The sequence below is a fragment of the Anser anser genome, assembly GCF_964211835.1.
Source record: "Anser anser genome assembly, chromosome: 3".
NCBI classification, from domain to species: Eukaryota; Metazoa; Chordata; class Aves; order Anseriformes; family Anatidae; genus Anser; species Anser anser.
Genome location: NC_139722.1, coordinates 22,761 through 93,007, shown reverse-complemented (window position 1 = coordinate 93,007; position 70,247 = coordinate 22,761). Strand labels below are relative to the sequence as shown.

Below are 70,247 nucleotides of genomic sequence, written 5' to 3'. Positions count from 1 at the left end.
TTGTTTAGTCTGGAGAAGAGGAGGCTCAGGGGAGACCTTATTGCTCTCTCCAACTGCCTGAAAGGAAGTTGTGGGGAGCTGGGGGTCGGCCTCTTCTCGTGGGTAACTAGTGATAGGACTAGAGGGAACGGCCTCAAGTTGTGCCAGGGGAGGTTCAGGTTGGAAATGAGGAGACATTTTTTCTCAGAAAGAGCAGTCAGGCATTGGAATGGGTTGCCCAGGGAGGTGGTGGAGTCACCGTCCCTGGGGGTGTTCAAGGTTGGACGTGGTGCTTAGGGACATGGTTTAGTGGGTGACATTAGTAGTAGGGTGATGGTTGGACCAGATGATCTTGGAGGGCTTCTCCAACCTTAATGATTCTATGATTCTATGCCTCGGAGCAGCACAGAGCCATTGCATTGCACTAGACCCAGACACACAGTGCGAACATCCCTGTCAGCTGAAACAAAGGCGTGGGGATTCCTGCACGTCCACCTTTTCCATCCACAAAATGCATCATCTGATTCCCTTCGTCAACCATTACTTCTCAGCCCCGAGTCTCTATGTGAGTCTCTATGTGAGAGGCAATGATGCTCAGGCACAGTTTTGGTGGGCAGGAAATACCTAATTTCATGCCTGAGTCATTCTCTTTCTCCTCCTGGTGTGTCCCATCCCATCTCAGACTTTGCTAGCTTGAATTGAGCACCCTGTCTGGCTGCCACACCTTTCCCTACTCATAGAATCATAGAATATCCCGAGTTGGAAGGGACCAATAAGGATCATCAATCTCAACCACTGTCCCTGTCTACCTTTTGCAATGCCTTTGCAAGGCCAGACACTGCTCCACTGCAGGGCAGCTATCAGAGCCAGCCTGCATCAAGCCAGAATAAGACCTGGGAAACAGTGCCAAATGCAGGGCCGTGCTAGCACCTCTTCTCCCCATTGCTCCACAGTCATGCAGAGCAGTGTGAGATGTGCTGGCCGGGGTCATCATGGGGCATGGTGTGCTCAGAGATGCACATTGCCAGACTCAAGCCACAGCTGAGACCATCTACACACCTGCATCCCCACCCCAAACTGTGGATGGATGTTGCAGCAAGGCTGGGATTGTGGCACTGCAGAAGGAATGTGGGCTGTGCCTACTCCTGGGTATGGATGCAGAGCTATGTCCTGCAGGTGACATGTACCAGAGCCCATCCTGTCAAGTCATTGAACGTTACTTGTTACTTCTTGTCCGATTTTTAACTCAAATTAACTTTGGAAAAAAAGAAAAAAAACAACTTGTTTTTACTAAAAAAACAATTGTGTCATGTACAAGAAGACTAGGCCTGAAGACTGGGGCCCCCCTGGTGCTGGCCCCTCACCCCACCTTCAGTCTGGCCAGTTGCCTTGCTCAAACACTGGCTGTTGCACCCAAGGCCTTGCTCAGGTGCATAGTGACTACATTATTGGCTACACCTGAGGCCCTGCTCAGGCAGGTAGTGATCAGTGTGCTGGTTACACCCAAGGCCTTGCTCATGCAGATAGTGACCACTATATTGGTTCAGACTGGTTGCTGGAGAAACTGACAGACAGATGTCTTGCTCAGCAGCTGAGGGCCAATTGAGCATGCACCAAAAAAAAAAAAAAAAAGGCCAACTGGTCCATCCTCTTACGCTATAAATAGAGATCAGGTCAAGAGCCTTTGGAGTTTTCTCTAAATGTATGACAAGATTTTCCCTCCCTCCTATTTCAAGGTCATACCTGCTACAGAGATCCTTTAATCCTTGTGAGGTGAGCTTCCGTGCCACGAAGATTCTTGGTAAGTGATTAATAGCTTGCTAAACTTTGTAAATTTTACTAAGATTATATTTTAGATTGATTGTGCATATATAATCCTTAGACATAAACCATTCACCAAGTCTGGGACTAGGAATGGATTCAGTTGCACCTAGGCTCATTACCTCTTTGGTTCAAAGAGTTTTGAAAGCAGGGGGGTCCACTGTGAATCTTGTGACTCAATGGGAGGATCTCCCTGATGCATCTGACTTACCATCATCTATGCAGTAAATAACTAAGTGTACCTTGCCATATCAATTCTTGTAAAGTCATTATCTTATTTATGATTAAGCTTTGTTAGATCTTCACATTTTAACAGTAAATATAGTACTGCTTCTCTGAGTGAAGTGCATAATTTCATCTCTGACATCTACTAAGTTTCAGAATTATAGAAGACATCTCCTGAAAATGCAAATGTAAGCACTTACATGCAAACTATATCTTAAGTCAAATGCATTTTGAAGTGTTTCCCTGATACTAGAAAGTAATTTTATAAAATGGGAGGATTATTCCACTGCACTTTTAAGTGCTTGAAGACTACAAAGATGACCAAACGCTTTTAATGGCTACCAAGTGCCTTTTAAGATATGCAATTTTTTATAACTGCATTTTAAAATTAAAAGAGAAAATCACTTATGTGCCAAAATGTACGATATAATGCCTTCATCAAAAGCAAAATTGCAACAGAGAATAAATTAAAATCTCTTTCGTTGCAATCTTTATTTCAAAGTACAATGGCAAAGCAGAAAAAAAAACAGATTCAGGCAACTGATCGAAAGAAAAAATATTCACTTTATAAGAGATCATATATGTCACTGGAAAAATGAAGCTGACAAAAGCTGTTGAGGATACAAATTACCTGCATGAAGAATAATGTATACCAAATTAGTAAGTGCAGTGTGGGTGCATGCCTGGGGAGGCTTTTATAAAAACATTAAATCTCCTTGTATCTTAGAATGAGTTTTCTCAACACTTTTGTGTTTTCAGAACCCTTCTGGTAGTAGAGCTCCTGGTGCCTGGGCCTTTCCTGGCATGAATGACAATCCTCTGGAAAAATCTAATGGCAGCTCAAAGAGCTCAAGCTTGGATATATTTTGAGTTTCGTTCCTTTCTTTATGACTTTCTTTTATGGTTGCAGCCCTCCCTGAATCTTCATTCCTGCATGGAAGGCTTGTGCCCATGCAAGGAGAACTGGGGTATTATACCAAACTGCTCAAAGCAAAACTGCAGGTAGCCATATTTCTTCCATTTGCTGTGTTTGTCTTCACTGAGGATTTCTGGCACTGAGGTGGGTAACAGAGAGGCTGGGAGACTGAACTCCGGAGTACTAGTCTGGGTGTGATGACACAAGATGCACCTCTAGCTTTGGGGTGTACCCCAACCACCAGCTCTCATTTGCATTTTCCAGCTCAACCCTGTGATGGACCTTGCCAAAGGCATTTCTCCACAGCATGTACCTTCTTTGTACAAAATCTCCTTCCTACCAGTGTACTCAGGATTAGTACTCAGAATGTGCAATGCCAGGACCATCCAGGTGAATTTTGCCATTTATTGCAGCTCCATACCAAGCTGACCTTGCCAGCTACTCTCTCTGGCATTGCCACCCTCAAGCTCCATTTCTACCTGAGGCAGATGGGAATAATGAGCTGCAGGAGGACAGACCCTTCTGAGCAGCTGCAGGTGTTGCCAGGATGTGCCTTTCCTGTGTCTGTGTCTGAGCAATGTGTAGGGCACAGATCCATATGTTACAGCCCCAGACACATTATGTCCAGCAGTTGTGACTCTCAGCTGAGGTCATTGCCCTGAGTTCTTAAGAACGTAAGAACAGTCTTGCAGTTCAGAGAAATGTCTGTTTAATCTTGCTGTAAAAAAAAATGCCAGAGATAGAACATCCCTATGCCCCACCAGTGGTCCCAATGGTAAATTGTAGCCACAGTAAACGTGTTTCATGGTTGGACTCAACTAGCTTTAACAAGGGTGGTGGGTTCTCTAAGCAGAGACTTGCAAGGAAATTTTGTGTGGGAATACTGATGCACTAGGAAGTCAGCCCCACTGTCATCAGGAATGATCCCTTGTGCCCCAGAGCAACACAAGGATTCACAGAAGGCCCCAAAGACACTCTTCATTGCCCTCAGCCTTCCTGTTGAAACTTCTTTGCTGCTTGCATGAAAATCAATAATGGGTGATAATCTGAGGGCTGCACGAGGGAAGGAAGCTGTCTCTTCACACCTCTAACCTGGGCTCCAGGGAGGCAGCAGACTTCCCTATGAAGTGGGTCCAGTCTGCATATTGGGCCTTATGTTCCTTTCAGAAGGGAGTCTCCTATGGCAACTACCTGTCTTTTTTTTTTTTCCCCCTTGGTGGGAGCTGTCTAAAGCATATGCTGGAGCGAGGATTGTGCAAGATCACAGAATCACTGAAGTTGGAAGGGACCTCTTGAGATCATCTAATTCAGTTCCCCTGCTTAGGGAGGGTCAGCTAGAGGAGGTTGGCCAAGTACCATGTCTGGTTAGATGCTTTTATATCAACATTGCCTTGAAGTGAGAGGCAGAGAGAGATTCTGGCCCCAGGTACCATGTCTTTGTGGCTTCTCTGCCCATTTTAACTTGGGTTCTCATGGAGGACAACAGTGGCTTAATGATGGTGTGTTTTCTGCCCCCTGCATGATATTAGTAAGTCATTGCTCCACCACATCACAAATGACACATGATGTACTGTTCCTACAGTCCTGCTTAGCTTATCTTCCTCTATGCATCTATCCCACTCATTTTCCCCTTCTCTGGGCTGAACAAGCCAAATTACTTCAGCTGCTCCTTATACATCTTCCCCTGCAGACCCTTCACCATCTTTGTAACAGTTCATTGTAATATGCCATCTAAGCAGAGCCACCTCAGTCGGTGGCAGGAAGCTCTGGAGCAGTTTTGCAGGGAGATAGCCCAGAAATCACAGAAAGGGGTGGTCATTAATGTTGGCTTATTGATGGTTATTGATGTTGGCCTTGGGTGCTGCTATAACAACTGGGCACCTTTGTGCCCAAGCACCATTCCTATCCTGGGCATTTGAGAGAGAGCCCAGGGCCTGGCCAGTGACCTGCATGGGCTACAGACCCTATCATAAGGCCCACCACTGCTGTGGTACAGCCATCGGGTGGTTTGAGCCTCTCCCACAGTGGTAGCCAGCCGTGGAGTCCATCAGCTGCAGGGTGTGTTCCCTGCTGTCAGATGCCCCCTGATGTACTCAGGTCAGGAGGGGGATTGCGGCAGGCCCAGGAAGCATTGTGCACCAAGGCCAGCTGGACAGGAAGGACGAGCAGAGACAGAAAAATTCTGAGGAACAGGGCAGCAGTGGGAGAGAGAGGATGAAAAATTTCAACAGGTGGTGGCTGGGGGAAGCAGACAGTGCCCCTAGGGCAGAGCTAGCACAGGTGTGTGCAGAGTGAGCAATGTGTTAAGCACAGCTCACTGCAGGGGGTCTGAGTGACAGCTGCGTGGTGACACAGCCTGACTCTGACACAGAAATGATATTTGCCACTTGCCACAGCAGTCCTAGTGTTGCAGTGCTAGGAGTACAGCACAGCAGATGGGTGCAACCTTGCCGAGCCCTAAGGTGACTCTTCCCCCTGTACCTGGGCAAGTGAGGCCCTCATGACCAGTGAGCAGGACAAGGCAGGCAGATGGTGCCATGAGACAACACAGAGCTACATGGCAGCAGGCGTTGTGCAGGTTGCAGAGAAGCATTACTACCCGGGGGGCTTGGATGCTGTTTCCTGGAGCTGGAAGGCAAGCAGGACACACAGGCTTGGATGCAGGAGGAAAACACTTGCCTTGTTAAGGAGGTCTAGCACCTCCAGGCCAAGAGCCAGACCGACCTTCATGGGCTACTTCATCCTGCTGTTTCCAAAACCACCTTGGGCTGACTCAGTAACCAAACTAGGAGGTACTGTCATGGCTGCAGGCACAGTGTCAGGAGCTACTTGAATGGTTTATGCAGGAAAGGCCACACTGTGGAAACAGCTCTCACACAGGTAGGACAAGCTCAACCATTGCAGCATAGAGGCTGTGGGGATGCTGGTGCTGTGGAAGGAGTAGGCTGCCTGCTTTGGCACATTGCATCGGGCACTGGTGGCCACCCAGGGACAGCATGCCCAACAGTTGGGGCACATGTGGCAGGAGGCCACAGCCCTGATGCAGCAGGTGTGGTAGCATCAGGCATGCCTGACGGAGGAAGCCTCCATGGCAGCTACCCAGTGCACGCGGGAGCATCCTGGCCTTGTGCATGGGGCAAATGCAGCACTGCAGCAGGAACTGGGGCAGCTCCTGGACATGTGCTGCAGGTTGCCCAAACACAAACTGGAGGAGTGCATGCAGGAATTGTGGGAATTGGGCTTGCTGCATGACATGGTGCACCATCTGTGGTCTCTGCCCTGAGCTGCCCAACATCTGCTCCTGCTCTGATCTGCGGGCAGGGCCATGCCTGAGCACTTAGACACCTCCCCGTGCTGTATGTCTCCAGACTGTGCCAGTGCAGGATGTTGACAAAGTGCTTGTTCATATCTACCCCCCCCCCCAGCCACCTCATGCTAGAAGTCCCTGCAGCCCTGAAAAATGTCTCATAAAGACAATTTAACTCTCTATTAAAAAAAATCCATCACATGTTGATACTTAAGGGGACCAAAATGGGTGTAAGGGGACCAAAAGCCCTCCCTGGTCATGACAAGCAGGGGCTGGAAAGACATTTGACAGCATTGCCCATCATTTTTGCAATCTTTTGTTTCTGTCTCACCTCAATCAGGAGGCTTGGCTTTCTGTTTATGATTAGGCCATTGTTAAATAAAGCCTCTATCTGAACAACTAACTCGCTTTTATCTGCTTCTGAAGAAAGGCAAAGGGGCTCGCTTCTGAGGTGCAATCACTTTTTAAAAATAAAAGCCTCTGACTTTGGAAATCTTTGAGCATAATTCAGATGGATTCTTGGAACTAATACAACATGCATAAAAAGAGATACTGCACTAATTAATGTCTAAGCAGAGCTGCTGAATATACTCTCCACCCCAAATCTCTCTTGATCCTGCTGTATTTGAATTATGAAATTGACCTACTTAATTTTGAAGAAAGCTGGCCTTCGGGATCAAGCAACACTTCGAGAAATAGACAATATTTAGTGCCAGTTTCATTCCTATTATCACAGCCAAGCAGCTTCCCAGGCTGACATCAGCCTTAGAGCCATATAATTACCATGCAGCTCACTGCGGTCCAAATTGCTTCAAGATCTGATCCCAGGCCCTGATTCTGTTCCCAACAACAATGCAGCTGTACGGTTAAACATGCAAGTTAGACATCCAAAGGGACCTGGACAGGCTAGAAAAGTGGCCTTAAGTGGCTCTATGTGAAAGTGGGCTGAAGCTTAAACTTCAACAAGTCTAAGTGGAAGGTTCTGCACCTGGGTTTGGGGCAATCCCAGACGTGAGTACAGACTGGGGGGTACTCACTGAGAGCCAGCCCTGTTGAGAAGGACTTGGGGGTTCTGAAGGACAAAAAGCCTGACATGAGCCAGCAGCATGTGCTTACAGCCCAGAAGGCCAACTGCATCTTGGGCTGCATCAACAGAGGAGTGGCCAGCAGGTCAAGGGAAGTGATTGTCCCCCTCTACTCTGCCCTTGTGAGGCCTCACTTGGAGTACTGCGTCCAGATCTGGGACCCCCAGCACAAGAAGGAGGTGGGTCTGTTACAGTGGGTCTGGAGGAGGGCCACAAAGTTATCAGAGGGCTGGAGCACCTCTTCTATGAAGAAAGGCTGCGAGAGTTGGGGATGTTCAGCTTGAAGAAGAGAAGACTCTGGGGAGACCTCACTGCAACTTTTCAACTTAATGGGGGGGCTTATAAAAAAGATGGCGAACAACCTTTTGCTCGGTCAGATAATGACAGGACAAGGGGGAATGGTTTAAAATACAAGAGGGGAGATTTAGATTAGATGTTAGGAGGAAATTTTTCACTCAGAGGGTGGTGAGGCACTGAACCGAGTGCCCAGGGAAGCTGTGGATGCCACATCCCTGGAGGTGTTCAAGACCAGGTTGGATGAGGCCCCGAGCAACCCAATCAGGTGGGTATCATGCCTGCCCATGGTAGGGGGGTTGGAACTAGATGATCTTCAAGGTCCCTTCCAATCCATGCCATTCTATGATTCTATGACATAATGATACTGCAAGGAATGTGAAGCAGTGGAAGAGCTGACCTGGTCAACTGGTCCTCACCACTGGAGAGTAAAAAAAAAACACAAGTTGTAGTTATTCCTTACAGATGTATCTATATAATTGAGTGTATGATGTGTGCTAAAATGATTTCACTCTCATTTGCCACACACCAAAGCTGGGCTGTTTCAAGCAGACAAGAATGACAAATTGCTCCTGTCATCTCTGTGAAAGGTGCATCCTTGTTTTTTTGGACATTCTGGCATCATTAAAACAGCTTAAAAAAAAAAACTCTAAACATATGGCATTGGAAAACTGACAAAAGAGAATGATAAAAAAATCTCCTGAAAAGTTCTTTGAATTGTTATTAATGGCTGTTAATAATCATTGGAAGACTGAAGAAATACTTTAGCATTAAGGAAAACAAATGAAACACAACAACAGCCAAACCAATCAACTAACCGAAAAAAGAAAAAACCACAAACAAAAAAACCACTACAAGATATTCTTTCCCTTTTCTGGAAAACAAACGAAACAGAATTCCAGTATTATGCCAGTATTTAAAAAAATGGCAAGCCGAGCGGTTGGTGTAAGTACAGCTTATCAGTTTGAAATCTCCAAGGCAAACCAACAGAACAGTTGACATTAAAGGAGATCATAAGTAAAACCAACTGATAAAGCTTCACAGAGACTAGTTTACTGTAAACATTATTTTTTAAATTAAATTACATGTCTAGGTTGGTAAAAGTAGCTACTGACATGTTAAATTTCTGCAAGGCATTGTTTTAGCCCCATATTCCACACGTATCAGTTGAGCTTATTAAATGTTAGTTACTAAATAATTGTAAATATAGATTTGTTCTACAGATTGCCAGAGTCTGCAGCTATTTCACAGAATCATAAAGGTTGGAAAAGCCCTCCAAGATCATTTGGTCCAACCATCACCCTACCACCAATATCACCCACTAAACCATGTCCCTAAGCACCACGTCCAACCTTTCCTTGAACACACCCGGGGACAGTGACGCCACCACCTCCCTGGGCAACCCATTCCAATGCCTGACTACTCCTAATTTCCAAGCTAAACCTCCCCTGGCACAACTTGAGGCCGTTCCCTCTAGACCTATCACTAGTTACCCACGAGAAGAGGCTGACCCCCAGCTCCCCACAACTTCCTTTCAGGCAGTTGGAGAGAACAATAAGGTCTCCCCTGAGCCTCCTCTTCTCCAGACTAAACAACCCCAGTTCCCTCAGCCGCTCCTCACAGGACTTGGATTCCAGGCCCTTCACCAGCTTCGTAGCCCTTCTCTGGACACGCTCCAGGGCCTCGATGTCCTTCTTGTAATGAGAGGCCCAAAACAGAACACAGTATTGGAGATGTGACCTCCCCAGAGCAGAGTATAGGGGGATGATCACCTCATTTGTCCTGCTGGCTACAGTATTCCTCATACAAGCCATCCTGTTACATAGAATGCTATTGGCCTTCTTGGTCACCTGGGCACACTGCGGGCTCATGTTCAGGCGAGCATCGACCAACACCCCCAGATCCTTTTCCTCTTCACAGCTTTCCAGCCCTCTGCCCCAAGCCTGTAGAGCTGCATGGGGTTGTAGCTTTATTGACAATGCTAATGAAAATATAAAACAATTACAAATAAAATCTGCGGGTTAAAAAAGCTGATCACAAATGAAAGCAATGAAAAGCTAAATTATAAAACAAAGTTTTCTGGAAGAGTGGCTCAACCAAAAATACAGTCTCTGCTAGAGTAATTCAGTGAGACACATCAGTGTTTTACAGAAGATAGATGAGTTCATCATGTGCTGCTTGAACTTAAACCCTGCTAACCTATATTTCTAGAAACAAACATTCAAACCCAATTTCAGAACAATTGAAAATATGCTTAGCAGAGCAGATTGCAACTGAATGTAAACAGTGTAATGAAGAAGTTGGGAGGGGGGGAAAGTAGCTAAGAACAGAGCAATGTTATTGTATTCTATTTAAAACAGACTACTTACATCTCTTGGTTTCTCTTTACTGTTTCTGAACTTCAAAAGCCCAAAATACACTGTTCAATACATAAAATGTCAGCAAAGAACAGACAAGACCAACAAAAAAGAGAAAAAACTATTTTGAATGAAACTAGAAATCTCTTCAGCTCACATAGAAAATTATGTGGAGTTAATTATAACTGTAAATATGTAAGAAAAAATTTCCAATACTGCAAGGCTATCTGAGTCACAAGGATTAAGCAGTGTGAGATGCAGAGGCTGAAATTAGAAATAAATTCAAGTAAAGTAAGGCACGTAATTTTTAGAGTAATGAATCACAGCAACAACTATCTAATGACTAGCTGGTCTCTTTCATCACTTTTTTTCTACCTTCAAAACTAGATCTCTTTCTAAACATGTACTTGCTCAAATAGAATTTGTAAAAGCAAGGCCAAGTTTGATGGTGTAGGATTGTTGACCTGGATTTGCAGAAAGCTAAGCTAACTGAACTGGTAACAAAGGAGTGAACAGCAGATTCATGAGTGCTTAAGCAATAAATCTTACCATAGTAGGCTGTAGGGCACTGTTGCACTCATACAGGGTAGCCTGCTTTAGTCCACCTACAGTAGGAAGCAAGTGCTCCTACACAGATCACACTCCTCAGAAATAGGGAATTGTGCTGGTGCAAAGAGCCACCAACTATTACCAGCTTGAGCCAATCCAGCAAATGAAGTGCTGTAGCACTGATGGAGCTGAGTGTTGATAGATCATGTATGGGCTGTTGGATAATTATTTTTTTCCCCACATGCCATGTTATGTGAGGGAATACATTGTTGAGGCAACTCTACAAAATCCATAAACCTGTGAAGAAGTATACACATCTAGAAAGCAGGGCTGGTTAGTAACTCATCAGTGACAGTAAACAGGACTCTAGACTGACATCCACTAAGAAAAACCTCCTTTAATTCATGGGTTTATCTTGTTGCCCATTTATTGGGCAGTAATGTAGTAAACGTGTGGTCAAAGTACAGTTCTGTAGAATGGAGTACAGAGGAGAAATGGGGCAGAGAACTGAACAGCACCAGTGAGCATGCATGACAACCAAGTGGGCAGGCTGGGATGTGTAGTGCAAGTAGGGATGGTGCCAAGAACACCACAAACCAAACAAGAAACCACTTTCTTACACCGGTAACATTTTATTTTGTCATCTTCTGATCTTGCCCCTCCTGCTCCAAGCCTTGTACACCCTGTACAGAAGTCCACATATTTATACTTTGAGTGCAGCACTGCACACATGGTGACAACTGTTTCCAAAAGGCAGTGTGTAACTACTGTATGTAAATCACAGTAGAGCACTGCATGCTGTCTTACTACTTCCTGACTGCTTTGCTTATTACATGGAAGAGGCAGCTCTTGAAAACACCCTGGCCATACAGTGTTTCCCATCATCAGGACTGACGTGATTCTGGTAATAACACATACATATAAACCTGCCTGTTCACCAGGCACTGCAATGGCTTCCCTGTGAATTTCAGTGCCAGATACCAATTTTGGTAAACAGGAAAAATTCAAATGGATGGCAACATGTAGCCTATTTTCCTGCCTGCAAAACTACAAGGAAAAGGTCAAGTTTTACAACTTTCTGGAACAGCGGATCTTTGGATAACAGAGATTCTGGAGAACATATTCTGTCAAAAAAAGGAGTAGCATTGCTTGTGCTGTTTCTTACTATTTCTGTAACATCTGTTTCATCTCTGGAGCAAAGGAAGATATTCCCTATGACCCAGAGATCATACCATCATGTGACTTTACAAAAAATGAACCGTTTTGACCTTTTCCACACAGGAAAGCCACTGCTAATATATCTCATCCATATAAAGGAAGCAGTATTGAAAAGAAACAGGTGATGTAAGATAAAGGAGACATCTACAGTGCTTACTTGCAGAGAAAAGGATGCTATGGGAGTGTGGGCATGACAAAGAACAACACACTGGGGCAAGGCAGTTCAGTGGATCCCAGGCTGCAGCATTACCAACACTGCAACTGTAGATATGCACCATCTTGCAGCAAGTTTGTTTCCCAGTTGAGCTTGAAACAAGCTATCTTCAGAAGACCCACACAGGCCAACATTTTACATTGTCAGGTGGTCTCCAAAAGGCCAGTGAATCTCCAAAAGGCTGGAGAGTATTTATTCTGCACTGGGTGGGAAGACCTTCCTTATACACTCAATGTCCAGTACTAAAGAAGACAGATACCAGGGGAATATCACGTTCCTGACAAGGAAGATAATGTCCCATCACTTCCAAGCAGACCAAAGCTTATATGCTATTGTTTAGTGCCAAGGCTAGACATCAGTGTATGAATTACAGACTGCTGTGTGCAACAGACTGGAGCAGTAAGGTATTTGCTCTTCTGTGGTATCCTTGCTGACAACAGATAGGACAGCTAAAGGGCAAACTAAAGCCTTTGTGTTCTGCATGGTGCTGCTTAATTTTTTGTGCATACTGTGCAAGAAAGGTTCCTCCCTTAAAGGGACCTAAACACTGTGCTAGTCAGACTCTTATAGGGAGAACTGCTTAGAAAGAACCCTGGTCTCACCCATCAGGAAGAAGACAAAACAGAGCTGCTGTGCTGGAAACCATTAAACAATTAGCTAATGTGACCCAAACTGAGACTGCAACCAGAGCAAAGACCACATTGGGTACACTGCTAGTCCCACTGTTCATGGGAACTATACCAGGAGAGGTTGCCTCTGTACCACAGCTTTGGTTCATAGTTTCTCACAACTGACCAGATTCAACAGTTTCAAAATCCAGGTCACAGAGCGGAATGAAATCACAGTTCCAAAGGCATTCAGTTGCTTATATTAGTGCTGTGGGTTATGAGACTGACAGAAGTGGGGCTTGTAACTGGAACGCTTTAGGATTACTCCTTCCCTTCTTCCAGGGATTTATTTCCGGCCTCGCTTGTGGCTGGATTTTGGAAATTTGGCTCTCTGTGCAACTTGGGGCTCCCCCTCCTCACTACTCTCGCTCTCGTTGTCTACCCGCTGTGGACAACCTCTCTTACTTCTCCTCATTTTCTCAGCTCCAGCGCTGGAGAGCTTCTTGGCAGCCAGGGACCCAGTTCTCTTCTTTTTGCCCCGGGTCAAAGGATGTTTCTTCCGTTGCTTCCTCTGCTCTTCTCTTTGGCGGATTTTCATTAGCTTCTCAAAGCTTTTGGTGGTACTTGTGTTCACATCAAACCAATCCTGGAGGGTTAGAAGGCAACAGGTTGGTACTAATGGAGGAAATAACATACAAAGACTATCAGAGCTTATAATAAAGGTGCCTCTGCGGGACAAGGGTTTGTTGAAATGTGAGATCTGGAAAAGCAAATGACTAAGACAATTCTCTGTTCCTTGAAGTTCTTCCTAAGGTGTCACTGTCTCAGAGGTGTCAGATTTGATTTAGCAATTGGCTAACTAAAGGCAGGGAAAATGCTGAAAAGCTGAATTGAACAGCAGCAGCTTGGGACAAGACCTGTGATATGACAGAACATTTGCTCCCCAGACCAGCGCATAACAGCTACGTTTAAGCATATTAAATGCCACTTGAACCCAGGACCCTGTTTCCAACAGTAAGCAAAGAAAGAATATAATAGGGCAGGCATCTAGCATTTCCTTCCCAAGACACCCTCCTCACCTTCAACAAACAGGTTTGAGGACTTCAATTCTGCCTGCCTTACCTCAGCATGCACAGAGTTGATGTGATACTTGACCCCACTCTCTGAAACAAATTCTTTCTCACACAGGAGACACTTGTATTTGCCAGCCACAAAATCTCCCTGGCAACAAAACAAAAGAAGAATACATCACCAATTGCTGCTTAGGAGGCTGATACACCTATATATTGTACTTCAGTCTTGCTCAGCAGTAAGAAGTAGTCTCTTATTCATACTAGACTATGCTTTATCTACAGGAGCACTCACATTAATTGACCAGTTATACTCACAAAGCATAGAACTGCCCTGTGAGATGTTATAAGGTCTCAAGCACTGTATTTGGAAAAATGCTCTTTTAGCTGTGAAAGTACAGGTAGGACTGCAACTTCACTAAAATGCATGCCATTAAGATGCTCCCTCCTTCAGTGTTTGCAACGGCAACCCCATTAGCACATATGGAAGCACTGAAGTTGTGAGGAATTCAGATTAGATGGCAGGACAACAGCTTGAACAAGCAGATAACTGATGAACAGAGACAGTCAGGATGTTAAAAAAAAAAAGACGAGTACAGGAATGCTACCAACCAAGGTACATGTGCCAAGATGAGATTTGAGTCCTGAGACACTGCCATATACAGATTCACAACCCTGAAACAGAAAAAAAAATTAAAAAAAAAATCAAATGTCTGTATCAGCATCAGCAAAACTCTATTTAGAAATCACTTCTTCCTGGATGAAAAAAAGACTTACTCTCTGGAACAAAATTCCCAAAGGGCTGAGAGAGGTAGAGGAAGGGAGACAAGTTGTAAAGAGAAGAAAGCTCCTTGTAAATAAGACCTTCAAAAGGGACTTAAGATATCAGTAAGTTAAATGTTTCTAGTTTCCGAGCATGTTCAGACATAATAAACTGACTTCTGTCACAGTTACAATCACTCTCTATCTAAAGCCTGAGTAAAATCATAGAGTCTGCATTTTGCCTAAAAGGCAGCAAAGATTCATTTGAACAAGTACAGGGGCAAGTGCAAGACTCTACAATCTCTCCTGCCCTGATCTTTTATCTAGTGGCATAGAACAGAAGTACTGTAACTAACATCAATAGTCCCAGTTAAAGGGCAACTTTAAGGGCCTAACCCATGTGGGTTAGGTATCAGTCTCAGGATACTAGAACTTGCTCAGCCAGCAGCCCACAATCTGAAACGGAAGGTTAGGTGCAAGACATGCTTCTGGGTTACTGGTCAGTGAACTAGAACGGCTGCTTTCTGGGGTCAGCTCCATATAAAACATCATGCTGCAATTCTTATACTTGGAAATGGCACGAGCCTGAAAACTGGGGAGGGAGATCTGAGAGTGGGATAGGGACGGGGTAAGTCCTTGTCTCCGTATCAAACCCAGATGAAAGCCACTACTGACCCTCGACTATCTAGCAGTATGCATCACATGCATCATGTGCACTACTAGTTTCTACCAATGTGGCCATTTCTTCTCACTGAATCTGACTGGTGACCGCTGCACAGGATTGTAAGAAACTATGTGCACATGCATAAGCAACCCTAGACCAGGATGACATTCGTGAGTCCTTCATAGCGCATTTCAAGCTTTCAAAGTAAAACTAAAGTGCTGTGCCAAAGTTCCTTTAACCTCAAAGTTTTGTCTCTACTTCTCCATCCATTCCTCTATAATTAAGATTTAGAACATCTGCTAGACAGCTGGAGCCTGTCATTTTTCCACTGCTCAGTCATACCTTCAATTGGACTAGCACCTAGCTGGATGTGAAAGCTGCATCAGTCTGACACAAAGGTACCAGGTCTGAAGGGGACAAACACATCCCCAAAGGGTTCATCCCTAGGGCAACAGTACAAACACTAACTGACCATACTGAGATGAAGCAGAACTCGTCTCCCACAGAAAGAGAGACAAACTGCAGTTTCAAGGCTGTGGAAAGCTCTTGGCTCATACAGACCTGACATCTGCCCCCTTTGAGGCTTCAGAAAGACTTAAGGATTACCTGATTTGGACAGTGGACTCTTCGGTACATCTTTATCTCCGTTTTCCATTTGCACAGCACATCTTGACTAAATGTGGGCAGTCCAGGACGAGTATATTTCAGCTGAGATGAAGAAATGAAATCAAAAGCTGTAAGCAATGCTAGCTACGCGTTGTGACAAGCACATTCCCTTCTCTCCTATTTTTTTTTGACAGGAGTACTATTTCTTTTCCTATTCTAACAGACAAATTCTCAATTATCAGTCTTCTCCCATCCTACTGCTTCTAAAAGCATAACTGAATCTGGAAATCCCCTACAATACCAGAACACAAAACTTCCCACACCTTTGACTACAGTTCCTCCAAATGTACTTACCCCATTGAAATCATGAATCATCCTTTCCCCTTGGGTTTCCCTTACAGCCTAAGAGTTGCTTCTGGAGACTGCGTGAAGCCTGACAAGCTATGAAATACCACTGCATGGTGGCAGCAATTTGCAGCCTCTGATTTGTGAGCAACATGCTGCCTATAACTGCTTTCACTGCTTGTGCCCACTGAAAATTACAGCTCCTATAGCAATAGGACTTTAAAAGTCATTATAACCTAACTGGATAAAATACCTACACCACAACAATTGCTAAAGTAACAATACCGTAATCGAAGATCAGAGAGGGCAAAACCTGACCTCTTCCACAAGAAATTACTTCTTCAATATTAATTTCCATGGACCATTAAACACTGGCAACTCTGGGGAGATACCAGTGCAAGACTTATCTGATAGGCAGAAAGACTCAAACCCTGTAGAGTGTTTTTAAGACCCTGTACCTTCCGATCATCTGGAATCAAGTCCTGCAGCACTTTTCTCTTGGGCCACTCTTTGGCCAGCTCTTCTCCAGCTAGCTCGTGGAGATAGTAGATTGCCACCTTTGCAGATCTCCTCTGAACTCTCCCTGTATTATTTGGCTCCCGTTTTATTTCCTTCAGGCTTTCTGTTCTTCTCTCCTCATGGAAGAAAGTGACCTGCAATGAAGACCAAAAAAGGGGAGCCTCATTCACCAGTTCCTATTTCAGCTACAGTAAGTATTGTGAATTACTCTGCCAAATCCCTCAAAAAAAAAAAAATATGCTGAAGCAGCTGTGGTTCACTGACAGGAGTGCATCCCACTGCCAAGACAGACCCCAAAATCTACTCAGGGACACAGCAGTAGGGTCGAAGTAGAAAGTTTCGTGCAGCCACTGGTCTTGAAAGGGTAACACATCTTTCACTGTAAAATTTGCATGGACAAGTATGGTATTGCCTCTTCTGCTTCAGTGATGGGTCTTCTAAAAGCAAAGAACTCAAAAATTACATGTGCATTGGTTTTGGTTGGGATAGATCTAATTATATTCATAGTAGCTTATATGGTACTCTATTTCGGATTTGTGACTAAAGCAGTGTTGATAACACACCAATGTTTTAGATATTGCTGAACTGTGCTTACACAGCATTAAGATATTTTGTTTCTCACACTACCCCACCAGTGAGTAGGCTGGCGGCACACAAGCAGCATGGGGGGGAAACAGCCAGGACAGCTGACCCCAACCGAACAAAGTGATATTCTGTACTATGTGATGTCATGCTCAGCAAAAAAAGCTGGGGAGAGAAGGAGGAAAGGGTGGGTGGGGGGAATGTTTAGAGATATGGCATTTGTATTTTCAGGTAATCATTACATATGAAGCCCTGCTTTCCTGGAAATGACTAAACACCTGACTACTGGTGGGGAGTAGTGAATGAATTCTGTATTTGTTTTTGCTTGTGCACACAACTTTTTCTTTACCTATTACATTGTCTTTATCTCAATCCACGAGTTTTCTCACTTTTACTGTTCTGATTTTCTTCCCCATCCCAGCAGGGGTGGGTGAGTGAGCAGCTGTATGGGTTAACCCACAACAACATGTTAGCATCGTTCTTCCATGGAGCAAAAGTCAGGCTGCCAAGTTTACTGCTGACATAGAGACTTACTATTAAAAACTTCATCCTAGTTACAAAGGAACAAGGACAGAATACTACAGAGATACAGGAAAATGCAGAGATTTGCTATCTCTAATTATCCACCCAAGAAGCAAACAGAAGCCTACATGAGTCTCAAGTATGAATGGTCTGAATTACCACAATGCTATCCTGATATCTATGGTAATTTGCACTTACCGGCCCATGCTTAGATCGGAGATGGTAGACAAGACCTGCCTTTGATTTGTATGCTTTCCCACAATGATGGCACTTCATCGCCATTTTCTCCAGCTCAGAAGCAGCCTTCCCACATTTTTTAACATGATATAGGTATCCCATTATGCTAGTGAAGCTGCCTGTGCAGCCCTGTCAACGTAGAAGGAAAAACACATGGAGCAAATTCCTTCCTGTTGCTTCCCTGGTAATGCATCATCCCTCCAAAGTCTCTCATGTCTTAAAAACATTAACTAGGATCTTGAAACAAAGCCATCTTTTGCCATCATCAAAAGCATATCCAGCAGAACTTTCATAATATTCTATGTTCATGCATCTGATGCTGTTCAACTTAAGATACTTTGACAATGCAGCTTACCTCCCTTGTACACTTTAGTTTTCCCATACGCTTCAAAACCTTCCGAAGGCGGTCTCGTTCAAGCTGTTCATCCAGTTCTCCTCCCTCCTTCACAACTGGCTAAAGCACAGCAGAAGGATGAAAGAAAAATACAGGATGCTCAGCATTTATACTGAAGGAAAGCTTTTAAAATAATTAAATCCCTGCAACTTGTGATTTTGCAAAAGTGTATTTAATACCATGATCCCTGTCTATAACCCAGAAAACCTGAATTATCTTTAAGAGGAGTAAACTGTCTGAAAACCACTTTGCAGATAGCTATGTATGAACAAAGCCTTGAAACGACATGGTCTCAAACTAGAGTTGCTGGTAAGGACATGGTCGTGTATTTCTATAATTACTTTTCTACCCTTCTGCCTAGGGAAAGTATTGACTCATCTCTAGACTGCATCTTTAATGTTTACTCGTCCTACCATTTCCACTTAGGTTATAGCTAAGCAGACTACCTGCTGTAATAGTAATTCATCTGTGATAAACTACAGCTAAAGTTCTTCTCTATTCTTTCTTCAGTGGTTATTACATATTATTTCCTACATTACCTTATACTAAATATTACATCTAGATTGACTAAAAAAGTTAAAAACAAAAAAAGTTAAAACTGGGTGACAGACCTATTCCTCAGGACCGGAATATGATACTTGGCCTCTTTCATTTACTAGTACAGCTGTAGCTTCAGAAATCACAGTACTGGTAACTACATAAATGTAACACTAATGAATTTTCTAAATCTTACCCAAACTTCTGAATAACCTTTCCAAAAGTTATAATGTTTCTTTAAAGTAAGAGCAAAGAAGAAAACCAGACTGCAGCATTTGTAACTTTACAGCAAATAGGCAAAAGCTAAATAGCTTTTTCTGCTTTTTTACCTTTGAACATGGTGAAGAACTAAAATCTGGTCTGGTCTGCTCTGGATGCAGAAAAACTGCCACTTTCTAGCAAAAGACTGAAAAGTGCAGTCTAATGAGCAATGGACTTTTCCTGATTGAGAATGCCTTTTATGTGTGACATATAACCAGCCTAAACAGAAATTAATCTCTTCTTTCTAAGATGCAGCATCCCTATCTTTTCTGGTAACATACTACAGTTTTTCCAGATCTCCAATCTTAAAATAATGATAATAGGTAAATGAGAATTGAGCACCTACAACATTTGCAAAAACACAAAATATTCCATTTCTGTGTGCAGCAGGGAAGGAATGAAAGACTATCTTGCCTGTAAGACTTTCAGATGCAGAGCAGTCGTGTTACCTGATTGTTATGGTCTGCCATGACATGGTATTTCATCCCTCCTAAAGACTTCAGCTGCTTCCCACAGTGATGACATGTGAACATTTCCTACAAATAATCAAGGACATGGTATGTTTAACTGCAAATTAACCAAAGCAGTGGGAAAGTCTCTGGGAGAAAGGAGCACAAGAGCAGAACATTTTATTCAGGCCTGGTAATTGCCCATTATAAATAGAACAGATTTTACAGAAACTAAAATCTAGGGGAACAATGAGATAGGTATGCCTCTATTCACTACCATAAAACTCCAACATGCTGAGCAAGAAGCACCACCTGCAGCTTCTTAGAGATGTATAAAAGGCTTTTGCTTAGGATTAAACTGGTTTAAAATGCAACACAAAACAATGTACAGGCATTTCTACCAGTAATATGAAGAGAATACAGAAAACATCTCTCTTGTCCTCACCTGCCTGCAATTTAACATGTGTTTCTTCAGTCCTTCTACAGTCTTTCTCACCACAGCCCGGCACGTTGGACAGGTAACTCGACCTTTGTCCTGAATTTCCAAAGACCACTGCTCTTCCATACTACCTGTCAAAACAAAGGATTTGCAATAAAACGGCAAAAGCAAAATCTCTTTTTCCGTCAGTATGCTCGATGTATCCTAGAACGAAATGAATCATATGCTAACAAACTTGTGTCCTTCTACACTTCAACAGTTTTAGCTCATTTGCAGCTTTAAATGTGTCATGTGACAAGGCATACATCTCTCTTTTTGGAATATCAATTGATAAAAACTCCTGACGCTATCATCCTCTTGTGAAAAGACTTCTTTTGTTTGTTCAGCAGAGATTTTTTCTTCATTTATTTTTATTACACAATTACTTTCACATGCAGGGTAAACTCTTCTTTTGGCAAAAGGCTTTAGACAAAAGTAGGCACAGATGTGACTGAATAATTTTGGGACAAAATCCATGGTTCAATTCTACTAAATAAATGTTTAGAACTTTACTTGCGTTAGACTGTGGTTTTGGCACTAAAAGTGAACAGAGCTGCACCACCACACTAAGACACTCAATGGCCAGGGGAAAGTACCCTGTGAGGCACGGTTTTCAGTTCCTGGTCTCTTTTTGAAATGTCAAGCACTCACTTTAGCCAAAAGGATTATAAATTACTGAAACGCGTTCTGGGAAGAAAGCGGCTTATAAGACACCTACTTGAATTCTTATCATAAAAATATCTAAAAGCTTTTCTGCTTGCCCAGGAATAACAGGAAGGGTTTGTCTCTCCTCAGTGGTTAGCAGGAAAGTCTGCAAGTCAAACAGCACTTGGCAAAAAACTGCGTAGTTAATGAGCGCTGTGAGCTACGCATACACTTGATGAGTAAAGGCTAGTGTTATTTTTCTAGGACAGACTTCTTCTGTCTCTGGCTACCAGAAGAAATGATATGGCAGCAACAGCTGAAGTTTTTCCTGCAAACATATTCTGCTGAATAAAAATGTACAAATATTTTTTGAGTTTTGCATTGAAATTACTTAAACAGAATTCTTAGTTCAAAAATGATTCCTCCATCACTGTCCCATTATGCAATGTTTTTAGGGTTAAGCCATGCAAAACTATTTTATCAGGCAGCAGGCAGTCCCTCCAATACTGCTCTGCAATATTGCAGCAAGATAGCAGCCACTTCTTTCGTGTCAACAGCAAATTGAACACCAAAATGGAAACATCAGAAACACAGATGTTACACAGATTCAACTGATAGAATTACACTTATCTCTTACCCACTTTATAAACAATTCTGAGCAGCTATTCCTTCTTACCTGTGCCATAGGCTTCTGGTTCTTTCTGAACACAGTGGCCTTTCGTCTTGGAGTTTTGTTGTGCTCCAGCTTGCTGTTTTTTTCCTGCTATAACAAAGAAAGACCAAGAGACTTAAATTCTGTGAGCCATGTTACAAAAAAGGGGAGCTTGGCTAGGAGTTTGCTATTCAGTCTGCTGTCTCAAACTTACATGTTCAGACAACTCAGACATGTTCAATGCTTTTTTTTTTTTTCTTTTTGAAAATCCATAAAGGAATTTAAAGATTATAAACTCTTCTCCTCTCAAAACCCATAGCTATTTACAGCTGCAGGCATTAGTCTAATCCAGACATTTGGGATGGCCTCAAGTTGCACTAGGGGAGGTTTAAGATGGCAAATAGGAGACATTTTTTCTCAGAAAGACTAGTTAGGCATTGGAACAGGTTGCCCAGAGAGGTGGTGGAGTCACTATCCTAGGGGCGTTTAAGGAAAGGTTGGACGCGGTGATTAGGGACATGGTTTAGTGGGTAATATTAGTGGTAGGGTGATGGTTGGACCAGATGATCTTGTAGGTCTTTTCCAACCTTCATGATTCTATGAATGACATCAGCCATCTCTCAGCACAACCCATCAGGCCCCATGGGACTTAGGTACGTCCAGTTTGTTTAAGTGCTCTAACCTCATCTTCCTCCACCATGAGGGCAAGGGTTCCTTGCTCCAGACTTTTCATCTGGTCTCAGGTGCCGGGGATTCCTGAAGTATGGTTTAACTGATAAAGCCTGAAGCAGAGGAGCCACTGAGTACCTATGCCTTTTCCATGTCATTTGCCACCAGTTCCTTAGCTCTATTCATAGAGTACCCAATTTGGTAGGACCATCAAGTCCAACTCCTGGCTCCAGACAGGACCACCTCAAAAATCAAATCATATGTCTGAGTGTTGTTCAAATGCTTCTTGAACTCCAGCAGCCTTGGTGCTACGACCACTTCCCTGGGGAGCCTGTTCCAGAGCCCAACCACCCTCTCAGCAAAGAATCTTTTCCTGATATCCAACCTGAACCTCCCCTGACACAGCTTCATGTTGTTCCTTTGGCTCCTATCGCTGGTGCCCAGCACCTACCCCACTACTCCCCCCCCCCCCCCCCCCCCCGCCTTGAGGAAGCTATAGACCATGATTAGTTCTCTCTTCAGTCTCTTCTGTAGGCTGAACAAATCAAGTGATTTTAGCTGCTCCTCACATGTCTTCTCTAGACCTTTCACCATCTTTGTTGCCCTCATTTGGACACGCTCTAATAGTTATATATCCTTATATTGTAGCGCTGAAAACTACAGACAGTACTCAAGGTGAGACTACATCAGCACAGACTAGAGGGGGACTATCACTTCCCTTGACTGGCTTGCAGTGCTGTGCTTGATGCACCCCAGGATCCAGTTGGCCCTTTTGGCTACAGGGCACACTGTTGACAATTTGCCATTGATCAGAACCCCCAGATCCCTTTCCATGGGGCTGCTCTCCAGACTCTCATCCCCCATTCTGTACATATAACCAGATATATTCAGCAGTGCACCCACATTTTACCTACTTTACTTGTAGAAACTTTTTTTTTGCCTTTCACATCCTTTCCCAGATTCAAGGTTGGCCTTGGCTTTTGTAATGTTACCCCTGAAAGATTAGACAGTAACCCTATACTTGTCTTGTGTTACATACTCCTACTTCCACCTCTTGTACACTTCCTTTTGCAATTAACCACTGATTAACAACCCTAGACTGTTCTTCCCCTACTTCCTACTTTTTTCCACCCTCTGATGGACTTTAAGAGAGACTGAAATCAGAATAATCGTCACCCACCTTAAAACAGACACTACTCATCAGTATCCTACAACATACACAGAATCAGAAATAGAGTTGGAAGATATCAGAGGATAGCATTTGGACAGAAAGGAAGTCTGAAGTACCTGAAGGTCTGTTACTAGGAATTAGTTATTTATATTACCAGAAATCTTCTGCTTCTTCTTAGGAGAGTCTTTAAGATCTTCACCTTCCCCTTGCTCAGATTTCCTCTTGCCTTTCAAAAGTACTTCTCCTGCTAACAAGCAAGAATAGAAATGCTTCAGTCTTATTAAGACTCAGCCTGGGTAACAGCTTTGTGTCTGTCTGCTGCCTTAGTTTTTCCTCATATTCAATACTTCTGAAGAAAAAAAAAGTTTTTGTGAGGCAGTTGGACACCAGTGAGCTAGATATAGTCTTCCAACTCAGGAACATTAGGCACTCCATGGCCTGCAATCCTCCAATACAGAGGACATGGAAGAAACAGTGCCATAGCATGGTTTGGGGAAATTGTACTCCTCAGGAAGAGAGAAACAGAAGGTGCTAGGTTATATCACAAAAAGCTCAACCACACATACAAAACTGTGAACAGAGAGACAATAGCAAGTGCAGAAACATGAATAATGTCCTGTCTACCCGTACTATTTCCTAGGCTACCAAAGACCTGAAAAGTTGGCATCACTCAGACCTCCCTATGCACACAGAACACAGAGTCCCGCATCTCTCCATGAGCACAGAGAAGTAAAAAAAGCACAATGGCAAGCAGGGGAAACCAAACTGGGGATTCAAAGAAACAGACAACTTCCTCCCGGGTTTGTCCCAGGAGATCCACCAGCCCCACCGTTGAGGTATGAAAACCACCAAGATGAGGCAGACTGGGGTGGTGGTGAGTGTGGTTTTAATGCCTAGGATTATGGGACAGATGGAACGCAAAGGAAGACCATTTAAGTATTACACATGACATCAGAGGATGTTTAGGGGAGGTATCAAAGACAGGGAAAGGAAGGGAATGATGTGGGGAGGAACACATGGGAAAACAGAGGAGTAAGGGGATAAAAGGGCCACCTGCTAGTAAACATACGGTTGGTCAGCATACAAACCTGCCCATGCCTCGCACTGAATCAGCAGAGTTTCTGGGTGCTAGACTCTGAGGGACTCTGTATTCTGTATGCACGTGTTCCTAAGTGTCTGCAGAGAGGTCTAAATGCCAGCAACTAAAGTGACACCACAGGTCATATGGGCCAGTATGCCTGTGGTGCCACCAACTGGAGAGTTTGTGAGCATGTGTGTGTGGCAGGGCAGAAGGGAAAGATCACAGTGGAAATAGGCTACCAGAGTGATGAGGGGAATCCCAGACAACTGGCAGACAGCAGAATCTGAGCCTGTCTGTAAGGAGGTCTACACTAGCAACTGGAGTGGTTCTGTGGGCTTCAGGAGATAGTGGAGATAGTGTGTTCATGTACCAGCAACTCGGAAGACCAAGAGGCAGAGGCCAGCTACTGAGTAAACTTAAGCATCTCTACACTAACACACACAGCATGGGGAATAAACAAGACGAGTTAGAGATGCATGCATGCCTGCAGGGCTATGGCCTAACTGGCATTATGGAGAAGTGGTGGGATGGCTCTTGTGACTGGAATGTTGGAATGGAAGGATACAGGCTGTTTAGGAAGGACAGGCAGGGGAGGCGAGGAGGAGGTGTAGCCCTCTATGTCAATCAGCAGCTGGAGTGCGTGGAGCTCCGCCTGGGGGCAAATGAGGAGCTGACAGAGTTTATGGGTAAGGATTACAGGGAAAGCAGGGACAGAGGACATTATAGTGGGAGTGTGCTACAGATCAAATGATCAAGAAGACCGAGCAGATGAGGTCCTCTGTAGACAGAAGCAGCCTCACATTCACAAGCCCTGGTTCTCATGGGGGTCTTTAAACACCTCGATATCTGTTGGAGGGACAACACAGCAGGGCATAGGCAATCCAGCAGGTTCCTGCTATGCACTGGTGATAACTTCCTTCTCCAAGCAACAGAGGAGCCAATAAGCAGAGGTGCTATGCTGGATCTCATTCTCACCAACAAGGAGGAGGTGGTGGGGAATGTGAAGCTCAAGGGCAGCTTTAGATGCAGTGACCATGACATGGTGCAGTTTTGGATTCAGAGGTAGCAAGGAGGGAAGCACAGCAAGCTCGCTACCCTGGCCTTCAGGAGAGCAGACTTTGGCCTCTTCAGGGATCTGCTTGGTAGGGTACCATGTGACAAAGCCCTGGAGGGAAGAGGGGCCCACAAAAGCTGGTTAATATTCAAGGACCACCTCTTCCAAGCTCAGGAGTGATGCATCCCAACAAAGAGGAAGTCAGGCAAAAACGCCAGGAGGCCTGCATGGATGAACGAGGAGCCCAGAGGGACCCGTACACGCTTGAGAGGCGGCCCTGTGCAAACCTCAGGAGGTTCAACAAGGCCAAGTGCAGGGTCCTGCATCTGGGCTGGGGCAATCCCAAGCACAAATACAAGTCTGGATGGAGAATGGATTGAGAGCAACTCTGCTGAGAAGGACCTGGGGGTGTTGGTTGACAAGAAGCTCAACGTGAGCCAGCAATGTGCACTTGCAGCCCAGAAAGCCAACCATATCCTGGGCTGCACCAAAAGAAGTGTGGCCAGCAGGGCAAGGGACATGATTCTCCCCTTCTATCCCGCTCTTGTGAGACAGCACCTGGAATACTGTGTTCAGCTCTGGGGCCCCCAGTAGAAGAATGACATACAGCTATTGGAACAAGTGCAGAGGAGGGCCACAAAGTTTATCAAGGGGATGGAGCACCTCTCCTACAAAGACAGGCTGAGGGAGTTGGGGTTGTTCAGCCTGGAGAAGAGAAGGCTATAGGGAGACCAGAAGCAGCAGTCTTCCAGTACCTAAAGGGGGGCTACAGGAAAGCTGGGGAGGGACTCTTTATCAGGGAGTGTAGTAATAGGACAAGGAGTCATGGCTTTAAACTGAAAGAGGGTAGGTTTAGGTCAGATATAAGGAAGGAATTCTTTACTCTTAAGGTGGTGAGGCACTGGAACAGGTTGCTCAGAGAAGCCGTGCATGCTCCATCCCCAGAAGTGTTTAAGGTCAGTGTGGATGGGACTTCGGGAAACCTGGTCTAGTGGAAAGCATCCCTGCCCATGGCAGGGAGGTTGGAACGAGATGATCTTTAAGGTCCCTTCCAACCCAAGCCGTTCTATGATTCTGTGAAACAGAGTGCCTAAGTCCAGCTACAGGTGGGATCCACACAGAGATACACATATATGTATATATAAATGCTTTTTTTCACTCATTAACATATCTTCATCCTGATCAGCCAGGGAGGGAAACAGGATGGATGCCATTGCTGCTGTTTGCAAGAGTGCTTGAGCATGTATGTTTGTATTGATCTGTGTGTCTGGCTGTATATAGATATATATGTTGCATATATGTGTTTGTACCTATGGGATTATATGCTCAGTCTTGTTACTGGTTGGGCCTGAGGGCATGGAGCTGCAGCGATGTCACCTCTATCAAGCTACCAAATTTGGCCCTCTCTGCAACGGGATGGAATACAGATTTGATTTAGAGAAAGGAAAAAAATGCATTACAGAATGAAACGCCACATGGGAAGTTTGAGATACAGTTCTGAAGCCAGGAAATCTGAATGTCCCTACAACAACATAAGATCCCATCCACTCCACATCAGAAAAATCTTAAGGAACAGAAGTGGGAAAACAAACCAAAGAAAAACATCTAAAAAAAAAAATCTAACAGCCATAAAAGCCATGTTTAACCCAGAATACTGCTGAATGGTCCACTTCTGTACATTTTAGTGTTGCTTTGTTCTATTATTAAAGTTCTCACAGCATATTCCTGAATCAATTGCCAGAACCCCTACAGATCTCTCTTCTACAGATAAAACTGAAATCAGTCACAGAATCATTACTTTTAAGAGACAAGTCACTCAAAAGGAACTGCGTAACACCAGAGAATTTTACATATGTTTCTGCAACAGAGGAAGTTTGTCTCTCCTAACACATAAGCATCATTACCAAGATTGTAATTTGTGGCTGAACTTCAGCATGTCTTTCAGAAGTCATCAAATCTCTCACAAAAGAACTGAAGAGAAAACCAGTTTCGCATCGAGCAAAGAGTGATGAGTACCTTTTTTTGCTGAAGATTTGTTAATGCTGTTTTTTATGCCTCTCATTTCCAACCAGTAGGCAGGCCTGCGAATGGTCCGCTTGCTTCTGGACTCTCCACTTCCGTTCACTTGACTCTTTGGTGAGCCAGAAGAAACGTTGCTGGTTGTCTCATCATAATTACTGCTCAGTCCTAGGACAGTAGTTTCCACCTCCTCAAATTGCTTAGACCTGGAAAAGTTCAACTTGAAATTATTTATATATAAATATATACACATACACGTATATACATATACACAACCATAACAGCTTGACAGACAACGTCCCTTTCATCCTCCCAAGCACTCTAAAAATTCAGCTCACGTCACCGAATCTCTTGAGTTTTGTACACTGAAAAGTACTAGCAAGGCAAAATGTAAAAAGTGGTATTATTCAATACCATATCTTTTAGAGTTTGACATTAGAAAGCTACCCGGGAACACTAGTAAAAAAAAAATCATCCTACCTCAGCACGTCACCTTACAGATTAGGCACAAGCTCATCACAGTTTAAAAATACATATTTAAGCAACCAGTGTGGATCTCACAAGATCCTTATCAAACAAAACAAAAATTGTTGCAGCTCTTAAATTTAGACAACTATGTAAAGACCAGATATAGTTTTTCAAGAGGAATCTCTTAGTCCTCCCCCAGTGAAATTTGACATGAAACATTCACATACTTTTTAGTTCCCAGAGACCTCTTGGCTTTCTGTTGTCCGTGATGTACAGGCCTGGTATCCTAACAAAGCAGAACAATTCGCATTAGCAATATAATTTTTCTTCTTGCATGCTTGTTTTCCAACCAAACACAATCACCTGCATTTTAAGGATGTGCATACCATCCTTATGCAACCTGTTGTCTTTGGCAACCAGAACTTGTTCTGTAGCAAGGAACCCTTTCATTTCCAGCTAAATTAGAACTGTAATCAAAACAGGGATGAGCTCCTCTCTACTTCCCATACAAAATCCAATCGTACCCTTTGGACGGGGGCATGAAGGAGTTTTCTTGGTCTCCAGTTAATTCAGTGGTACCTACTTTCTGCCTATGACTTATCACATCATGACAAATACTTTAGATTGCAACTTACTGTTTTTTCTACAGTGCCTTTTTCCTTAATAATTCCTGCATTTTCCATGCCAAGGATGTTGCCTCCAGTCTCTTTTAAGTTTTCTTTCCATTTTTATCTTAATCGTTTTATCATATTCCATCAGTTGCTGTTTCCTTTATCCACATCACATAAACTTTTTTCATTTAGCAAAGATTTTTCGTCATTTACTGATTGCTACTTCTTATGCTCACAGAATGGTTTGGGGGTGGAAGGGACCTTAAGATCATCTCGTTCCAACCCCCCTGCCATGGGCAGACACCTCCCGCTAGACCAGGTTGCTCAGAGCCCCATCCAACGTGGCCTTAAACACTTTCAAAAATGAGGCATCCACAACTTCTCTGGCCAACCTGTTCCAGTGCCTCACCACCCTCAGAGTAAAGAATTTCTTCCTTATATCCAAACTAAACCTACGCTTTTTTTGTTTAAAGCCATGATTTCTTGTCCTATCACTACACTCCCTGACAAAGAATCCCTCCCCAGCTCTCCAGTTTCAGAGTTATCAAGGAGGTGTTAGTAAAAGCAGGAAGTGTCCCACGCTACCACGACTGTCCCTATCCCCAAGGGAAAACCCCTGGGATCTGGGGCAGGTATGACAGGCTTAGTACCTTTTAGAGGACTCCCTGTTTCAGTTCCCCATTTTCATTTTTTCCTCAGTACTTCACAGATAACGGTCTCCTACAGTAAAGGCCTTTCAGACAAAACGCACGACCAGCGCCAGAGGAGCCAGCAGCGCGCTGCTGCCGGTCCCTCTCTCGGCCGGACAGCGCTGGACACAGCCGTCCCGCAGCCATCCCGCAGCCGTCCAGCCGCTGCCGGGCTCCAGGCCTTCAAACAGAAAGCTCGCGGCTGCGCGTCGCGGGCGGCTCTCCCGGCGGCCCAGAGCGGGTCCCGCCTGCTGCCCGCCCCAACGCTCGCTCTGGGACGCAGCCCCAGCCAGCGGGCGGCGGTGGAAGGACCGGGCCCGCTCACCAAGCCGGGGCCCGCGCCGGGCCGGGGCGCTCCGCGCCGGGCCCCCTCTCTTTACAGCCCAGGGCCCAGCAGGACCCTCGGGGCGAAGAGGAGGCGCCCCCGCGCCCCGCCGCGGGCTGTTCCGGTGCCGCCGGCTCGCTCCCGCCGCCGGGCTCCATCTCGCGGCGGCTCCCGGCGCCGTGTGCGCTCCCCGCAGCCCGGTCGCAGGCCCCCCGGGCAGCTGCCGACGGCGCTGCTGGCGAGGCCCCCGCGGACTCACCGAGCCGCCACCACCCCTCATGGTGCCGCCGCCACGTCAGCACGCGCCCCGCACGCACGCGCGCGCGCGCGCGACCGCGAGGTCGCTCCTTCCCGGCCGCTTCCGGCCGCCTCCTCACGGCGGCCGCGGGCCCCGAGCGCCGCGGCGCCGCGCCGCCGGCTGCCTTCAGGCCGCGATCGGGCCGCCCCGTGCAGGGAGGCCGCGCGAGCCTGCGGTACGTAACCGGCCGGCGGCGGAGCAACGATGCGCGTCATGGCGGGAAGCTGTGAGGCTGGTCCCCACCTCCCCCCCGCGCCCCGGAAGAACAAGCGGCTGCTGGGAAGATGGCGGCGGCGGCAGCGCCGGTGTGCGTACTGGTGCTGGGCATGGCCGGCTCCGGGAAGACCACCTTTGTGCAGGTGAGAGACGGCAGCGGGGAGCTGTCGGTTTTCCTGCCGCTGTCTCCACGTCGAGCAGGGCCTGACGCCTTCTCGTGTCCCTTTAGCGACTCGCGGCTCACTTGCACGGCCAGCGCTGCCCTCCGTACGTGATCAACCTGGACCCCGCCGTGCACAGCCTGCCCTTCCCTGCCAACATCGGTGAGTCCCGCCGCGCCGACGCGAGCCCGGCTCGCTGGTGCTGTGCTGGGTGGTCGGCAGCTTGAGGCTGGTGAAAGATGGAGGTGGTCCCGGATCAGAGCTGGCGCGTATTTGTCGAGTCCGCAAGAACAGAGCAAACGCCTTTTGCCATAAGGAAGTTAACCCTTTTTTTGGTATACTGTTTTTCTTACGTTTCGCGGAAGGGGAGGGAGGCTGTGTTACGTAAGGCATTTGATTAGGCTATTTATCTTCTCTTTAAGAGATACCAAGTCCTACCGCGAAGAGGGCTTAATTTTTTTTTTCTTGATTGTGAATTTTTAGGACCGAAACCGTTCTACCATTGCATTTGTACATATTTTATATTATTTTCTGTGGTTTAGTGTGCACCTTTTCTTTTTCCCCTTTGTTTGCAATGAGCGTTTTAGCAGATTCAATCAGGTTTCCTATTTTCAGAGCTGTGGTAGCTGTATGTGCAACCAAATAACTTTTTAAAGCTCTTTAAAAGACGTTGATTTTAGAGAAAATAACAATAAACAGGCTTTACGTGTGGCCATTCCAAAAGGTTTGCTGTTCCTAAAAGCTTACCATACCAATCCTTAGGTTTGTGAGGGTTCTCTCTTTCAAACTTTCTAAGGTTTGTCAGTCTGTTTCTGTAGAAAATAAGAAAGGTAGTGGTACCAAAGTGTTTTTATTGATGTCAGATGTCAGATGAAGAATTCCATAATGCATTGTAGTGCTGGATCTTGCATAAAGTGGATCTTTATGCAAGTGGATCTTTATCTCACTTAACCTGGTGCTGTTTTGCATGAGTTACAGTGAATTTCATGTATATGACGATAATCTGTTAGATTTTATTTATTCTACTTGTGAGATTTTTCCTGTTGGTTCTAGATCTATTAGTGAGGAAAAAGGAGACTTGCTAGAAAGGGAAAGGCTTTCACCAGTCTGCAAATCGATAAGAGATAAGACTGTTTTAAAAGAAATGTATTAAAACTATTTATATGTATTCCCACTTTAGATATCCGGGACACTGTGAAGTACAAAGAAGTCATGAAACAGTATCCTTTTTTTTGGTCTTACAGTAATCTTTGAAATCTTGGATATTGTAAAAGTTGCGTGTCACTTCTGCACATCAAGATGAAGGGGACAGGGGGCATTGGGGATTGCAGTAATGCAGACTAGTGCGTGATCAGAATTTTTGACTGTACTTCTTACATGAGAGATTAGAAATACATGTTAAACAAGATTTGACACTTAGGTGTAAGAAGTGGGCTAAAAGTGTTTCTGCCTAATAGTACCTTTTTTACAAATAACATGCACTCCATCCGCTTTTCTTGTGTGCTTTTACTTTTCATGGGGGAAGCCAGCAGCTTTTTCCCCATTTATTTACAAATCTCATGTTATTTATTATTAAAAATATTCAAATTACTATTTGCTCATAGTAAGTGAAGAAAACTATTTACACATTGACGGTAATCAAAGCGCTGTTGTCTCTCTGAATCTGTAAGACATCGGCCTGGGGGCTTACACTGTACGGTAATTTGGTAACTGTAGTTCGGTAACATTACACTAAAATGACTGCAGTTCCAGAGAGGTATGGAGGTCCTTTGTTCCTCAAGTAATAGCCTTTGCAGATGGAGTTAATATACAGTTTTTGGATTTGACATACTAGCATGACTCTTACATTTACTCTTTTAGGGAAAAAGAAGGGATGATGGAGGTTAGGATTATGATTTTTGCTGTTATTTGATAAGGAGTTGCTAGCAAAACATCCAAACATAAGTTTGAATTTAGTATGTAGATGCATTTCTTGCTTTGCTCTCTCTGTTAGCCATCATTGGAGTTTAAGTATCTCATCAAATAGCGCTTAAGGGGCGTGTCTGTCAGCGTGTTTGGTTATATAGAGCAGTACCCCTAGAAGACTGTATGTACTAATGAATCAGTGCTGGTTCTTGTGAAGTAAGGAAAATACAGGATGTAGTTAAGAGTCTTTGTTTCCATGAACATAATTAGTATAGACCCATATGTGTGAAAAATAATTTTGAAATCTTCAAGACATTTTGAGCGTCTCTACAACGTTAATTCCAATTCTTTCCATTTAAATTCTTCTGTGAATGATTTGTGTAAGAAATCTTTTAATTGTATTTTTGAAGTACATATTCTTAAAAATGAACTGAATTCAGGACATTTTTAAACTCTGAGTTACTGGCTGTGCTGTTAATCTTTTTTGGAAAGACAATGATGGCTTTAGTATATAAGTGCACTTTTTTTCTTTTTTTCTTTGCCTGAGATGGTAATGCTTGAATAATGGCAAGAGGAAGCCACGGTGTAGCTTCTTTTGTCAGTCACATGTGTTTTAACAAATAGCAAGCAGTCCTTCTCTTGCACAGGTACTGCATCACTTAATTGTGAGACTTAATTGTGCATGGGGAGAATTGTCTTTTGCTGCAAGGTATCCAACACACATTGTAAATGGCCAACTACTATCAGAATTTAAAAATAAGCCCTCTGAGGTCTGTATAGTCATCTGCTTTCCTAAATGGAGTGTCTAGATATGGGCTGGGCCCAAATGGTGGAATAGTGACCTCTCTCAATCTTTTTGCTACAAGATTTGATCAGGTATGAGGTTGTTCCTATGTGATACTGAGCTATGGATACTGTGCTGGGGACTGGATTTTTTTGTGTAGCTGGAGCTTCAGAAATCACTTTTGTTTAACCTTTAAATATTGTTTTGAGAGTTAATAGTATTCTCCCAATTTTGGAAAGCAGCCAAATTTCATTAAGTCTCATTTAAGGGAGATATATCTTTTTTTCCCCAACTCTTTTTTTATTTAAAATTCGGAAGTTGTATGTACAGAACGTCAATTCTTAAGTCTTTGTATATAACTATTCTGTTGCGTGACGTTCAGTATAACATCATCTTTTATATGATTGCTCAGATTTTGAAGTAGGGAAGCTCACTTCTGGAAACCAGCTAAGTTTTCCTAGGGTTATTTGATAATTGACTATTCTCATAAATCTTAATGCTAAATCAGCACTGAGATTGAATCCTTATTCATAATATTAAAGCAATGCACGATCTCTTAGGAAATAGTTAGGGAACAACTGCATTTATTATACCATTTGTTTCACCAGGTACTAGATTATGGGTAAAATTAAGGTCATTTTTGGCATATGCATTGTGTGAGTATTTTCAAGCCATCTATTTTCACACACTGAAAGGCATAGACTTCTAGCTGTTTTGATACATACATGTGTCATGTGTGGCTGTGCAATTTAATGTTTCTGTTATGAAATGACTATTCGTGTTTCCTGTTCTGAGCCTAAATACAATGTATACTGCTTCTTTTCCAATCAGGTGATGAAGTTTATTGAAAAAAGACAAAATGCATCCAAGTAAGTATATTCTACCAATTTTTACTATTCTGGAATCAACGTGGCAAAAACACGTGAAATGGTTTAAATATCCTAATTTAATTCTAATCCTAAAAAAATGGATCTCTGCGTGTTTTAAATATCCTAATTTTATCCTAATCCGATCTCTGTGTGTTTTGTAGTTGTCTTTCAGTCTTGGTATAAATTTAATCTGTAAAAGGGCATAGAATTAGCACAGGGTACTAGACTCGTTTGCATACATCAAATAAATGTCTACTGATTCCACATCTGCTTTTCTTGTCTTCATTTAGACCTTCATTTTTTTACTTAAGGTACTGTTCAAATGGGCAACAATTAATTTTTGTTCTGAAGAGTTTGTAATAGTCAAAAAAAAAAAAAAAAGCCAAATTGATGTCTTTGACTCTAACAGAATCTTAGGAGAATAAATGCTTCTTAGTCACAAAATTCACTCAGGAAATTTTCAGGTGTGTCCTTAAGTCTTGTCACTGTTTGGGAAAAGCTCTTCTGTTCTGATCAGAATAATCATGTGATTTGCTCTTCTGTGCCTGTGTTAGTCTAGTCATGACAGGACCTTGTGCGTGACTAATTTTTTTCCCTTTTTGTTTGTTGCGGGTGACTTCTTAACAGGTATGTCATTATTGACACACCAGGTCAAATTGAGGTGTTCACATGGTCAGCATCAGGAACCATTATAACTGAAGCTTTGGTAAGTGTATTCTACATAACTTGACATTGAGGTTATGTGGAAAAAGTGCCTATTGAACAGCGTGCACTTCTAATTAAATTGTATTTTTCCGCATGCTTCCAGGCTTCCTCTTTTCCTTCTGTTGTTGTTTATGTGATGGACACCTCTCGCAGTACTAATCCTATCACCTTTATGTCCAACATGCTGTATGCCTGTAGGTAAGAAAAGCTGAAAATGCAATCCATCTTTTTTGATTGCTTTGTCTCCTTGCTATTTATCAGGGAGGGATGGGGGGGGACCATTTGTTTAGATTTCATGTGAGGAGCTTTTCAGTTGAGGAGAATATGTCCACTTAATTTCTTGGAAATGTGGCTGAGAAGAAGGACCATGTCTTTTTGTCCGTGGTAAAGGCATAGTCAGAATGTTACAATGGCTATATCCAATTTGTTTTCTGACTTGAATAATGGATTTCTTTTGTTAAAGTAAAAATGGAGCATACATTATTCAATATGTGAATTCCAACGTTAACTCCTTTTACCACATTTCTTTCAGGTATTGACTGTAGTTAAGTTTGAGGCATGATGATTCAAACTTAAATTTTTGACAAGTAGAGATTTAGCAAACGGAATTTCTGCCTGTAATCTTTTAATTTGCAAAGTCTACAGATCTACAAAGTCTCTAAAGAGATTTAAAGGTGATACACATCTTTACAGTTACGGCTATGACAATGTGTAGGGCTGTCTACACCTATAAATCCTTCTGATGCTTTTCACGCTGTGATTTATACTTGTGGGAGCACTCTTGTGCGTTGCTGTGTTGTCCTGTTCACCCCAATGAAGAATATACGGGTGGGGACACATCCCAAAAATGAAAACAGAGAACAGAAGTAAGAAAAATGTGTCATTTTTAGAGTATGTGATTGTTCGTAAGCTCTTTGTTTTTTTTCCTTTGTTCCTCAACTGTTACGCAAATCAGACAATAGTGTAACAGTATAGCATCTCCTGCTAATGTGTGTTCAGCAGCTGTTTGAGTTTATGGCTTACTGTAGCTTGTCCCTTTTAATACATAGCAGCTTGTTGATGAGAAAGCCCTGTCTTTGCTCTCGCTTCTTAAAATCTGTGACTTTTATTTGCTCTTTCTGGCAATGTTACTAGACTCTTCAGGTGTACTAGATATGAAACCACTCAACTTTCCCAGTCAAGACTGAATTTAGCTGTTGATTAAAAGCACCATTGTGGATAAATCTTGCTTGAGTCTGGGATTTGTCTTTGTTTAGCATCTTTCTGTCTTAAAAGCTAGTTTGTTGCAATAGCATTTACGTGCTAGTTTTTTTTTTTTCCTATTTAGACTAAGCTGTTACTGGGAATTAAAAAAAACACAAACCAAACAAAAAACATACTCGTTCCCTTTTTAGCGTTATGATACTTCCTATTGAGATACTTAACCTGCTGTTTTGGTTATTGTCTGTCTCAGTGGTTTCCCCATTGGATAAACAAAATAATTTAGGTACCAAAGGAGGTCTGGAGGTCATCTGGTCAAAGCTCCCACTGAAAACATTAAATAATCCATGAGACTTCAGTTTGATGATGGATAGTTAGATTACATCTAACTAATTGCCTGTTGCTTATAAAATCATTTATCTAAAGATGTATCAAGATAGGCTAGTTTGAGTCCCTTCTTGTAAACCCACAATATGATGTCACTCCTTTTTTATTATTCTTGAGGTTTTCAGTGACTCTTCTAGATTTGTCTTGAGCTCAGCATGGTATGAGGTCATGTGAACACATTCTGTCTCCTGATTTATTGACTTCCTTCTCATACATGGATTTCTCTGCTTTCTTTTACGTTAAACCAACTGAATACCTATGTAAAGATCATATTTAGAGCTTTCTTAATTTATGGTAAATGTTGGTAAATGGTTTTAAAAAAAACTATTAGTCCTTCTACCAAGGTCAATTGCTGTATCATTGTGATAGGAGTATGCAAAAAAAGGAGTATGCAAATATGTCATGTGACGTGTTGCATTTTCTGAAATTAGAGTTGAGCGGAGGATATTGGAATACATACAGTGACATGACAATGTAAACTCATGTTTCAAGGTAGTCTTGCTTTACAGGTATTTCGAGTTATTTGAATTCATTGATCAAGAATAATTTCTCAAAACTGATTTTGACTTGAGTCAAAATAATTAGAGACTGCAAGGATAATAAGAACTGGGATCTGAGAATCAGAAAACAGTAATCAAAATCAACTGGGTGTGTAGAAGGAGATTATATATTTTACAGATGCGTGCTCATATCTGTTGGGAGACATACTGTTCAACTTCAGTACGCAGGATCTGGTTGAAAATTATCATCCATCATTTATAATTGATGCAGAGAAAAATATTTTCTTTTCAAAGCCACATGTATGCAGTTTCGCACAAGTCTTATCTGCCTTATGCGTAGTATTTTTTCTATTTTAATGGGTATTAAATTAATTTTTTAATGGTTCTTTTTTTTTATTTTTCCTTCTAGTATCCTATACAAGACAAAACTACCTTTCATTGTTGTCATGAACAAGGTAAATTAAGGCTGTGGTTCCTGTGTTCCAGTAGAACATTGTTCTGCTTAGCTTGCTTTAACGTAGTGTCTTCATCTTACTACAATACTATGTTTCTTCTGGAAAAAGAAAGGAAAAAGGCTGAGAAGGAGCTGCAGGCTGAAAACTGAATCTAGAAGTGGTCTTTAATTTGGCAAAGAAAGGCAAAAGAAAAATCAGGGACATGCAGTTACACTGAAACATTGAAATCAGACATGATACTAACAATTTGAAAAATGTTTTGCAGTATCTGTTACAGGTTTGATTTGAGGTTTTCGGATTATTCCTAAATTTTTTTGTGTGTGTGTGAATTTTGTAAAATATATGTTTCAAATCTATTTCTAGTGCTTATGAAACACTAAATGTCCATATTACAGGTGTAGATTTTCCCTGCTTTGAAGCTGGCTGGGTGACTGATGCTAGTCCTATTCTTAGTCTTTGCATGTATAATGTTGGGACCCTGGCCAAGAGAAATCCCCACTGCTTCAGCATTCCTTTTGTGATGTATAAAGCATGTTTGTTGATTATTTCCCATGGCTATATTAAGAAGGAACAAAGGGAGTCACCAGGTGGCTGTAAGAACCTTGAGGCACCCTGCCTGTTGCTGTCTCGGACAGAAGATTGAGAGAACTTTGTGTAAACACTTTGACGGTTTTATGTTTTTCATCTACACTCGGTTTTAAGTATGCTATCCATGGATGGGCCTCCCTTCCTAAAAGCTTAACCCTATGCTATAAGGAAACTCAATTTTGTAATGTAAGTTCATTACTGAATCTGCCCTTACTTTCCACTGCTTTGTCAAAACAATTGCCTTAATCCTGGGTTCTCAGAACTAAGCTGATGACTTACAGCAGAAATTGTGTAACACCTGCCTGTTTTCAGGAAGGAGTCCCATGTTTTTTAGCAGGCAGAACTTAACAGAACATGTCTGGTTCTAATTGCTTACACTTAAAATGTACTAGTATCTGCTAGAAAGCAGGTATTTACTAGGCTGAGGCTATGCCTGCATTGCTGTGTAAAGTACTGTTCTGGAGCCTAAAAGGAATGCTTTTAAACTTGACATCTAGCCAGCTCCTTTAACATAATTTCAAGAAGTTAGAAGACTCTCATTAGATTTCTGTTGTGAGTGTTCTTTCTTCTCCCCACAGGCATCCTTCCAGCCTTCATATTCAATTAGATGTTCCCCAACATAGCAGTTTTTGTGTGCGCTTGTGTATCTTGCATGCTTCCTTTAGAAGGCCAATGCTTTGAATGCGAAATTTTACTTCACCCCTTCTTACTCAGTGATTAGTGTCTGATGTGCTCTAACTACAGTCATGTTCCCAGTGATCCCTACCATGCTTGTCTTTAATACCTGTGTGCTTACTTAGCAAGTTTTTGTGCGCTGTTTTCTTTCTAACTCTAGACAGTAATTGTAGAATAAGCTGTTAAGCATTTTTTATAGAAAAAGGCATGAGGTTAGAAAAATCAATCTTAACAAAACGGATTTCTGGAAAGACTAAAAAAAATGTGACTTCGTTAGTATGTGTAAAGAAAGGTAGGCCCAAGGTTTAGGATTCATAACTTCATGGTGCGCCTCATATGAAGAAAGGCTGAGAAAGCTTGGGTTATTTAGCCTAAAAAAGAGAAGATTGTGGGTAGACCTTATAGTGGCCTTCCAGTATTTTAAGGGCCTACAGGAAAGATGGGGAGAGACTTTATCTGGGATAAAACAAGGGGTAATGCTTTTAAAGTAAAAGAGGGTAGATTTAAATTAGATATTAGGAAGAAATTCTTCACTGTGAGGGTGGTGAGGCACTGGAACAGGTTGCCCAGAGAAGCTGTTGATGCCCCATCCCCTGAAGTGTTCAAGGCCGACGTGGATGGGGCTTTGGGCAACCTGGTCTAGTAGAAGGTGTCCCTGCCTGTGGCAGGGGGGTTGGAACGTGGTGATCTTTAAGGTCCCTTCCAACCCAAGCCATTCTATGATTCTATGACATAGATTTACAGGATGTTAGATTTGTAGATGAAAATAAAAAAGCCACTAAATTATAGAATTGATTCAATTTTCTTTATAGAATTTAATCAAGTTGTCTCTAAATAGGCTTTGGACCCTTGATGGATTCAGTTCCATCACAAATCTTTTAAATAATAGTAGGAAATACTCCTTCCTACTGATGCTGAGAAATTAAATATATCTATCTGTTTTAGATGTTTATATTGTAATAACTGAGGATTTGCATGAACTGTGATTTGTTTATAAAATTCTTTAATAGACTGTTCACTTACTAATCCATGTAAAATTATGGAACCATCTCTCCTGTTTTGTGACCATGGTCTTGCTCTGAGTTTAGATTATAGCTTCTTGAGGTCAGAGCACAGTTCCATTTATAAAGGTCCTGTAGTCTGTTACCCAGCAAGGAAATGCCCCACAGCCCCCAAGCCAATCAAGAAAGGATGGCATCTTCAGCGAAGACTGTTCTTGTCTGGCCTTAATTATACAATGTAGTATTTACAAATTAAGCTGTTTTATACAGCAATTTTTGGATGCCCCTTTCCAGTAAACCGTAGAAACTTTTATAACCAGACTTCCAGTAGTTTCCTTAAACACTCCTTCATACTGAGATAGTGCTGTTTTTTTCTTTTTTTCCCCACTTCCTGTATTGAAGTAGTTGGTTTGACTAAAAACGGACCTTGGAAAACTTCAGACCAGGGCTGAATATTTTGAAAAGGTCAGCATTATTAGAGTAAGTTTAAAACAGGTTATTATTTTTTAATTACCCTTAGGCTGTGAACAAAGAATGAATCATTATTACTTCTGAAAGTGCTGTCTTCTCCTTCCAGACTGACATTATTGACCACAGTTTTGCGGTAGAATGGATGCAGGACTTTGAGACTTTTCAAGATGCCCTGAATCAAGAGACATCCTATGTCAGTAACCTGACTCGTTCTATGAGTTTAGTGTTGGATGAATTTTACAGTTCATTGAAGGTAAGACTCCTTTTTTTTAACTAACTTTCACAAAAGCCTGGAGAAGAGAAGGAGCTCAAGGAGGACATTACCTATGTATATAAATACCTGATGGAAAGAAGTAAAGATAACAGAGGCAGACTCTTTTCAGTGGTGAAGAACAAGAAGCAACAGACATGAAGTGAAATTCAGGAAGTTGTTTAAACAGAAGTGTGGGGGGGAGTTTTTCTGTAGGGTGACTGAGCCCTGGAAAAAGGTTGTCCAGAGAGGTTGTGGAATCTCTGCCTTTGGAGATACTCAAAGCTTGTTTGGACAAGATCTTAAGCAGCCTGTTCTAATTAATCCTGCTTTTTGAGCAGAAGATGGTGGGCTAGGTGATCTCCAGAGGTATATTCCAGCCTCAACCATTCTATCCTGTAAAAGAGCTTTGTACCACCCTTTTGAATTGGAATCTGTTCCCGAACCTTTCTTTAGGGGAGATGATTTGCTGGTTTGAACATAAAGTAACTGCAGTTCCTTGTCACGCTGAGTGGCATTTAAATTGCGATTAATCATTGGAAAAAAGGTAAGATAGGCTGCTAAAAGGTAATATTCTGTGTTGTAAAGTCTCCCATATGAGATAATGTTCCTTTTTCTGGAAGTGTCAAGTACAGCTAGGCAATTTTCTATGTAGAAAGAAGGGAAATAATCTCAAAAGCAAGGCAAAAAACTGTATATTTGCTGAGACAAGTGAAAGTTTTTTACATTTATCAGGTGTTGAGAGGACAAATCCATTAAGTTTCTCTGAAAACACCGTATGTTGGAATATGATAATGATTCCATAGCCTGTGCCAAGTGGGTTCAGACAGTTGTGCTTTGCATTAGCTTTTACTTAAGAAAGAGCAAACAATTGTATTTTTTATGGATATTACAAGAAAGACAAAATAAATGATTCCATTTATGTAGATAGAATAGAGCTAAAACAAGAATATTTTAAATGTCTATGGAGAACAACATCCAATATTTCAAAAATGACTGGAATGGTGCCATATGCATGACTAAAGTACTTCCCAGTCCTTATTTGCAGGTAGACTGCATGCATTTTTTAAATGTGCTTCAGCTAAATACAGAGACAGAATTTCAGAGACAAAAGGTCAGTTCTTGTGGTCTGTTTTGCTGCTTATTTTTAGTACGCTGATACTGCAGCAGTTATACTAACAACTTAAAATATTATGTTCTGAATGACAACTTGGGCTGCTAACAGTAACCAATAGAAGACAGGCTTGATTATTATTATTATTATTATTGTTTATTGCCTGTATTGGGCTTATGTGGCAAGATTTTGTTTGTGGGGTGGGGGGACTGCAGGATTGGCTGCTATGAGAAGAGTCTAGAAGCTGCCACATGTTAGGTAAGAATCAGTTCCAGCTGGCTGCAAAAGGGACCCACTGCTGGCCAAAGCTGAGCCAATGAGCAACACTGGTTGCACCTCTTTTGAGAGTATATATTTACAAAACAAAAAAAATACTGCACAACAGCAGTTGAGAGAGAGAAGTGAGAAAATGTAGAAAAAACCCTGCAGACACCAAGATCAGTGAAGAAGGAGCTTCAGGTGCCAGAACAGAAGTTTCCCGGCAGCCTGTGGAGAGAACCATGGTGGAGCAGGCTGTCCCATGCAGCTTGTGGTGTACCATGGCAGAGCAGATATCCATGCTGCAAGCCCCTGGAGAGCCCATGCTGGAGCAGGGGAAGAGAGTGAAGATGAAGGAGCAGTAGATAATGAAGCCATTATGGACTGGCCACAACCCCTGTTTCCCTCTGCTGCTTGGTGGAGTGTGTGTGTGTGTGTGTGGAGGTAGAAGAGGGTTGATTAGGGGAAAGGTGTTTTTAGTGTCTCACTATTCTACTCTGTTAGTAGTTAGCAATAAATTACATTAATCTCCGTATGCTGAGACTGTTTTGCCTGTGATGGTAACTGGTGAGCAATCTCCCTATCCTTCTCATCACCTGAGCCCTTTTTTTATCATATTTTCTCCCTCAGTTCCCTTGAAGAGGGGGGGGCTTTGAGAGACTGGTGAAGCTTAGCTGCCCATCAGTGTGAAACCACCACAATTTCCCCATCTTGTTCATTACGTTTAGGTGCTGTATTATCTTAACTCTGTTTGTGGGGGTATTGAGACTGGAGGCACAAGAGTGGTCTGTAAAACCAGGCTTTCTTTTCTTAACTGTGGCGTTGTTGTGTTTGTTTGTTTTCCCTTTTCCTGCAATAAACTTTATAAGAAACAATAAAGCCCAGCTTCCTGGGTTAAATAAGAGCTTAGGTAAAGGGGGACGGGGAGCAGAGGGTACCAAACATTAACAACTAGGTGGAGAACGAGGTTGAAAGTAGGAGTGACAGAAGTACAGTATTACTGCTTACTCTCATGCTGCTGATTAAATGGTTATCACTAGATTCCCTTAGGTATTTTTTCCAAGGCACTGTTTAGTCTTCCCAGCTCTCATCATCCATCAGTTACCTAAAAACTTGGTTCAGTTACTGTTCAGTTCTGGTATATGGCTTTCTTTTACAGGTGGTTGGTGTTTCTGCTGTGCTAGGCACAGGACTGGATGATTTTTTTGTTCAGCTTTCTAAAGCTGTAGATGAATATGAGAGGTAAGGTGATACTTTGGTTCCTGACCCTCTAAATACTTGCTGAACTTACTGATTCATGAACACACTCCCTTGATTTGAAGGAGTGTTCACTTTTCAAGCCAAGGTAACATAAGGTTTATAATACTCTTAAATCTAAGAGTCAGCATAAAATGAAGCAATTAAAATAACCTATGCAGTGGTGAATTTTTGTGCTATTCAGTGATAAAAAGTAAAAGCCAGCTATGCCAGCAAACTTGTGAAGTTAAGGTTTTTGATCTGGTTCTGTATTATGATCAAGCTTTGAATTGCCCTCAGAAAGAAGTAGACAGAGAAGGCGAGCTAGCTGAAATTCAAGAATTCTTTGAGAATGTGCTGTTAGTGGATTCCTCCTCACGAAATACTGCCAGACTGCTCTATAAAATTAGAAAGGAAATCCACTAACTTGGGTTACATGGAAATAGCTAAGACAGACCATAGACTACTGTTAGAGGAAAATATGTCATGCTGGATCAGACAGCCTGAGAAAGGCTGCTACAACTTCATGTCCCCAGGTCCAACCAGTAGTGAAGCTGGAGGTGTACTCCCGGTAGGTACATGCACATAAGGCATATGTATACACCACAGAAATGTATACATCAAGCCATGCAGATCGGACGGATACAAAGAGCACTCACATGAACGTAGCTTCAATGGCTTTATTCTGTCCCCATTTCTGTCTGAGCAGGATGAAGGTCTGTTAGTGGGAATTTATATACATATGTACAACGTGGATCCCTCCAGCAGCTGGGCTCAGAGGCTCAGTCTGCTCAATAGTTACCTCTGGATCCCTTTCTCGCAGTAGCTGCCACCTGGATATATGAGCCTTTGAGACTCTAGCCCTGCTCCGGTTGATGATACAGACTATCTCCCATGCACTCGCTGGGATTGCCTGGTCCCAGTAGCTGACTCCCATGTGCTCTTGCCCCTAGAGATACACAGGCACTCTGACACCCATAGGTGTCCACCTTCCTGTTGCACTGACTCCCAGACCACTTTACCTACCCTCCAGCTACTCTGGCTTGATCTTCACTTGCTCTTCAGCTAGTTAAGCGTGATCTTCACTAACAATCACACACTCACTGATGAATCTGCACTTGCTTAGTCACTGATACCACAGACCCCTATGCACACACGTACACAGAGCAAGTGTCTTCTCTTACTAGAAAGTATTTGAAGGTGGAGTTTAATAAGGTGACAAGACAGACTGTTTTTATCAGGTGCAGGGCATGACCAAACAAGCATGCTGATTAGTTACTGCTTACCTATGAACAGAGCCTTTTGTTTCCTTATCCCTCTATATCTCATGCTTGTTTCTCCCCCAGTCTAAATCCCTCCCTTTTCCTGCCTTTGGTTCCTTCTCTAAACGTTGCATAATAAATCCCATGCAATCGCCAGATGCTCTTTCCCTGAACCCCATAATGTGTCCCACACACCTAGGCAGCCACCCCCATCCTCATAAGGTGATCCAGATAGCTATTCCTTATGACTCATGATGATGGATTTCATGCCTGGACCATGGGGGTGATGGCCCTCCTGTGATGTGCTCGGGAGTAGCTGAGCAGGATAATGTGTTGTCTTCCTGTATGAGTTCCCACTGAACTGTCTCAGGATGCACAGGTGCTGGCAAAGAAAGCTATGTCTGTAGTTAGAGGAGAGTAAGTGATCTGCTGTTTAGGTATGGTAGTGAAACAGCTACCTCTATTGGGCAGGTTTTTTTTATTATTTTGTCCAACAAAAATGTGTGAGAAAGGTTTGGCATTTTAATGAATTATGTTTGTTTGTTTTTACTTATTTTTCATCCTCTAGTTTCAGAATCCAAATGCAGGTAAAAGTACCATTTGTCTTTTTGAAACCTCTCTCAAGCATGAAAGCGTAAAAAAACTTGTTTGGGATACAAACAAACCTCCAAAATGATCCGTACTTAATATGAATGATGTATTAATTGAGAGTGAATGCACTCCATGTATTTATATTTGCAGGGAATATCGTCCAGAATATGAGCGTCTGAGGAAAACATTGGTAAGTATTTTTAACTATTGTATACTGAGGCAGTGTATCTTGGGGGTCAATTTTATACGTACAGTTGCCTCTGCATGGGGAGGATCTAACATTTCATTTACTATTCATACATGGTGTGGAAAAAGTGTTGCCCTGAAGCTCGCAATCTGTCTTTTTTTCCCCAGGCTTCGTGGAGCATATCTTTACAAAACCGCAGATGTTTTGTAAAATAGATGTTGATCAATGTTCTAGTGCTAAATAATTCAAGTTTATTAGGGCAGATTGTGAGAAAATGATTGAGGTATTTTCTGTTCAGAAGGATACTTTTGTTTTTTTTTAAAAAAAAACTTTCCAAGGTGGTTTGTTGAGAATATCACTGCATCTTTCTGTACCAGTCAAGTTTACTGTTTTAACTGAGACAATTAATAATGAAGACTGGAGTACCAAAATGAGTAGCTTTGCTTGTCTTGAGTTCTGACTGTGCAAGGGTAGTTCTCTGCGGGCACAAATTCACCAAGTTTGTTTTCCAGATGCTGCTGAAAATTTTCATTAAGTTCATGCTGGAGGTTGCTTTCCATGCTTAAACAAAAGTTCCGTGTAACTTTAAGGATCAGGGGAATGACCAACAAGGCAAGGCGGACATCCTGGTGGGGGTCTTTTATAGACTGCCAAACCAGGATGAAGATACAGATGAGGTGTTTTACAAGCAGCTGGTGGAAGTCGTGCAATCGCCAGTGTTTGTTCTCATGGAGGACTTCCTGGACACATGCTGGAAAGACAATACAGCCCTTAGGAGGCAGTCTAGGAGGTTCCTGGAGTGTGTGGAAGATAGCTTCCTGACTCAGCTGGTCAGTGAGTCTAGCGGGGGGGTGCACCACTAGACCTACTGTTCACAAACAGAAAAGGACCGGTGGGAGATGTGGTGGTTGGGAGCTGTCTTGGACAGAGAACTCTACCATTTTGTGGTCAATTCTTGGTGAAGTCAGCGGGGGAGGGGGGGCCAGTAGAGCTGCTACCTTGGACTTGCGGAGGGCAGACTTTGAATTGTTCAGGAAACTGGTAGGGAAGGTCCCTTGGGAGTCAGTCCTTAAGGTTCAGGAAGGCTCGATGCTCCTCAAGAAGGAAATCTCAAAGGCGCAGGAGCGGGCATTCCCCATGTGCCATAAGATGAGCTGGTGGGGATGAAGAGCAGCATGGCCGAACAGGGAACTTTTGCTGAGTGTCTGGGAGAAAAAGAGAGTTTATGTCCAGTGGAAGAAGGGACGGGCAACTCGGGGAGAGTAAAAGGAAGTTGCGAGTTTATGCAGAGAAAAAATAAGGAAGTCTAAAGCCCAACGCAAGCTCAATCTGGTCACTATGGTTAAGGATAACAAAAAAATGTTTTTACAAATATATTGGTGGTAAAAAGAGGGCCAAGGAGAATCTCCATCCTTTACTGGACACGGGGGAATGTGACTACTGAGGATAAGGAGAAGGCTAAGGTTCTTAATGCCTTCTTTACATCTGTCTTTACTAGTCAGACCACTTACCCTCAGGGTACTCAGCCTCCCGAGCTGGAAGTCTGGGACGGGGAGAAGAAGAAACCACCCACAGTTAAGGTGGAAACAGTTAGAGACCTGCTGCTCCACCTGGACTGTCACAAGTCCATGGGGCCAGATGGGATCCACCCGAGGGTGCTGAGGGAGTTGGCGGATGTGATTGCTGGGCTGCTTTTCTTCATCTATTAGCGGTCCTGGTCATCTGGAGAGGTCCCGGATGACTGGAGACTTGCCAATGTGACGCCCGTCTTTAAGAAGGGTCGTAAGGAGGACCCGGGGAACTACAGGCCTGTCAGCCTGACCACAGTGCCAGGAAAGGTGACAGAACAGGTCATCTTGAATGCAATCATACAGCATATGTGGGACAACTAGGGGATCAAGCCCGGTCAGCATGGGTTCATGAAAGGCAAGTGCTGCCTGACCATCCTCATCTCCTTCTGTGACTGGGTGACCCACCTGGTGGATGACAGAAAGGCTGTTGACATAGTCTGCCTAGATTTCAGCAAAGCTTTTGACACATTCTTCCACAGTATTCTCCTGGAGAAGCTGGAAGTCCATGGCTTGGACAGGTATACTCTTTGCTAGGTTAAAAACTGGCTGGGTGGCCGGGCCCACAGAGTAGTGGTGAACGGAGTGAAATCCAGCTGGTGACCAGTCACCATTGGTGTTCCCCGGGGGTCGGTGTTGGGGCCCATCTTCTTTTATATCTTTATTGATGACTTGGATGAGGGAATTGCGAGCACCCTCAGTACGTTTGCAGATGACACCACGCTGGGGGGAAGTGTCAAGCTGCTGGAGGGTAAGAAGGCCCTGCGGAGGGACCTGGACAGGATGGGTCGATGGGCAGGGGCCGATGGGATGAGGTTCAACATGTCAAAGTGCTGGGTCCTGCACTTTGGCCACAACAACCCCATGCAGCGCTACAAGCTTGGGGCAGAGTGGCTGGAAAGCTGTGAAGAGGAAAAGGATCTGGGGTTGTTGGTCAATGCTCGCCTGAGCATGAGCCCGCAGTGTGCCCAGGTGACCAAGAAGGCCAATAGCATTCTATGTAACAGGATGGCTTGTATGAGGAATACTGTAGCCAGCAGGACAAATGAGGTGATCATCCCCCTATACTCTGCTCTGGGGAGGTCACATCTCCAATACTGTGTTCTGTTTTGGGCCTCTCATTACAAGAAGGACATCGAGGCCCTGGAGCGTGTCCAGAGAAGGGCTACGAAGCTGGTGAAGGGCCTGGAATCCAAGTCCTGTGAGGAGCGGCTGAGGGAACTGGGGTTGTTTAGTCTGGAGAAGAGGAGGCTCAGGGGAGACCTTATTGCTCTCTCCAACTGCCTGAAAGGAAGTTGTGGGGAGCTGGGGGTCAGCCTCTTCTCACAGATAACCAGTGATAGGACAAGAAGGAGTGGCCTCCAGCTGCGCCAGGGAAGGCTTAGGTTGGAAATTAGGAGAAATTTATTCTCAGAAAGAGCAGTCAGGCATTGGAACAGGTTGCCCAGGGAGGTGGTGGCATCACCGTCCCTGGGGGTGTTTAAGGAAAGGTTGGACATGGTGCTTAGGGACATGGTTTAGTGGGTGACATTAGTAGTAGGGTGATGGTTGGACCAGATGATCTTGGAGGTCTTTTCCAACCTTTATGATTCTATGATTTAGTTGTAATGTAAGACATGCTTGTTGACTTCCCCACCCCACCCCAGAGGACAGACTGCAAGTATTGAGTGAGGTATGTTTTAAAAGTGTTCATAAGCCAAATGTAACTTTGTACCCACAGGAGAAAGCTCAAAATAAACAAAAGAGAGATCAGCTGGAACACTTGTGGAAGGACATGGGCACTGTGTGTATGCAGGGCAACAACCCACTTGCAGGTATCTTACTAGCAATATTACATTTACTGCAGAAGTTCTCTGAAGAGCCTGCCTTGAAAAGTAGCATGGTGCTTTTCTGTCTTCACTGTAAAAGCATGAAAGCAGCTTCATCTTAGTGGAGTGGGATGTCTCTTCCTGTGGGATGGGTCAGACTTATCTCTCCCATGTGTTAGTCGCAGACATGAGAAGAGGAAACCCTAGTGTGTGGGTAAAGCAATGGGCATAGTGTGAGTAATCAAGTATTTTAGAAAAGGTGAAATAGTCAAAATAGACAATGAGAAAGCTCTGCTCTTGGTTCAGCTGTTACCTTATATGAGGAGTTCAGTATGATGTTGTTACAGCCTGTCCTGTATCTTTGGAACCTGTAAGTAGCTTTCTGTTCCTTTAGAGTAGGTACTTGTTTTTGTTGTATGTAAATAGAAGTTGTCAGGGAGTGAGCTAACTTATTGTTAGCATGCTGTTTTGTGTATAGCCATTTCTGTTCCTTCCAAGGGTCTGATGATGCTTCTGCAATGGGTCCCTCTGAGCTGATCCTAACACGAGGAACTCTTGATGAGGAAGAAGAAGAGAGGGAGAGTGATACTGATGACATTGACCATGAAGGTAAGGGAAGGAGAGATCTGTTCTGATCTAAAAGCTGCTTGTCTAGGCATGAAATATTATCTGTATTTCATTAGCTGTATTAGCTGTAACAAGAGCCTAGGAGACAAGCAAACGTTTGGTCACCTAAATATAAGTATATGAATTTATAGCAGTAGCCCAGCCACACTGCTCAGTCCAGTGATTCCACACTGTAATCTTTGTGAAAGTTCAATTGTAAATTGTGTATTCAAGTAATTATTTTTAATACAACAATGCGTAAAACAATATGTGTTCACCAGAGAACTTGTTACGTTTGGGCCATGCATGCAGTGACCCCGAACCTGTTTAATGCATGTTTCATCTTCTTTATGGTCTTACAGTTCCCATCCCTGTCTTTCTTCCCTTTTCTTGTCACTCTTGGTCTTAAAATAATCTTTTAAGTTCTTAACAGTGTGTGATACTGTGTTATATAGCTCACAGACTATCTTCATACTTTCCCTGTTCCATTCATATTTAAGATCCCTTCTTTCTTTTCTCTTGTAATGAAATTGAAGACCAAGTAGACTTTCAGTGTCACTCTGACTAGCCTGACTCTAGCTTTCTTTAGGAACACAAGTAGAATGAATGCTGAAATAGTGAACTGTGTTTGTTTGTTTGTTTGTTTTCTCCCAGTTACTGAGGAGAGTCATGAAGAACCAGCCTTCAGAAATTTTATGCAAGAGACACGGATGAAATACCAGAGAAGAAGCAATCAGAATGAATCAGACCCTCAGAAATAAAGGGTTTGGAATCCATTAAAATGGAATTAACAGTAAAGAAACAGCATAAAGAAACTTGCATGGAACCATGCATGAAGTCTTATGTCTATGAACAGCTTCCTATGATACACTGATACTGTGTCTGTCTTTCTTCCTGCAGTAACTGTTGGTCATATGAGTAGAAGGTTTTATATCCAACTGACTGTACATTTGGTCATCTGCCACTGTGACTTCCTAAAGCTGAAGGAAACAGATTGCACTTTCTTTTGTTTCAAATTGTTTAGATATGTCTGTTGAGAGCTTAGATTTTGAGTTTTGAGAGCATTATAATCTTACTGGTTTCCAGAAGTGCAGTCTGTTCATCTCATGCAGACAGGTGTGTGATACATCCAGGACAGAAGTGAAACCTCCACAGCATGAAACGCCTGATATGTATGTGTTCTTTTTTTCTGAGATAGTGATCTAAACAGCATCTGTCGTGTTTTGTTCCCTGCCCCCCCCCCCCCCCCCCCCCCCCCCAAGTATTATGGTTTTGGAGATAAAAATGTAAGGTCTTTTAGAGAAGTAGACAAGCTTAATTTAGTCTATAAATAATTGAAAGCAAAGTAGTTTAACAATATTCCATCAACCTAGTGTTTGATACTTTATTTTTAATTAAATATATTTTATGAAGTAACAAATGTGTGATGGTTAATAGCAGTTTTCATTTCACCTTTCTAATGTGAGAATTTTTTTCTGTCCTTACAGCACTTAGAGCCCACCCATCTGGATGCACAGCAAATGCATCTTACTTGCGTTACATAGACACAATGCAGATGACTTAAGAAAATACTGAGTAAATAAAATTCCCATGAGAATTGGCTTGATTCTCAGTAGACTAAGAACTGAAGCATGCATGGCTGTGTAATGGCTATACATATCTGTATGTAACTTAAAACCAAGGAGTTTCTATAGATGAGTGTTTGCATGACATTTAGAGGAATACTTGGACATGGGCTAATACTTGTTTTCTTGATAGATACCAGTGGGGCACGCATGTTCTCTTGCTGTTTACCATTCTCACCTCTGGAATATTTTTCTTTCTACTGTGACCTTGCTAGAGAGATTTCTCAGTGAGGCTCTGGCAGCTGGATCTGCTAGTACAAGCTGTACGGGTTTGTGGAAAAAGAATTTCTGTGAATTTTACAAGCATAGATGGGGCAGGAGGACACGGACAACCAGCTGTTAAGTGCCACCTATGATATGGTTACTGCTTCTACTAAAGCAGAGCTTTCCAAGAGCATCACAATTTCAAATTTAGATAACACTTCTTACTAGGTTCAGTCTAGTTTATCAGAAGCAAAGCTAAAACAAAGTATTATCCTTCTCTTTAAATTCACCTTTTAAAGTATTCTTTCTGCAGACTCCTGTCCGTGGTTTAGCTACTTGATTTGCATGAAACAGACAGACTTTTCTATTAACTAGCGTCCCTATTGAAATTTCCTGTAGTCGGAAAACAAGAATTATAAATGGTGCTTGGCAGTTTAAAATCTCTTGGCTTCTACAAAGGCTAACATGCCAAAACGACTAGGAAGTAGCCTAAATTTCAGTAAAGACACTGAATACAAGGTCCTCTTCTCAACAGGAAAAGAGCTTCGCAGAACATAAGCTCTGTTTCCTGTAGGGCTCCCTACATACTCGTTCAGTGATTGCAGGCTTTGAGTGGTCCCCTCAGGTCCAATATCGCACAAGTGTTGTGCTGCAGAAAGTACCTTAGCTTACTTTCCATCTTGTGCTATGTTACTTGTACCCGCAGGAAACCTACCTCAGCATCAAATAAACCCCCAGGGAAGCATCCCCGACTCATGCTGGTAGGACTATCCCGTTGTGGCTGTCGCTGTACTCGGCTCTGGTGAGGCCACACCTCGGGTACTGTGTTCAGTTTTGGACCCCTCACAACAAGAAGGACATCGAGGTGCTCGAGCGTGTCCAGAGAAGGACAATGAAGTTGGTGAATGGGTCTGGAGAACAAGTCTTACGAGGAGCGGCTGAAGGAGCTGGGATTGTTCAGTCTGGAAAAGAGGAGGCTCAGGGGCGACCTTATCGCACTCTACAGGTACCTTAAAGGAGGCTGTAGCGAGGTGGGGGTTGGTCTATTCTCCCACATGCCCGGAGATAGGATGAGGAGGAATGGGCTAAAGTTGCGCCAGGGGAGGTTTAGGATAGATATTAGAAAAAACTTCTTTACCGAACGGGTTGTTAGGCATTGGAATAGGCTGCCCAGGGAAGTGTTTGAGTCACCATCCCTGGAGGTCTTTAAAGGACATTTAGATGTAGAGCTTAGTGATATGGTTTAGTGGAGGACTTGTTAGTGTTAGGTCAGAGGTTGGACTAGGTGACCTTGGAGGTCTCTTCCAACCTAGATGATTCTGTGATTCTGAAAATCCAGAAACAGGACGATGCTTGGAAGAACTTAACCTATGGAGGAGAAAGGCCGTCTCTTGTTAGGCAATAGGTTTGAAAGGCTGGTTTCCCCACCTCCCTGTGCATTTTGAAGGAGGCAATCTCTAATCAGATGCAATCTAAATGCATCTAAGCTGTAGATTTGTTGTTTCCATAAGCTATAAAGGAACTTAACGTGTTTTTTAAATTGAGGCTCGTGTGCCTGCGTTTGGCTTGTCCCGATAGCTGTTGTAGATGATCACTCACGTGCCCAAAAACTCCGTGTGCCTATGTTGGATATGCCCCTCGGTAAAGGACCGCATCCCGTATGTTCAGCTTTTCTTCCTTACTGTGTCATATTTATTTTATTTATTTTTTTTCTGAAAGAAAGGGTGGATTTTTCATGGGTCTCTCTGTGAGTGTATCGAACCAGGCTGCAGTAAATACACGTAAGCGAGTAGGCTGCAGCGTGTACCGGACAGTATCAGAGTGCTACTCTGCTAACAGTGGAGAGCCAGATTAAGGTGTCCAGGGTAAGGGCTTGTTCTGCCTCAAGTTGAACGGAAAGTTTCTGAAGTTGAGCATCCTGGGGGATGTTTGTAGGACTGTTTTTAGACAATAAAAGTTCAGACGGCTGTCAACGAAGGAGATTTTGTTGGCTCTTTTAGATAGCTATTCCTACCAAAGATCCCATCGGTTACAAAAGGTAGTAGTAACCTTGCAGTTTCTATGTTCTGTAGCGTCTGTAGCAAAATAAACTGGCAGATGAATAAATGAGCAGGTGCAAATACATGTGACTGTATAGCTGAGATTAAATAACGTGCAGTTTCTTCTATGTTTTGTCTTTCAAAGCACATTGTTGCCGAGCGCCTGAGCTTTTTGCTCGCGTTACCGAGGCAAGGAATGGCTGCGCTTCTTCCCCCCTCATCCCTCTCTTTTTTTCTTTTTTTTTTTTCTCTCCTCCCTTGATGACAGGGACTCGAAATGTTTTCCTCGGATGTCCATGAGAAAATATAAAATAAAAAAACACAAAAACAAAAACTGATGGTGAACACCAACAGAATTGGGTGACTTCTTCAAGGTAGAGGGCAAAGAACGTGAAAATTTCTAGTTAGTGTTACTCTGTTAACAAAACCGATGTACGCGCCGCTTGCTGTTTCTAGTTTTTCGGTTTGGTTTTCTTTTCAGTAGTCTCCCCAAAGGCTTTTGTGGGCACGATGTGTATCTTTTCTGTTCTTCCAGGATTCATTTGTCAGGAAAGACGACCGTGAAATCTAAGGGCTGTGGACAACCATCTGCCAGCTGGTTGTTGCAGACGCCTTCGGTCATGTTATTTGTCCTTTTAGCTTGCCCTTTACTATCTGGAGTTGATTTTTTTTGCAGCGCTATGTTTATAGTGGTAACATTGCTGCCAAGATGTTTTTGACTAAAAATGATCTTGACTGTAGTAGTGAATTCACAGTGTGGCTTTGTGTAATGACTCCCATGATCACAACTTTTTTTTTCCCTTTGTCACGGATAGGAGAAAAGCTCTTTCCAGAGAGATGGAGAAGGAAGGAATTATACCTCTGTCTCATCCTGTGAGACCAGAAGACGGTGAGTGACTAACTGTAAGCTGCGATTCTCAGGAGTCGCATGGCTAAGAGTCTCGGGTTCCTTCTCTGCCTGCCCCCCAGGGCCTTAGGCATGGGAAATCTTAGGCTTAATGTTTTTCCCTATGAAATACTGTCGCGTTAAGGGGCATAGCTGACTAACTGTTACGGTTCTGGTCAGATTCAGGGTACTGAACTATCACGGTCACGGATTCACCTAAATAACGTAGCACACCCTCGCTCTAGTCGCGTTCAATGAGAACTGTCAGGGCTGGGAACAATGCAATGAACAGCAGTTTATTACAGCAACAAGGACACAGGTTCTTTGGATCCCCGGCGATAAATTCACTGTCCGCGAAAGCAAGCGAGCACGCATGAAATACACAGGTACTCGTCCTGGCTGTTAACGCAATAAAAGGCACAAAGGCTCTAGAGATTTCTATGTTTCCAAGGAGACACCTGGTACAACCAAGCGTTCAAATATTACCCCACGGCGTCCCAGTGCGGGGGGAAGAGAGGCTCAGCTCATCGACTGATCCTGGAAGTCAGAAAGGTATCCTTCGTGATGGTATCTTCCCTAACATCCCCTCTCACTTAAGACAGTTTACATTTATTTTCTCTCCTTTAGGTGGGGCTTGAGTGACTAGTCAGGCATACCTTGGTTATGATTGGTGAAAAGTTTTCTTGCTTTCGTTTAATGGTACACGGGTCTGAGAAACTCAGAGCACGCCCTCAGTGAGGGGTGGTCGCACCTTGGAGGCACGGAGCTTTTGGGATGGAGGTGTGTTTTGGTATTATGATGATACTAGAATGAGCAAAAGTTCCCTAGAGTGCAGTGTTTTGTTAAAAACATGACAGGTCGTTGGCTCAGGGTAGCAAACGTGCAGCTTATCGGTCTCAGTGTGCACAAGAGCATCGGGTCCCCATCTGGTCGCAGAGTCTATCCGTGGTGTTTCCACTCCACTTTACGCTCCGTCCTATTCCTTAGAGTCAGCACACCGAGTTCCCCTAGTGCGATAGCATATAAAGTTGGAGGCCTAGGGAATGCTTAGGTAGCGCAGCTGCCTTCCACCATGAAAGCTTCTTCGATGCTGTACGCTTTCTTTAAAAGGTGAATATGAGTTTAATTTGCCTGGTTACTTCAGGCAATTACTCCACAACTGCCCAAAGCAGCGATAGTGAGAAGCCCACTTCCACCATCCCCTCCCCACGTAGGGACGGACAGACGGATGCCGCTCTTTGCCTTGCCCGCCAGGGGAAGGGGAGAACGACCGGGCAGGTAGCCCCACCGCAGCCCCCCTTCCCCGGAGTCCTGCACAGCAGTTTAATAAAGTTTGCTTTCTGGCCCGTTACCCCTTTGGTGGTTGCCATCCCGGGAAATGGCTGTCGCTGTCTGTGTGTGGGTGCAGGTTCGGTAGCGGGGTGGGTGTGGAGTGGGCAGGGGCCGGGGGAGGGGTGGCCCCGTGTCTGTCGGCCGCTGGATGCTGACGACCCATCGGAGTGTGGGGCCAGCCCTGCCGGGTTGGGGGGCAGCTGTCTATTGTGGGACGGGGAGGGCAGCTCGCTGCTGTCTTTGCTCCCCGGGCTGGGGGGACTGCCCTGTGTGGCGGGGGCTGCTTGCACAGGTGCAAGTGGGGAGGGGGCTGGGGGTTCCTGGCAGGACCCCCAGGGCAGGGGATGGCGTTGCAGAGGCCGGGTCCCGTGGGATTGGCGGCTGGGACAGGGAAAGCCCAGGCGGGGATGGCACGGGGTGGCAGGCACAGGTCCGCGGGTGCTGGGCTGCAGGTGGGGAAGCCTGGGGCTGGCTCTGTGCTGTCTGCAGTGTCAAGCCGCCAGGAGCACCATTCCCCCAGCAAGCCGGGAGTTGTGGTCATTGGGCTCTGAGCATCCCGTTGCCCACGTTGGGTTCGTTGTTATTATCTCCCTGCCGTTTTGGCCTGATAAAAAATGTACTGTTTCAGCTTGCCGCCGCTCGGCTTCCCAGCCGTGAGCGGCACGTTGCTGAAGGCAGACATTTCCTCCCTGAGGCGGCGTGGGGTGCAAATTTCTGCTGTTTTCGTTTGTGCTTTCTCTGGGAAAATGGGCTGGGAAGCCGTCCCTGCTGAGCTCCTAACGCCACCTGCCGGTGAGGAGAAGAGGGTACTGCAGGCGGCGCGGGGCCGCGCATGCGCGGTGGCGCCTTTGGATGCCCTCTTCCGCCACCTGCTGGGGAAAATTTGGTACTGCAGGCGCCTCGGGTCCGCGCATACGCCGTGGCACCCCCGGGCGCCCTCTGCCGCCGCCTGCTGGGGTAAATTGGGTACTGCAGGCGGCTCGGGGCCACGCATGCGCGGTGCCGCACCCGGGCACCCTCTTTCGCCACCTGCTGGTGAAAATTGGGTACTGCAGGCGCCTCGGGGCCGTGCATGCGCATTTTTTTTCCTGTGAGTGATGTTACTACATTGATTTTGTTTTTGGGGTGTAATCTGTTATGCTGCTAGATTTTTCTTCCTGCGTAGATGAAAGGTTGAGCTAATTCCAGTTAGCTTCAGTAACTTGCTTTCTCATATTGTCATTTCAATATTCAAAGCTGAAGTAAAAGCATTGGTATTGTTGCTTCTAGAGAGACGCCAGTTCTCCGGTCTGCACTCTGCATGCTGTTCAGATAAGCTAGAAAAAAATAAAGGAAAAGAAAAACTGCTGCTGCTCCTCCTGCTCTCTTTCTGCTTTCTACTTTCTTGTGCTTTGCCCCTCCCCTTTCCCAGGTGATTGGCTTTGGGTTCCAGGCAGGGCCTAATGGTAATTGAGTCACAGGCATCCCATCAGAGAGCTCATTCTGCCTGGGCTGCAGTTTGGGGTAAGTGTTTTGTTTTTCCTTCAGTCAGTTGCAGGGGTCTTTAGGTGGGTCAGAGTCTACGGACTGATGCGTTTCCAAGTAGAGATCGGTATGTCCTTCTTTTTGAGGTAACAGCTAGTAGGATCCTTGCTGATCCTGGCTGGAATAATAATAATGCACAACACAGAAATCATATGAGAGATTTGGGGTCAGAATGAGAAAGTACTCGTGGATGAATCCCAAGGACCTGGTATCCCGAGGGCTCTTGAAAGTTCATTTTGCGATTAAAGCCTGGCAAGATACACAGAAAAAGCTCCAGAAGGTGGGGGGATGTAGTGAACAGTCACTGTGAGGGGCCCTCCTGCGGGAGGCCCTGGAGGTGTATATCGGGAGGGGAGATGAGAAGGAAAAGCAGAGAGCAAAACTAATGGTATTGACAGCGTAGCAGGTAGTGAGGCAGAGGGTTGGAGAAAGAGGAAGAAAATCGTCAGGGGGAGTCAGGGCCAGGATGGAAAGGAGAGGAAGAGAGATGAAGGAATGGCAGGCAAGGAAAGCTCAGGGACAGGCTTTGAAGTGTGGCCAGGCTGGCCACTTCAAATAGGAATATCCGGCGTGGAAGAAGGAGGAGAGAAGGAAAACGGGAAAGTACAGGCTGGAGAAAGATAGAAGTGTTAAAAAGGGTTATTGAAGGTGTTAAAGGTGTGGTACGTAGTGTTTGACAGAGCTGTTGGAAGTTGAATGAGTAGGGAAAGAGGATGAAGGCATTATCTAAATAACAGTCTAGAAGTTTTGGTATATTTGCTGTGGTGTTTGGTCAGTTTCCCAAGTATTGGGGAGGAGGGGGGTGGGGGGGAGCAGCCTGCTCCCCCCTCCTCCCCCCCCCCCCCCCCCCAGAACCTTGGTATGTGAACCCGATACACTGGGGCAGCTAGATCATTACTGGCTTGTAAAGCATCAGGGATTAAATTAACTAATGAAACCCTAAAAGTGATGGGGGTAGAAGGGGCTGGGATAACAGCCCCACTTTTGGGGGATACCGGGCTGAGAGTAGGGGATAAAATGATCACTGGGCAATTACAAAGTACCAAAGGCAGGGACTAACTTGTTGGGAAGGGATTTGATGAAATTGGGCATTCAAATAGCAAATTGTTAGACTGGAATAACAGTGTTATTAATGGAGTGCTCTCAGGCCCTGAGAGCAAAGATCTATTCACCTCTGACTAGAAAGACCCTGAAATGGGGGCGGAAGCAACAATACAGATGGACAGTTTTACCTCAGGGTTTACAGGGCCACCAGTTTATTTGGGCAAGTTCTAGAACAGATTTTGGAGCAATTACAACCTCCCGAGGAGGTATTACTGTTAGTGTTGGGGAGAATCGAATGGATGTTTTACTAATGTCTCTTAGGTGATGGGACATACAGTATAATTAAGCATTGCCAAATGTACTTACATTATCAATTAATCTATGTACACTGGAAACTTAGGGAGTACACTGAACATTTAAAGGAATCGTTGAAGGGGAACCCTGGGAGGGAACAGGTACAACCTGACCTTGGATAAGGGCCTGGAAATGCCGAAATGAGTTGAAGCAGAACCAAGGAGCGGAGGGAGCATGCGTCGAGTGAGAAAGGTGAAAAGTTTAGCGGAGAGGAAGACTCCTTACTTCATCTGGACGACCACCAGAGTGCGCCACGCATGTGCAAAGGGGAGGGGAGCTAATTAGAATGGAATGCGAGGCTGATGTTGCAACCTGTAATGAATATGTATACCTTACGTAATGTTGGATGTATAAATAATGGCTGGGAAGTAACGGGACTTGAAGCCAGATTTGGGCACCTGCCCCGGCTTCCAGCGCTGAATAAAGCACCTTCATATAATCACTTGGTGGTTATGTGGTTGCTACGCTAACATTTTGGCGACCCAGATGGGATGGCGTGGGCACTGCTGAGGCGGATCGTGTCTCGGTTTCGCTCCAGCCGGCACCGAGGGATTCTCGGGGAGCAGTCGACCACGACCGACCTCCGCTGCTCACGACGTACCACTGGAGCGGTAAGCAAAGGTGCTTTCAACTTTGGGTATTCGGTACCAATTTGGTTGGGAAAGCCTGCCGGTCAGACACGGCGAAAGCCACGCTCGGTTGGGCAGGGAGCTCCCGGGGTAAGCCTAGGCGCCGTCCGTTAGACAGAGCGAAAGCTCTGCAGGTTCGGCATTGGTGGTTTGGTATTGGTAATTGTATTGGTTTGTGCTGAAGGGTCAGCACCTGGTATTATTGGTATGTAGTAAGCACGCTGCTGCTCCGGCAGCTTTTGGGAAAGCGTGCTGCTGCTCCGGCAGCTTTTGGGAAAGCGTGCTGCTGCTCCGGCAGCTTTTGGGAAAGCGTGCTGCTGCTCCGGCAGCTTCTGGGAGAGCACGCTGCTGCTCCGGCAGCTTCTGGGAGAGCACGCTGCTGCTCCGGCAGCTTCTGGGAGAGCACGCTGCTGCTCCAGCAGCCTTTGGGAGAGTGTGCTGCTGCTCCGGCAGCTTCTGGGAGAGTGTGCTGCTGCTCTGGCAGCTTTTGGGTTTGTATCATAAGCTCAAAATGAAAAAGATCAAAGGAATTCTGGGAAAAGATGTACCTATCCCGCGGACATCCCCGCTGGGGTGTTTGCTAGCACACTGGAAAGAGGGAGGTTTTGGTCAAGAAATGCGGAAAGGAAAGCTGATTGATTATTGTAATATTTGGTGGCCACAGTATAAACTAGAGGACCAAGAAACTTGGCCTGAGAATGGAACATTGCAATATAATACAATTTTACAATTGATGCTATTTTTCAAGCGGGAAGGAAAATATGATGAACTGCCGTATGTGGAATTATTCTTTTATTTGCGCCGAAAGCCTGAATGGCAGCATGCTTGTGGAATAATGGTGCTTGAAGTTTCAACTGAGGAACGTTGTTGTGCATGTACTAAGGAGGGACGCTGTATACAGCATCAGGCAATAGAGGATAATAAGTATTATGGGGAAATGAATAATGGAAATATTGATTTGGAAGTTGCGCCGTCGGCTCCGCCGGAAGAGCCAGGACAGGGAGGGAAAAGAGAAAAGGAAGATAGCAGTAGTGATGGAGAATCCCCGACTTTAGTCTCCCCTGTGTCACATAGGACCCGGCAACAGCGAAGGGCAGGAGAAACTATAAATGAACAGGGAGGGAAAATAATCGCTCCCCTCAGGCAAGGAGTGGGGACAGAAGGACCGGTATATATTAAGGTGCCTTTTTCAGCTGGGGATTTAATGATATGGAAACAAGCAGCCGGCACCTACAGGGAAAACCCAGATAAAGTAGCTAGGGTAATGAAAATGATAATTAAAACCCAAAATCCCGATTGGGATGATCTCCAGGTGATCCTGGATACTTTGATGGACTCGACAGAAAAAGACATGGTATTGCGGGCAGCCAGAGAGAGAGCCCGAGAAGATATACGAAATGGATTAGTGCTTGGAAATCTAGATCAAAACTTCCCCACCGAGGATCCCCAATGGGATTATAACACAGGGGATGGAATAAGGAGGCTGAAGAGATATCAAGATTGGGTACAAGTCAGGGTACAGAATGCCATGCCCCGGACCATAAATTGGTCAAAATTGTATAATGTCAGGCAAGAAAAAGCGGAATCACCTTCCGCCTTTTTAGAGAGATTGAAAGAAACTGCTAAGAAATATACAGATTTAGACGTAGAGACTGAGCAAGCTAAAGCTCAATTAGCACTCATTTTCCTGGGACAAGCCCAAGAGGATATTAGGAAGAAATTGCAAAAGTTGGAAGGTGCAGATTTGAGAAATTTTGGATAGGCTGTTGGAAATAGCCTGGAAAGAGTATAATAACAGAGAAAAGGAAACGACAAAAAGGCAACAACAGAATTTATTAGCAGTAATTCAAGGGAGAGAACATGCAGGATTAAGGGGCAGGGGAAGAGGAAATATTAACGGTCAAGGTAGAGGAACAGGGAGAGGCTACCCGAGCTCAGGGGGAAACCGGCTGGGTCTTAACCAATGTGCCCATTGTAAGGAGGAGGGTCATTGGAAAAACGAGTGCCCTCTCCGTGGACAGCTGATCGTTGGTGGGGGAAATTCGTTCCGAAACCAAGAAGCAGCTAGGGCGATGGTTCTGGGGGAGTACAGTAGCTGACTAGGAGATCCGGTAGCAGAAACTAAAGAGCCCTTGGTAAAAATTCAAATAGGAAATAAGGAAGTAAAATTTTTAATTGATACAGGGGCCACATATTCAGTGCTCAATAGATTAAGTGGTAAAATAGGGGAAAGGAAAACTACTATTGTAGGTGCCACCGGGAAGGAGGAAATACGGCCGTTCTTACAACCCCTTGATTTACGGTTTGGAGGCAAAGAAATTACGCATGAATTTTTATACGTACCAGAATGCCCTATTCCGCTTTTGGGACGGGATTTGCTAACTAAACTAAACGCTACCATAACGTTTGAAGATGGAGAATTGATTATGAGAATCCCGGAATCAAAAGTGGGACAAATATTAATGATTAAAGAGAAGGCTGTTCCTCATATCCCAAAAGAGGTAGAAAATGCAGTAATGCCTGCAGTTTGGGAAACGGATGTGCCTGGAAACTCAAAAGTAGCCCAGCCAGTAAAAATTGAACTTAAGGAAGGGGCACGACCGGTACGGATTAAACAGTACCCATTGAAGCCAGAAGCTAGGCTAGGAATAGTAAAGATTATAGATAAATTTCTTAGCTACCACATTCTGGAGGAATGCAAATCTGAATATAACACCCCAATTTTCCCAGTAAAGAAACCTAATGGGGAATACAGGCTAGTGCAGGACCTTAGGGCAATAAACGAAATAACAAAAGATATTCACCCAGTGGTGGCTAATCCTTATACATTGTTAACATCTGTAAAAGAGAAATATAAGTGGTTTACGGTAATTGATTTAAAAGATGCCTTCTTCTGCATACCCGTTGACAAGGATAGTAGAAAACTCTTTGCTTTTGAATGGGAAAATCCACAGAACGGACGAAAGATGCAACTGACCTGGACAAGATTGTCTCAAGGATTCAAGAATAGCCCGACCCTCTTCGGTGGTCAACTAGCTAAAGAAATAGAAGATTGGATTAACCAAGGACAGATTCAGGTACCAAAGGATCGATACCTGCTGTTACAATATGTGGACGATATATTAATAGCTACCGAAGGAGAGTCAGAATGTATTCAGGTAACTATTGATATTTTGAATCAATTGGGACTAAATGGGTACAAGGTTTCTAAACAAAAGGCACAAATCGCGTGCACAACAGTAATTTATTTGGGATGTGAAATTTCTCAAGGACAAAGAAAATTGGGAGTTAACCGAATACAAGCTATTTGTGAAACCCCCGAGCCGCGAAATTTGCATGAACTACGGGCTTTCCTAGGTATGGCCGGGTGGTGCAGACTGTTGGTAATGGACTATGGACTCATAGCAAAGCCCCTCTATGAAACCCAAAAGGCCTGTACGTTTACCTGGGGAAAGCCACAACAAGAGGCCTTTAAGAAATTAAAGGAAGCCCTGATAAAGGCGCCTGCCTTGGGCTTGCCGGACTTATCAAAGGACTTCCAGCTGTTTGTGCATGAGAGACAACGATTGGCATTAGGAGTACTGACCCAGCGACTTGCGAGCTGGAAAAGACCTGTGGGGTATTTTTCTAAACAATTGGATGCGGTAAGCGCTGGATGGCCCTCGTGTTTAAGGGCTGTGGCAGCCACAGTCCTTTTAATACAGGAAGCCAGAAAGCTCACATTAGGGAAACGAATTGAGGTGTTCGTGCCACATATGGTGACTACGGTATTGGAGCAAAAGGGGGGCCATTGGCTATCGCCCAGCCGAATGATGAAATATCAAGCTATACTAACTGAGCAAGATAATGTAATTTTAAGAACTACTAACTTATTGAACCCAGCAGTGTTTCTAGGAACAACTACGGAGGAAGGAGACCTCAGTCATGATTGCGTGGAGATCATCGAACATACCTATGCCAGCAGAACAGACTTAAAGGATCAGCCTCTGGGGAGACCGGATTGGGAACTTTTCACGGATGGAAGCAGCTTTGTGGAAAATGGGACTCGTTATGCAGGATACGCGGTAACTACATCAAAGGTAGTGATTGAGGCAAATTCCCTACCTCCGGGAACTTCAGCCCAACGAGCAGAAATAGTTGCCCTGACATGAGCCCTGGAACTAAGTGAGGGTAAGAACGTGAATATTTGGACAGATTCAAAATATGCATTCGGGGTAGTTCATGTACATGGGGCATTATGGAAAGAAAGGGGAATGCTATCCTCACAGGGGACTAATATAAAATACCAGGAAGAAATATTGAAATTAATAACAGCTGTACAGAAACCCCAACAGGTGGCCATAATGCATTGTAAAGCCCATCAACGAGGGGTGTCAGAGATTGCAGAAGGTAACAGACTGGCAGATTTGACGGCCCGGAAGGTTGCGCGTGAAGTATGGAAAGTAATGGCTCTAATTCCATCAAAGGTAGGCCTCTCTTGTTTTAAATTAGCTAAAGACCCAAAGTATTCAGCAGAAGATGAGAGACTTGCAAATTTGATGAAGGCCCGGAAGAATCCTGACGGATGGTATGTGACTACGACAGGACAACTCATAGTGCCTCCTATAGTAATGCGAGAAATCTTACAAATAAAACATAATGAATGTCACTGGGGTGCAGGAGCAATGGTGACCTATTTGAAACGAGGTGTCATCTCGGTACACATGTTAACAATGGCAAAGTCAGTAACGTCAAAATGTGAGCTTTGCTGAAAGAATAATCCGGTAGCAAGGAAACATGCTGAGATGGGAAGAACTAGAGCTGGGATAGAGCCTGGAGATTACTGGCAAATAGACTTCGTGGAACTGCCTAAAGCAAGAGGTTATAAATACCTATTGGTAGGGGTTGATACTTTTTCAGGATGGCCGGAGGCCCTTCCCTGTCGCACCAACCAAGCAAAGGAAACGGTAAAATGGTTACTACGGGAAATAATCCCTAGATTTGGTGTACCATTGGGTATTTCTTCAGACAGGGGACCACATTTCATTGCCAATGTGGTTAAGGAGGTTAGTAGGTTATTGGGAATTACCTGGAACTTACATACCCCATGGAGGCCTCAATCTAGTGGTCAGGTAGAGAGGATGAACCAAACTTTAAAAGGACAATTAAGCAAAATCTGTCAGGAAGCTAAGATACAGTGGCCACAGGCCTTACCAATAGCCTTGCTAAGAATTAGAATAAAGCCAAGAAGTGGGATGTCAGTAAGTCCCTATGAAATCATGTATGGAAAACCTTATGAGTCTCCTGAACCGAACCCGAATATACATGTTACTGGTAAACAGGTTGGCAAAGGTAACCAAGAAGGGGTTCAAAGATTTAGACTTACAATTACAGGCCACAACCAAAATGACCCTGAAAAACAGAATGGCTCTGGACATGCTTTTGTTTAAAAGAGCATGGGGTGTGTGGATATTTGAAAGGCAGAATTGATCATTGCTGTGTACACATTCCAAATGTAACTACAGATGTGGAAAATGACATATCCCAACTAGCTCATGTGGAACATGAGCTAGGGGAAGAAAAGCAAGAAGCTGAGCAAAATTGGTTGGGAGCAACTTTTGAGGGACTAGGCCTTCATCTGGAAGGATGGCTCAAGTCCCTCCTACAAAGCATTGTGCTGCTGCTAATTGTATTCGCTGCAATGGGAGTAATGTTTCGTGTGTGAAAGGAGAAATAGTTAGGAGTAGTGCATGGAATCGCCGAATAATGAGAGTCCTTACTGGGAATCACCCAGAACACCTTATCCCACTTACTCCACCCCCATCCTATAGTACTAGCGTTAACAAGCAGGCATAGAGGAATCAATAAGCTAGTAGAATAACGAAGATGCGTTAAGATTATACTTACTAATCTCTATATCAAGTTATACTCACTAACCTCTACTAACCTGATTCAACCTAATAGTAATGAAAATACTTGCTCTTGGTATGAGTGAAGTATTTTCAAAGGGGGGAAATGTTAGTGTTGGGGAGAATCGAATGGATGTTTTATTAATGTCTCTTAGATGATGGGTCATACAGTATAATTAAGCATTGCCGAATGTACTTACATTATCAATTAATTTATGTATACTGGGAAGTTTAGGGAGTATATTATCAAATAATCTATGTATGCTGGGAAACTTAGGGAGTATACTGAACAGTCAAATGAATCTTTGAAGGGGAACCCTGGGAGGGAACAGATACAACCTGACCTTGGATAAGGGCCTGGAAGTGCTGAAATGAGTTGAAGCAGAACCAAGGAGCGGAGGGAGCATGCGTCGAGTGAGAAAGGTGAAAAGTTTAGCAGAGAGGAAGACTCCTTACTTCATCTGGACGACCACCTGGACGACCACCAGAGAGCACCACGCATGTGCAAATGGGAGGAGAGCTAATTAGAATGGAATGCGAGGCTGATGTTGCAACCTGTAATGAATATGTATGCCTTACGTAATGTTGAATGTATAAATAATGGCTGGAAAGTAACGGGACTTGAAGCCAGATTTGGGCACCTGCCCCGGCTTCCAGCGCTGAATAAAGCACCTTCATATAATCACTTGGTGGTTATGTGGTTGCTACGCTAACACTGCCTGGCAATTAGTGATGGTAGCTAACATGGTGGTCCAACAGTGCAATAATACATTGTCCTGACTCTTTTGGGAAAGACATCTGGTCTGTCTCTGGGCGAATACTCAAGCTCTGGGTGAGTACTTAAGGGCAGCTGGCACAGAGTCTTTTTTTCTTTTTTTCCAGCAGTAGGTAAACCTTAGGAGGAACCGGTCAAAGGAAACAGCACTTTCTGGAACTGTCAAGTTCTTGTTCGGCAACTTGGTGACTGGTTTGATCTGCCTTTTCAGATGTAAAGGCAAGCGGACTGCTCTTTTGAAATGATAAAATTAAAAACATGGAGTTTGTCAAATGTGGCAGTGCCTGTTTGCAGTCTGTTTATTGCTTTTGCTAGTGGTAGGTAACACTTATGAGGAATCGGTCGAATGAAAGAGCACCTTCTGGAACTGTGAAGCTCTGCGTTGGCAACTCGGTGACTAGCTTGACCTACTGTCCATTTCCAGAGGGAAGCGGAAAGCTGTTTTGAAGGGAAGCTGTTTTGAAATTAAAAAAGAAAAAAAATAATGGCGCTGCTCTATGGAACCTGGAGGACCACCGCTCTGCGTGACAGTTAAAAGAATGTGATTTGGAGATGGAGAGCAGCAGAGGTAAAGCAGCTGGGAAGAGAGGTATAAGTATTGCAGAGGTATTGCAGTAGGTAGGTAGGCTGTGGTTATGAGGTGCCTCAGGGTGTGCTTTGTCTTGTTTCTGCAGTTCCCTCGTGCAGCCGTGGAGAGGTGAATTCCCCGTGTTGTGGAGTGGTGCAAAAAGGTGAGAGGGTTGTCAGCCCGGTCAGTTTCCTTCACCAAAGCTAAGGTAAGTCTTTCAGGAGAAACAGGCTGATTGCCTGTGCTGCACTCTGCACGCTGTTCACCTAAGCCAGACCAAAAACAGGGCTGCTGTTCCTCCTGCTCTTTATCTCTTCTCATGCATGGCCCCTCCCATTTTCCACATGATTAGGGCAGGCATTCTGCCTGGGCTGCTCTTTGGGGTAGGGGCTTTGTTTTTCCTTCAGTCAGTTGCAGGGTTCTTTAGGTGGGTCAGAACCTATGGACTGATGCGTTGCAAATTGAGACCGGTAAGCCCATCTTTTTGAGGTAACTAGTAGGATCTGTTAGAGCAAAGCTGCCAGGTGACCCCCCCCCACCTTGCAGGTGGCTGCCAAATGGCACCCCCCCCCCCCCCCCCCAGCCTTGCAGGTGGCCGCGTTTGAGCTTGGATCTACTTTCCAGGTACAGAGGCAAGTGGACTGCTCTTTTGAAATGATAAAATTAAATATAGGGTCACTTGTGGTGTTGAAGGGTGGGTGGTAATGCTGGCAGCTGAATGTTTATCTTTTGACCGTGTTTTCCTTTGTTCAAGCTGAAATGCAGTGCTCAATACAGGACGTTGCGACCCGAGCTACCTCAGGCAAGGTGAGCAATGAACAGAGGTAGCAGTTATTTTTGGGGTGTGGTTGTCAATGCAGTTAAGTTATTACAAAAAGTAGAATAAAAATCCATTTTGCCTTTTAGAGGTGCTTTAGGTGGCTTGAGAGCAGATGGAAACATCTGCCTCGGGGGTTAGGTGAGTGGGTGAAGTAAAAGAGCGGTTGAGAGTAACTGTCCTAGGGGTGCTGTGGCTTTTGCTGCTGTGGTTGCTCTATCTTCTGCTTATCAGGTGCCACAGGCAAGGTAGGCTGTGATAGTCTTTAGAATAGGAGCAAAGCAGGTCACTGGAATGCTGTTTGGTTCCTGAGGCAGGTGTTGTAGAGGAAAAAGGTGGTCTGGCATGGCAGTTCCTGATGGCAGTCTTCCTCGGTAGGTGAAGAGGTGCCTGAAGCCCCATCCCGTGTAGCCTGAAATGGTGTGTCTGTGTTTGGGTTGGGGTTGCACTTGGTGAGTGTAGGGATAGGATTCAAGCTGGTGCAGCAGAGGGCCAGGCTCCATTGTCCTGTAGTGTGTTTTGACCCATCAGCATAGCCTTTTGGTTTTCAGATAGCCTACTCAAGTACGTGATTTTTCCTGTGAGTGATGTTATTATATGGAATTGATTTTTTTTTTTTTTTGGTGTGTAATCTGTTATGCTCCCAGATTTTTCTTTCTATATAAATAAAGGTTTGAGCTAATTCTAACTGAAAAAATTTCAGTTACTTGCTTGGTCATATTGTCCTTTCAATATTCAAAGCAGCAGCAAAAGCATGGGGATTGTTGCTTCTAGAATCACCCCAGTTCTCTTGTTGAGCTAAACCAGATTAAAAAAAAAAAAAACAAAAACAAAACCCACAGCTGCTGTGCTGCTCGTGCTCTTTCTACCTTCTTGTGCTTTGCCCCTCCCCTTTCCCAGGTGATTGGGTTTGGGTGCTGGGCGGGGCCAAATGGTATATGAGCCCCAGGTATGCCATTAGAGAGTTCATTGTGCCTGGGCTGCTCGTTGGGGTAACTGCTTTGTTTTTCCTTCAGTCAGTTGCAGGATTCTTTGGGCAGGTTGGAGTCTATGGACTTCTAGATTTTAAGTGCTTGGAAATCACTTTACTAGAGGGATATTCAGCAGAGGTTGCTGGCTCACTTGTTTTTGGGATGGTGGGATACACTTGTGTTTTTGGGTTATATTTGAATCTCTGGATGAATCAAGCCACTTGTGTAACTCTCTAGAGGACTAAAAAGAGCTTGATTACACATTGCAAGAGGCTTGACCACGTAGGCGCAGTATTACGAGGAGACTGAGTAGGGTCGTATCAGAGTTACCTTTTTCATCTGTAAAGGGTAAGTCTGTGATTACCCCTGCCAGGGCTGCTGTCTGTGCTTGGCTTTTTGGCATTTGTGGAGCTCAGTTGTTTTTTTTTTTGTGTGTGTATGTTCTTACTTTTTTTTTTTTTAAGGCCAAATAGTGTGTGTGCTGAGCGTGGTTGGCAGGAGGAGGTGGGGAGTTGTCTGGCAGGGGAGCTGTTCAGGACTGGTAGGTTTGGTTTCTAGGAGCGTGCGGCATCCTTCCTGTGCGATGCCACTGATTGTTGGGCAGGAATGTTCCACCTCGTGTATCTTAAACAACGTAAATTGTGCAGTGTGTGTTGTGTGGCCCGGGCAGAGTTTACCACGGCGCTGTGAGCGAAGAATCTCAGTTCGAGCTGGTGAGCAGCTGAAGTAAAGGAGCTGGGAAGAGAGAGGTATTGCAGCAGGTACGCTGTGGCTGTGAGGTGCCTCAGGGTGTGCTTTTCTCTTGTCTCTGCAGGGGCTTCGTGCAGTCTTGGACAGGGAAATCCCCATGTCACGCAGCAGTGAGGGAAGGTGAGAGTTTTTTCAGCCTGGTCATCCCTTATCTGAAGCGAAGGGAAGACATTCAGGCGTTTCCCTCTGAGGGTCTGAGGTGAGGCTGGTTTGGACAGAGGAGCAACGTGGCAGGTGGTCGCTTGCAAGCACAGTGGTCATTTTGTCCTTCTGTGTTCCCAGGTGGCATGGGTGATGGTGGCCGTTCCTTTCGAGCTTGGATCTAACTTCCAGGTACAGAGGCAAGTGGAGTGCTGTTTTGAAACGAAAACATTAAATATGGGGTCACTTCTGTTGTTGAGGGATGGGTGCTAATGCTGTCAGCTGAATGTTTATCTTCTGACTGTTTTCCTTTGTTCAGGCTGAAACGCAGTGTGCAGTACAGGATGTCCCGACCCGAGCTACCTCTGGAGTGAGTCTGGTGAGTGACGAACAGAGGTAGCTGTTATTTTTGGGGTGTGGCTGTGACTGCAGTTATTTTACTACATCAAATAGAGTAAAATTCCAGTTCCTCTTTTAGAGGTGCTATAGGTGGCTTCAGAGGACGGGTGGAAGCATCTGCCATGTGGGGTAGGTAAGCGGCTGAGGTAAAGGAGGGGATGAGAGTAACTGTCCTGAGGGTGCTGTGGCTTTTGCTGCTGTGGTTGCTTTCTCTTCTGTTTATCAGGTGCCACAGGCAAGGTGGGCTGTGATAGTCTTTAGAATAGGAGCAATGCAGGTCACTTGAATGATGTTTGGTTCCTGAGACAGGTGTTGTAGAGGAGAAAAGCTTTCAATATTCAAAGCTGAAGCCAAAACATGGAGATTGTTGCTTCTAGAAACAACCCAGTTCTCTTGTCTGCACCCTGCATGCTGTTGAGGTAAGCCATATGAATAGATACATAAACCACAGCTGTTGCTTCTCCTTTTTCTATTTCTACTTTCTTGTGCTTTGCCCCTCCCCTTTCCCAGGTGATTGGCTTTGGGATCCAGGCAGGGCCTAGTGGTAGTTGAGTCGCAGGCATCCCATCTGAGAGCTCATTCTGCCTGGGCTGCACTTTGGGGTAAGTGTTTTGTTTTTCCTTCAGTCAGTTGCAGGGGTCTTTAGGTGGGTCAGAGTCTATGGACTGATGCGTTTCCAAGTAGAGACCGGTACGCCCATCTTTGTGAGGTAACAACTAGTAGGATCTGTTAGAGTAAACCAATCTAGTAATAGGTGCCTGTATTGCATGCAGCTCTTCTTCAGGTGAGTAATTGTTATAGCATGTTTACAAATAGGATGTCAATGTTACTTTGTGTGTTTGCTTTGTGGTTCTGGGTCCCTTATGATTTCTGCTGAATTAAGGCAAATATTATCAAAGTTACAACCTTGGTGGCAAAGTGATGGAGCAGGGTTTGGGAGATAAGTATCATTGAAGCTCCCTGTATAAGCATGTATCTGAAAAGAGCAGCAGTAGGCGTGTAAGGGGTAGTCTTTTTCAGGGTTAGGGACAGTTTGTTATAGTTCTGGTGCTTTCGCCTGAGGTTTGGGTGGCTGTAGAGTCTTCCGACGTTGCAGCCTTCTCGATTTTAAGTGCTTGGAATTCACGTAATAGAAGTGTGCTTAGGAGGTGTTGCTGGCTAACTCGTTTTTAAGAAATGGTGGGGTACGGTTCCTCGACCGTATAAGCACGGTAGTATTACCAAGAGACTGAGCAGGGTCACCCCTTTCATCTGTAAAGGGTAAGTCTGTGATTACCCCTGTTGGGGCTGCTGTGCATTCATGGCCTTTTGGCATTTGTGGACCTGAGGGTGTTCTTTTTTTCCTGGCTCTCGTCTCTGTGTTTGAGTCCTCTGCAAGGAGCTGTACTGTTTGCGTGTCCATCACGGATATGACCTCCTCTTTTTGTTTCTTGTAGCCCAGGGCATGGGCACGGACACTTGAATGAGGCACGAGGGTGAGTGGACAACAGTGTGGGCCCTGAGCTGGTCCGTGGATTGTGTGAGTCTGTTTTGCCTGTTGGGCAGGCTTTGGAAGCACCTTGTGACAGCAGAGTACATCTTCTGCCACATTCCTGAGGCGCGCCAGGCATCAGCGGTTCCAGTTCCTGAAATGCTGGAGATGCTCGGAGCACAAGAGGAGCTGGGAGTGTGATGCATCTCCTTGGGATGTTAGGTGAGCGAAGCGGTAGTACTGGGTTGGGGAATGTGGGTCTGGGGCTTCTTGGCTGTTGGGGTAGGGGAGGAAAGAAGAAGAGTGGCTATAGACTGTTTTGTGGATTTTCACGCTTGTTCGTTCTTTCTAT

The 70,247-nt window shown here is 44.2% G+C and overlaps 3 protein-coding genes across 13 annotated transcripts; 2 read left to right on the top strand and 1 right to left on the bottom strand.

Moving 5' to 3' along the window:
- Positions 1 to 11,145: 11,145 nt before the first annotated feature.
- Positions 11,146 to 29,740, bottom strand: ZNF512 (zinc finger protein 512). Of its 7 annotated transcripts, none has more exons than XM_083829482.1 (14): positions 29,643 to 29,740; positions 27,986 to 28,044; positions 27,288 to 27,496; positions 23,291 to 23,380; positions 21,321 to 21,404; positions 19,967 to 20,091; positions 19,522 to 19,608; positions 18,236 to 18,334; positions 17,842 to 18,009; positions 16,479 to 16,673; positions 15,676 to 15,777; positions 14,256 to 14,318; positions 13,696 to 13,794; positions 11,146 to 13,219 (listed from the first exon to the last, which is right to left on the bottom strand). In XM_083829482.1, exons 1-14 carry the CDS (start codon positions 29,661 to 29,663, stop codon positions 12,920 to 12,922), a joined length of 1,701 nt encoding a protein of 566 aa, XP_083685608.1. In that variant the 5' UTR covers positions 29,664 to 29,740; the 3' UTR covers positions 11,146 to 12,919. The 7 variants fall into 7 exon arrangements, with proteins under 7 accessions (XP_083685608.1, XP_083685607.1, XP_083685606.1 ...); XM_083829481.1 differs by having other exon boundaries at positions 23,291 to 23,383; positions 29,643 to 29,739; XM_083829480.1 differs by having other exon boundaries at positions 21,321 to 21,407; positions 29,643 to 29,739.
- Positions 29,662 to 49,898, top strand: GPN1 (GPN-loop GTPase 1; the record flags this gene model as incomplete). Of its 5 annotated transcripts, XM_083829488.1 has the most annotated exons (14): positions 29,850 to 30,040; positions 30,127 to 30,220; positions 31,239 to 31,278; positions 32,773 to 32,839; positions 33,579 to 33,616; positions 34,244 to 34,322; positions 34,425 to 34,519; positions 36,818 to 36,863; positions 39,705 to 39,851; positions 42,380 to 42,462; positions 44,460 to 44,499; positions 47,785 to 47,878; positions 48,371 to 48,481; positions 49,133 to 49,898. In XM_083829488.1, 14 exons carry the CDS (start codon positions 29,966 to 29,968, stop codon positions 49,237 to 49,239), a joined length of 1,116 nt encoding a protein of 371 aa, XP_083685614.1. In that variant the 3' UTR covers positions 49,240 to 49,898. The 5 variants fall into 5 exon arrangements, with proteins under 5 accessions (XP_083685613.1, XP_083685612.1, XP_083685614.1 ...); XM_083829487.1 differs by lacking the exon at positions 30,127 to 30,220 and having other exon boundaries at positions 29,662 to 30,040; XM_083829486.1 differs by lacking the exon at positions 32,773 to 32,839 and having other exon boundaries at positions 29,662 to 30,040.
- A 138-nt stretch (positions 49,899 to 50,036) lies between these two features.
- LOC310896763 (uncharacterized protein) lies at positions 50,037 to 68,747 on the top strand. Its single transcript, XM_083829491.1, has 13 exons — positions 50,037 to 55,654; positions 55,976 to 56,067; positions 61,070 to 62,581; positions 64,315 to 65,095; positions 65,203 to 65,346; positions 65,453 to 65,816; positions 65,893 to 65,970; positions 66,101 to 66,153; positions 67,949 to 68,004; positions 68,167 to 68,217; positions 68,345 to 68,404; positions 68,504 to 68,553; positions 68,651 to 68,747. Exons 6-10 carry the CDS (start codon positions 65,670 to 65,672, stop codon positions 68,208 to 68,210), a joined length of 378 nt encoding a protein of 125 aa, XP_083685617.1. The 5' UTR covers positions 50,037 to 55,654; positions 55,976 to 56,067; positions 61,070 to 62,581; positions 64,315 to 65,095; positions 65,203 to 65,346; positions 65,453 to 65,669; the 3' UTR covers positions 68,211 to 68,217; positions 68,345 to 68,404; positions 68,504 to 68,553; positions 68,651 to 68,747.
- The last annotated feature ends 1,500 nt before the right edge of the window (positions 68,748 to 70,247 follow it).

Coding starts and splice junctions, on each gene's coding strand:
- LOC310896763 (XM_083829491.1), top strand. CDS start 65,670: ATGGCCCCTCCCATTTTCCACATGATTAGGGCAGGCATTCTGCCTGGG. Junction 65,971..66,100: donor AGCTTGGATCTACTTTCCAG/GTACAGAGGCAA, acceptor CCTTTGTTCAAG/CTGAAATGCAGTGCTCAATA. Junction 68,005..68,166: donor TCACGCAGCAGTGAGGGAAG/GTGAGAGTTTTT, acceptor CTGTGTTCCCAG/GTGGCATGGGTGATGGTGGC.
- ZNF512 (XM_083829479.1), bottom strand. CDS start 29,663: ATGAGGGGTGGTGGCGGCTCG. Junction 14,319..15,675: donor GAGTCCACTGTCCAAATCAG/GTAATCCTTAAG, acceptor TTTCTGTTTCAG/GGTTGTGAATCTGTATATGG. Junction 13,220..13,695: donor TCAACTCTGTGCATGCTGAG/GTAAGGCAGGCA, acceptor CTAACCCTCCAG/GATTGGTTTGATGTGAACAC.